This window comes from Oncorhynchus mykiss, chromosome 27, assembly GCF_013265735.2.
Source record: "Oncorhynchus mykiss isolate Arlee chromosome 27, USDA_OmykA_1.1, whole genome shotgun sequence".
Classification (NCBI taxonomy): domain Eukaryota; kingdom Metazoa; phylum Chordata; class Actinopteri; order Salmoniformes; family Salmonidae; genus Oncorhynchus; species Oncorhynchus mykiss.
The window spans coordinates 13,366,074-13,436,903 of NC_048591.1; the positions used below are offsets into that span (position 1 = coordinate 13,366,074).

General features: G+C 43.7%; 4 protein-coding genes across 6 annotated transcripts in view; 3 read left to right on the forward strand and 1 right to left on the reverse strand.

Annotated features, from left to right (window-relative positions):
• Positions 1–2,177: 2,177 nt before the first annotated feature.
• sae1 (SUMO1 activating enzyme subunit 1) lies at positions 2,178–13,652 on the reverse strand. 2 transcript variants are annotated; one of them, XM_021587692.2, is made up of 10 exons: positions 13,408–13,652; positions 12,850–12,961; positions 12,227–12,400; positions 7,838–7,983; positions 7,635–7,737; positions 7,406–7,511; positions 5,670–5,814; positions 5,248–5,317; positions 2,475–2,597; positions 2,178–2,310 (listed from the first exon to the last, which is right to left on the reverse strand). In XM_021587692.2, the coding sequence occupies exons 1-9, from the start codon at positions 13,506–13,508 to the stop codon at positions 2,505–2,507; spliced, it is 1,050 nt and encodes a 349-aa protein (XP_021443367.1). In that variant the 5' UTR covers positions 13,509–13,652; the 3' UTR covers positions 2,178–2,310; positions 2,475–2,504. The 2 variants fall into 2 exon arrangements, with proteins under 2 accessions (XP_021443367.1, XP_021443366.1); XM_021587691.2 differs by having other exon boundaries at positions 2,178–2,597.
• Positions 13,653–19,975: 6,323 nt separating this feature from the next.
• On the forward strand, positions 19,976–37,936 carry LOC110507076 (zinc finger CCCH domain-containing protein 4). Its single transcript, XM_036964895.1, has 14 exons — positions 19,976–20,608; positions 27,092–27,377; positions 27,547–27,654; positions 27,773–28,052; positions 28,152–28,333; positions 28,496–28,580; positions 28,766–28,911; positions 29,073–29,174; positions 29,317–29,428; positions 29,664–29,773; positions 29,927–30,357; positions 30,447–30,736; positions 30,921–31,169; positions 34,938–37,936. The coding sequence occupies exons 1-14, from the start codon at positions 20,529–20,531 to the stop codon at positions 36,611–36,613; spliced, it is 4,137 nt and encodes a 1,378-aa protein (XP_036820790.1). The 5' UTR covers positions 19,976–20,528; the 3' UTR covers positions 36,614–37,936.
• A 14,220-nt stretch (positions 37,937–52,156) lies between these two features.
• Positions 52,157–59,309, forward strand: LOC110507600 (cdc42 effector protein 3). Its single transcript, XM_021587693.2, has 2 exons — positions 52,157–52,317; positions 57,064–59,309. The coding sequence occupies exon 2, from the start codon at positions 57,398–57,400 to the stop codon at positions 58,283–58,285; it is 888 nt and encodes a 295-aa protein (XP_021443368.2). The 5' UTR covers positions 52,157–52,317; positions 57,064–57,397; the 3' UTR covers positions 58,286–59,309.
• A 6,090-nt stretch (positions 59,310–65,399) lies between these two features.
• The window catches only part of LOC110507601 (excision repair cross-complementation group 2), a 7,543-nt gene continuing 2,112 nt past the window's right edge, over positions 65,400–70,830 (forward strand). The window contains exons 1-16 of one of the 2 annotated variants that reach the window (XM_036965383.1): positions 65,400–65,418; positions 65,969–66,068; positions 66,160–66,237; positions 66,337–66,399; positions 66,514–66,627; positions 67,378–67,494; positions 67,586–67,702; positions 68,299–68,422; positions 68,500–68,596; positions 68,775–68,908; positions 69,057–69,225; positions 69,464–69,582; positions 69,688–69,757; positions 69,922–69,991; positions 70,481–70,582; positions 70,693–70,756. In XM_036965383.1, the coding sequence (XP_036821278.1) occupies positions 66,036–66,068; positions 66,160–66,237; positions 66,337–66,399; positions 66,514–66,627; positions 67,378–67,494; positions 67,586–67,702; positions 68,299–68,422; positions 68,500–68,596; positions 68,775–68,908; positions 69,057–69,225; positions 69,464–69,582; positions 69,688–69,757; positions 69,922–69,991; positions 70,481–70,582; positions 70,693–70,756 (1,471 nt within the window). In that variant the 5' untranslated portion in view covers positions 65,400–65,418; positions 65,969–66,035. Of the gene's footprint in view, positions 65,419–65,514; positions 65,693–65,968; positions 66,069–66,159; positions 66,238–66,336; positions 66,400–66,513; positions 66,628–67,377; positions 67,495–67,585; positions 67,703–68,298; positions 68,423–68,499; positions 68,597–68,774; positions 68,909–69,056; positions 69,226–69,463; positions 69,583–69,687; positions 69,758–69,921; positions 69,992–70,480; positions 70,583–70,692; positions 70,757–70,830 lie in introns of those variants that run through there. The other variant, XM_021587694.2, reaches the window with a different exon arrangement.

Consider the following 70,830-nt stretch of genomic DNA (forward strand, 5'->3'; position numbering starts at 1 on the left):
GAGATGCGTGACAAACAGTAACACCACATATTTGGAGAACATGTCAGGGATTCCCAGAAAACAGATCACACGAACACAGAGACATCTTGAGTAACTACACAGTAACGCAAGCTTAAAAACATGTACGTGTGTAATGCTCTGATGCTGGCTGCTAATGATATTACGTGGGAATGTTTCGAGATTGTTGAACTGTAGGCTATGTCCTCTATTCAGGAAGGCTTTGTTGTTTGTTGTTCTCGTGGTTCTAAACATGGCCTGGATTCCACATTGTCTCAAAAACAAGAACGACACCTACTTATAATGAATAAGATTCCGAGCCCCGTTGCAATGAGTCAACAGATAACACCTGGGCCAGAGGTCCTCACCTGCACTCTGTGCCATATTTGAACCAATTGAATCTCTCCGCGTCAGTGGCAGAATGAGGGCCCCATTGTGATTGGTGTCGGGAGCGACCGCTTGGATCTTTGCTGCTCAGTCTTTACAAAATGAATGACCAGTGCTGGAGGGGGTAGCTTTTTTTGGTGAGTGGGAGAGGGGGGGGGGATTAGTGGGTTGGTCAGCGTGAGGAGATAAGAGACGTGCTTTAATTAAAAGGATGGGCTTAAAGCCATATCCGTAATAAAACCTGCTTTTTCCTTAATCCCAGGAAAAGAGCAGTGACTCCTTATGGGGCTTAATCAGTCATGGGTTTCATTTCAAGGCTCTGGCTGTTTTCCTTTCCACAAATTCCCTCTGCAGTCGAAAAACAAGACATTTGGTGCCAAGGTGCTTTTTCTCCCTTCAATAAGTCACAAACAGATACACAAACAAACACAAACTATGTGGAATATCATGCTGCTTTGTCCCTCTAGGTTGAGAAGATACTTCTCTGCAGTTTCATGGTCAAGGACAAAAACATTGAAAAAAAACAAAAAAAAACATCCTTTACATTGACAGTTTCACCATACATGTGGTCATTTCTCGCAAGGGCATTAAATGCAGAAAATAGTAGTCTACACAGCCAAGTAAAATATACTTTCAAAATGCCTAGAGATTTCCTGTGTGTCTCATTTGGTAGAGCATGGTGCTTGAGGTTGTGGGTTCGATTCCCACGGTGGACCAGAATTTTAAAAACGAAATGTATGCACTCACTACTTACTGTATGTCGCTTTGGATAATAGCGTCTGCTAAATACCAAATGTAAATGAGAAGTCAGTCAAATGTCAATAGCTCAACACTTCTAATGTACATGGGGCCCTCTGTGTAGGGGGTTGCCACTCCCTCTATGTACCTACCTATAGTACCTGCTAGACCAGTTCTACCGGTCCATCCACCTGCCGATGATGGAGGGAGAGATCCCTTGTTTGGGTGACCGAAGAGGAAACTACCCTGCTCATTATTGGCCTGTTTGGCATTTCTTGGAAGCACCTGAAACAGTCCCTTTGTTTTGCTGCTGCAGGGCACTGATATCAGCGCTTTCACCCACGTGGCATGACATCATGCACTTAACACCAGGCCGTATATCCACTCATTTGAACCTATATGATCCACTGCGACAACCACTGAGTCATTCAATGTCACTACTCAGTGGTATAAACTACTTAAGTAAAAATACTTTAAAGAACTATTTAAGTCGTTTTTTGGGATACCTGTAGTTCACTTTTCTAGTTATATTTTTTACAAGTTTTACTTCACTACATTCCTAAAGAAAAATAATGCACTTTTTACTCCAAACATTTTCCCTGACACCCAAAAGTACTCATTACATTTTGAATGCTTAGTAGGTTAGAAACATTTTCCAATTTACACACTTATCAAGAGAACATCCTCGGTCATCTCCGTTTCCTCTGATCTGGTGGACTCACTAAACACATGCTTTGTTTGTCAATTATGTCTGAGTGTTGAAGTGTGCCTCTGGCTATCCGTAAATTGTAAAAAAAATATAACATTTTTTTTTTAAATAATAAAAAAAAAAAAAATGATTTATACGTTTCCTTCCACTTTTTTTTAGCAATTAAAATGACTTTTTATGCTTAAGTATATTTAAAACCAAATACTTTTACTCAATAAGTATTTTACTGGGTGATTTTCACTTGAATCATTTTCTATTAAGAAATCTTTACTTTTACTCAAGCATGACAATTGAGTACTTTTTCCAACACTGTCACTACTTATTTCCAAATAACCCCTCAGACTAATTTGGTTCACAATATTTTTATTACAAAATGTAAAAACTGTGTGCTTGAAACAAATGGATGGTTTAACAGCCCCCCAAAAAATGAAATTCCAAAACGTTGGCTGCAGAAACCGTCTAATAGGGGTGTTGTGTGCCTAGGTATGAAAAAGAGAATATGTACAATGACAAATTCTTTTCGCCTATTGAAACACTTGAACTTTCAGCTGAGGTGAATGGTTACACAATGATAAATAGTCTGACTGGAGAAAAAAAAGTAACTCAACTCAAAACTGTTACTGCATTTGTCCTATGCACACACCTCTCCCTCCTTTGGTGGGAGTATGGTCGATCACTTTGGGCCAAAGTAGTCCACTACCCCGCTGCCCTTCATACCGTCAAAGAAGAAGAAGTTCTTGTGTGGTGCGTCTCTCTGGGAAAGAGCCTGTAGAAACACACAGTGACGTTAATACCAACCACACACACACTACCTCACCATCTCTCAAACTAAACCCACAATAGCTTTGCTGTGGGAGCTTCAGCAGCTTTCCCTGCAAGGCATACATGGGGTGTACTCTAGTGTCCGCTCCACTGCGTGAGCATGGGGTCCGCTGTGTGATCGGTGATCACTTGACTTCACCCAGTGCGATGTCTGCCGGTTGCAGGCAGTTTCATCCGGTTTCATCATTACATCAGACAGCCTGGCGCAGTGCCATAATCCCGCTGAGTGGGTTGTCTGTGCTGACTGACGTTACCTGGCTTCCTCAACTCTCAAACACAGGTAGGACTGTGACACTTCCCTTATTTTCCAATACCCAGGTCATATCCAAAACAGCAACACCGAAGAGACACACTGGTCCCCTACATCTCCCCAAAAGCCCCACAGGACTGAAACATATCAGTGGGTATTTCTGGATTGAACCCAGAATCAAGTGGAGCGGCCTGCTGTCAAGTGGTTAGCTTTCTGCCTCCCCAAAATATAACATGCCATCTTTCTCCCCAGTGAAAGCTGCACAACAGTAAATGTGGTGCAGACAGTCTGGTGTGTGATTTTTCACACTAGTTCAGAGCCAGTATAGTCAGTAGAGTATAAATTAGACGCCGACTGATTAATCGGAATGGCCGATTAATTAGGACCGATTTCAAGTTTTCATAACAATCGGTATTTTTGGACACCGATTGTGGACGATTTTTTTTATACCTTTATTTATCTAGGCAAGTCAGTTAAGAACACATTCTTATTTTCAATGACGGCCTAGGAACGGTGGGTTACCTGCCTTGTTCAGGGGCAGAACGACAGATTTTTACCTTGTCAGCTGGGTGATTCTTTTTTGCAACCTTCCGGTTACTAGTCCAACACTAACCACCTGCCTTACATTGCACTCCACGAGGAGCCTGCGTTGCAGGCTGACTACCTGTTACGCGAGGGCAGCAAGAAGCCAAGGTAAGTTGCTAGCTAGCATTAAACTTATCTTATAAAAAACAATCAATCTTAACATAATCACTAGTTAACTACACATGGTTGATGATATTACTAGTTTATCTAGCGTGTCCTGCGTTGCATATAAATTGATGCGGTGCCTGTTAATTTCTCATCGAATCACAGCCTACTTCGCCAAATGGTGATGCGCATTCGCAAAAAAAGCACTGTCGTTGCACCAATGTGTACCTAATCATAAACATCACTGCCTTTCTTAAAATCAATACACAAGTATATATTTTTAAAACCTGCATATTTAGTTAATATTGCCTGCTAACATGAAATTGTGTCACTTCTCTTGCGTTCCGTGCAAGCAGTTAAGGTATATGCAGCAGTTTGGGCCGCCTGGCTCGTTGCGAACTGTTTATTCCTAACAAAGACCGTAATTAATTTGCCAGAATTGTACATAATTATGACATAACATTGAAGGTTGTGCAATGTAACAGCAATATTTAGACTTAGGGATGCCATCGGTTAGATAAAATACGGAACGGTTCCGTATTTCACTGAAAGTTTTGCGAAATGATAGTTTCCGGATTCAACCATATTAATGACCAAAGGCTCATATTTCTGTGTGTTATTATGTTATAATTAAGTCTATGATTTGATATTTCATAGAGCAGTCTGACTGAGCGATGGTAGGCAGCAGCAGGCTCGTAAGCATTCATTCAAACAGCACTTTTGTGCGTTTGCCAACACCTCCTCACTGTGCTTCAAGCATTGAGCTGTTTATGACTTCCAGCCTATCAACTCCCGAGATTAGGCTGGTGTAACCGATGTGAAATGGCTAGCTAGTTAGCGGGGTGCGCGCTAATAGCGTTTCAAACGTCACTCGCTCTGAGACTTGGAGTAGTTGATCCCCTTGCGCTGCAAGAGCCGCAGCTTTTGTGGAGCGATGGGTAACGATGCTTTGAGGGTGGCTGTTGTCGATGTGTTCCTGTTTCGAGCCCAGGTATGGGCGAGGAGAGGGACGGAAGCTATACTGTTACACTGGTAATACTAAAGTGTCTATAAGAACATCCAATAGTCAAAGGTATATGAAATACAAATGGTATAGAGAGAAATAGTCCTATAATTCCTATAATAACCTCAACCTAAAACTTCTTACCTGGGAATATTAAAGACTCATGTTAAAAGGAACAACCAGCTTTCATATGTTCTCATGTTCTGAGCAAGGAACTTAGCTTTTTTACATGGCACATATTGCACTTTTACTTTCTTCTCCAACACTTTGTTTTTTAATTATTTAAACCAAATTGAACATGTTTCATTATTTATTTGAGGCTAAATTGATTTGATTGATGTATTATATTAAGTTAAAATAAGTGTTCATTCAGTATTGTTGTAATTGTCATTATTACAAATAAATAAATAAATTTAAACATATTATTATTTTTTAAATTATTATTTTTTAAATTATATATATATATATATATATATATTTTTTTTTTTAAATCGGCTGATTAATCGGTATCTGCTTTTTATGGTCCTCCAATAATCGGTATCGGTGTTGAAAAATCATAATTGGTCACCCTCTAGTCGGAATGATTTAAAGTTACAGCAACTAATGGAAAGTCAATGTACAAAAAAAACCCCAAAAAACTTGACAACCAACCTTGACAACCTCCTGTCCCAGCACTCCTCCCACCACAGCACACACAGGGGCCATCTCAGAGAAGCAGTAGCTGATGACATCACAAAACAACATGACTGTCAAACAGAAATACATAAACTCTGGAGTTCATAAGGATGAATTAACAATTGTCTTAACTCTGAAAATCTGAAATAGCTCAGAATGGAGCAGTCAGTCACAGATTATCTTTGATATATCTAAGAACTACCTTCACTGGCATATACAACAGTCCCCTACAAACAACAGTCCCCTACAAACAGTCCCCTACAAACAGTCCCCTACAAACAACAGTCCCCTACAAACAACAGTCCCCTACAAACAACAGTCCCCTACAAACATATTACTAAGAGTCCAACTAAATATGTGAATGGCTGTCAAGTGATGCATTGAATTGAGCCAGTCACCTGACAAAGTCGTGAGGCAGCAGTTCGCTACTCAGCCCCATGGCCTCCAGGACATCATCCCGGATCTGTCTCAGGAGCGTGGCGTCTGCCTCAAAGCTTTCTGGGTGGGGGTCGCGACCTTTGTCTGTACGGAACTTCAGCAGTACTGTGGGAGAGAAGCGAGGAACGCAGAGAGAGTGTGAACCACAGGACGAGTGGTGGAGAAGTGCAGGAAACCATAGAAGAAGCTCTGATTGTATGGGTTAAGAAGTTGCTACATATACCGAGCTACGTTTTCCACCCAACACAGAATATGTTACTAAGGAAATGTCAGTGGGGTTGTCATTCTATCACTTGCTCGTATGACACTGGCTGGCTAGCTTCACTTCCACTCACAGAAAAAAAGTGCACACAAAGTTCCAATTAAATACTGATCATCCCGTGAAAAATTGCAGTTTTTGATCAGTTTGACAAGGCCATGATCAGACATCTATGACTCTTGTCCTTGTCCTGTCAGCACGCAACACTAGTACTACACCCATCCTGTGCGAGACCGTGGGCAGATGTGCCAAAATGAGGAGGATGTGGTTTGGAGTCTGAATATTACTAAAAGGCAAATAATAAACAAGAGATGGACGTACCATTGCCACTGAGACGTTTTAGGCTCTAAACCCCCCTTTAAGGCTGGCAGCTCTCCTCGCCCACTCAGTGTTAAAACAGGTGTCATAACATCCTCTTTTTAGCTGTCCATCAATCACATCATGGAGCCCAGTCCGCCCACGGCTATTTCCACCAGACTGACACCTCGCTAGTACACACGCACGTGAGCACACACATAAAACCCAACATCAATCACCATCATCACCTGAATCATCACCAACTAAACATCACAGAATTATCTCAAAACCTGGCACGGACTAACACAATATGTAAGCGTACAAAGACATCTGTGCAAAGTAGACCAGTAAACATTGTCTTAAATGAGTAGTCTGGAACATTCTTGACCAGATTCAAACAGGGATGAAGCAAAAACAACACATTCAAATGACATTAACTAAATCAAAGTTGAGGGAAAACCGTCATGTGCCCCCCACGCCTGCTCTGCCTTCCATTCCTCTGGAGATGTTATGGTTTCATACAGTAGGCTAACCCCCCCACCCCCCCACTCCTGGGACACAGTAACAGAGGAAGCTCCACTTCCTCAAGAACAGCTCAGTCGAGAGATACCACAACGTCTAGACCTAATTATAGAAACACAAATGCTGTAGAACTGCTCTGAAAACCCACAAAAACAAACAAAAGAACAGCTTCTTTCCTTTCCGGCTGTTATATTAATATTAGCCAAACAACAGGGGCAGGATAGAGTTGGCAGCCTTGCGGGGGTAGTGTGGTGTCGTGGGTGGTGCCTAGCGGTTTGTGTCTCTGTTCTAAAGTCACACAAGACTGGCCATGGAGAGCCTGTGATGGAAACAGAGCCATGTTAAGACGGTCTATGAAGCCAGGTGAAGGCTAATAAAGGGACCATATCAGACTAGGAACAGGAACAGGGTGCAATGCTACAACAACCAAAACAGGAAGGGGGGGCGATATCATTGGAGCTGCAGGCGCTCACGTGTAGAGGGCATCAATCTATAGCTCCACTGTTTCTTATGGCAAAAGAAAAAAGACGCGATGGCAGCCAGTTAGTGATCCAACTCTCTTTTATCAAATAGATATTTATATCCAATGGCTTTGTGGAATTATTGAGGCGCAGGTACCGTGTAGCAGGAAGTAGTCCACGGGGGTGCGCTTCAGGCTGCTCTTGGCCTTCTCATTGGTCCAATCCACTTCCAGAGCCACTTTCAAGGAGCAGAAGCTGGCAGTCTGTTCAGTTGGGATAGAGAGAGCGCCAAAGGGCAAGGAACATGCCGTCATTAGATCTGGAGGAGGATAACATTCATTACATTGATAAAACACTAATTGAGCTATTTTTTATACAACGCTCACCTTTTTGATCATGGTGGTCTCATTGGGGTCAACCTTTGGTTTCTTGGCCTCAGGTCCATCATTGGACTCGTCTGTTTTGGGCTTGACTACTTTGGGCTTCTCCCTGGACGGGGGCATCAAAACAAGGGACAGATGAGCATAACTGAGGATCAATCGGGACAAGTAAATTAAACAGACACTCGACAATCAAACACAACACTCACTCAACATAGTTGTGCTCCTGGCCAAGGTCGGAGAACATGTATCCGTGGTAACCAAAGACATCGCCACAGAAGACCTTGATGTTGTGCTGGGCACAGAGTTGGTCCACGCGCACCATCAGATCCCTCGAGCAGCCTGTCAGACACACCTGAGAGGAACAAGGGAGGGGAGGACAAAGTCAGAGAGAGCAGCTAAAACTACAAATCCCATGGTGCTCACTACATCACATGATCAAAAGTATGTGGACACCTGCTCAACATTGAACATCTCATTCCAAAATCATGGGCATTAATATGGAGTTTGTCCCCCCTTTGCTGCTAGAACAACCTCCACTCTCCTGTGAAGGTTTTCTACGAGATGTTGGAACATTGCTGAAGGGGGTCTTGCTTCCACGCAGCCACAAGAGCATTAGTGAGGTCAGACACTGATGTTGGGTGATTAGGCTTGGCTCGAAGTCTGCGTTTCAATTCATCCCAAAGCTGTTTGATGGGGTTGAGGTCAGGGCTATGTGCAGGCCAGTTCATTGACACCGATCTCGATAAACCATTTCTGAGTGGACCTTGCTTTGTGCATGCGGGCAATGTCATGCTGAAACAGGAAAGGGCCACAAAGTTAGAAGCACAGAAACATCTAGAATGTCATTGTATAGTGTAGCATTACGATTTCCCTTCACTGGAACTAAGGGGCCTAGCATGCATCATGAAAAACAGCCCCAGACACTTATTCCTCCTCCACCAAACTTTAGTAGGCACTATGCATTGGGGCAAGTAGAGTGTTCTCGGCATACGCCAAATCCAGATTCCTCCGCTGGACTGCCAGATGGTGAAGCGTGATTTATCACTCCAGAGAATGCGTTTCCACTGCTCCAGAGTTCAACGGTGGCGAGCTTTACGCCACTACAGCCGACACTTGGCATTGCGCATGGTGATCTTAGAATTGTGTGCGGCTGCTCGATCAAGGAAACCCATTTCATGAAGCTCCCGACGAACAGTTCTTGTGCGGAAGTTGCTTCCAGAGGGAGTTTGGAACTCAGAGCACTCGGCGGTCTCGTTCTGTGACCTTGTGTGGCCTACCACTTTGTGGCTGAGCCGTTGTTGCTCCTAGACGTTTCCACTTCACAATAACAGCACTTACAGTTAACCAGGCAACTTGAGAATGGCAGAACTTTGACGAACTGACTTGTTGGAAAGGTGGCATCCTATGACGGTGCCACGTTGAAAGTCACTGAGCTCTTCAGTAAGGCCAATCTACTGCCAATGTTTGTCTATGGAGATTGCATATCTGTGTGCTCGATTTTATACACCTGTCAGCAACGGGTCAACGAGTCCCAAAATTTGAAGGGGTGTCCACGCATTTTGTATATGTAGTGTTCATGTTCATTGAGAGACCTTGCAGGGAATGATGACAAAGTACTTGATCAACAAGTAGGCCTAACTCTGGATTTACACGCACACACACCTTTTAGATAGATTCAACCATAGCAATCCTTACTACTCCTTTAGTTACCCCCTTGATCATCACACATACCAGCTTCTACAATAGACACCCCGTCCTTTTGACACAAAACATGTTCAAGTAAACAAAATATGTTATTCTGTCGAAGAATCGACTAGTTTGTTTTGGCCAGTGTGTTCTATCTGAACAGGGTGGGGAACAGAAGATTGGCCTTATTAAAAAAACTGACCCGTGGGCTGGGTCCATCTTATCCTCCAGACCAAACCCAACACACTCCACACTTGGCTAGAGATAAGGGGCTGTCTGGCAGCTGACGGGCATCTGTCTGTGGCATCCCTGCAATGTACACGCTGGGCCCTCCCGGAACACAAAGTACCACAACGTTGGGAGGTGCCAGCATTGAGTTCACGACACGCGCCAGTGTTTTACCAAGGGCAGCTGATTGACATGTTACTGCATGGTTGAAGTTGTTTTTAATTGCTTTGCCCTTAGCTAATGAAGACTGATAGACTAATCATCAAAGCTGGGTGCTTGATGCCTGAAAAATGGACCGGAGATCTTCCTTGAACCACACACCTCAACTTCATATGAAGAAGGTCTTATGGGGGAAGGGAGAGCCTTGCAGACTATTATAGAAGTCCTATTGGCTTTAGTTGCCAGCTACAAAAAAGGCAAGCCCTCTGTTGTGGTGACAGACACCGAGGGAGACCCTGGCTGGACATGTTGGGCTACTGCTGCAGTTCATTAGACGGGATTGGCAGAGGGAACTGGGAGTGCTGGTACTGGCAGGGACAGGGATTTTTAACAGCCTGGACAGCCTGTCTGTCTGTCCACAGAGCCTCCCTCCTTTTGAAGGAGGCGTACAGCTTGGACACCTCCTCTCAATGGCCTCCGGCAAGGGCTTTGTGAAGAGGGACACTGAGCTGGATTGTTTGAGAGACGAGGGAGTGAAAAGGAAGCAAGGAAAGGGTGGGGGGGGGTATTTAGCTTATCTGTACAATGGAACCTAACGGAGAATGGGCCTAGTAGGAGGTGAAGGGAGAAGTGAAGTGAAAGACATGCAGAGAATGAGTGGTTATGAGAATAGGGTGAGTATACCAGTGTTCTGAGTGAAGTAAATGAGTAAGTTTGTTTGTTGTGGGTGTGAATTGTTGCCTCAAATGATCTCTAAAAAGACAAAAACACCTACAAACTCTCTCGGGATCAAAGCTATAATCCAGACATATTAATCCCAAAACACGCTGACTAAAAAGAGCAGCCCCTTATCATGCATTCTAGCAAATTTAAACCAGTTCCAGTTTCTCAGTGCTGAGCCACACAAACAAGACATATCCATAGCTAGCAGATAAAAAAAGCTAGCAGTCTACAGCACAGCCCATTTTGTCTCCCCCTCCTCCTGAACTTCCATTAGCACTCCCCCCGGGACGCGTCCGCCGTTTCTCCACCAGACAGACTGGGGAAGCGGCTTGTTTGCGCTTTGAAAATCCATGAGTATCTGATGAGGAGTCTCTTCAAAACCCCACCACTATATGTTTGAGAGCAGAGCACATCAGACAGCTTGCTTTTCAGTGTGTCTGGAACCAAACACCACAGAAAATCTATGTTTCTACTTGTTAGCGGTACAGACATAAGTTAGATAAACGTATTTATCTCCAAGCTCGAGTGTCTTTATTTTTTTCTTTTCACCCCCCCCTTACCGGCAACTGTCAATTCCCTTACTCCGTCAATTTATAAATAATATGTACATGCATCATAAATCCCTTTATCTACTTCCCCAGAGTCAGGTGAACTTGTGGATACTATTTGTATGTCTGAGTGCAGTTTGAAGGAAGTTGCTAACTAGAGTAAGAGCAATGACTAGAAGTCTATGGTAACTAATAGCATGCTAGTAGAGTAGATACCATAGACGTCCAGTCATTGCGCTAACGCTAGTTAGCATTGGCTCACAAAACTACCTAGAACTTCCTTCATATTGGATGAAATAAAAATGGTATCCATGAGTTCATCTGACTATGGGGAAGTAGGTGAAGGGCTTAATTGCCAAAATCGTGAACTTAACAGGGATAGCCAATGAAAAACACTTTTTTTATTTAACTAGTCAAATCACTTAAGAGCAAATTCTTATTTACAATGACGGCCTACCCCTGGGCAAACCCTAACCTGGACCAACGCTGGGACAATTGTGTGCCGCCCTATGGGACTCCCAATTCCAGCCTGTTGTCATACAGCCTGGAATCGAACAAAGGCACTAAGATGCAGTACCTTAGATCGCTGCGCCACTCGGGAGCACTTATCACTAAGTTCTACAAAGAAAGATTAATGTTGTGAACAAAGTGCAACTACATGCAATGGAACTCATCATCAGTCAAAAACAGCTTAAATCGACCTCCCGAGTGACGCAGTGGTCTAAGGCACTGCATCTGTGCCACTAGAGATTCTGGGTTGGAGTCCAGGCTCTGTCGCAGCCGGCCGCGACCGGGAGGCCCATGGGGCGGCACACAATTGGCCCAGCGTCGTCCGGGTTAGGGAGGGTTTGGCCAGCAGGGATATCCTTGTCTCATCGCGCACTAGCGATTCCTGTGGCGGGCACCATGCTGACACGGTCGCCAGGTGTACGGTGTTCCCTCCGACACATTGGTGTGGCTGGCTTCTGGGTTGGACGCATGGCTCTCGACCATCGCCTCTCCCGAGTCCGTACGGGAGTTGCAGCGATGAGACAAGACTGTAACTACTACCAATTGGATACCACGAAATTGGGGAGAAAAAAGGGGTGAAAAATTAACCACAAAAAAATTGCAGAAAAAAATCTGCTGCCCAGGTCAACATGTAGTAAGACGTATGGTGTAAAAGCACCATCTAGTGGCCATTTAGGGTAACAGAAAATAATTAACAAAAGTAATCTTGACAATAGGCCAGCCCTGCACTACTGTACTCACTGCCTCAAATTGAAGGAAGAATTTGTCTGGTTTGGTCTCCACCCTGTCTGTGTCTGCCTTCACCTCCACCATGGGGTTGAGGTACTGGGCCCGCTCCAGGGAGGCCTGGGCTCGGTTCTGGCCCTGAGCAGTCACTGGAATCAGAAACTGGGCTCGACATGACTCCTCTGTCACCTGAGAAGAAAGAGAGCAGAAATAGTTAGTGGTTTGTAAAATTAATTTATATTCTCCTGCAATTTTCTCAGTGTTTCATCCCACCATTAGCCTACTTCGGAAGGTTCCCTCTCACCTGGCCTCTGCAGAGTCCCCAACAACCAGATGTTCCGGTTTTCAGGGGGAATGGAAAGAGCCTTTCACCCGACTTCCACTTTTGGATGTTAACAAGGTGACACTCCATCTTAACTCCTCCTACACATTTACTGGATTGGTTGGACAGTGCAGAAGAGAACCTCCCCAAACAGTTTTTTTCCTTCTCGTCAAGACCAGTATGTATTGGATCTAATTTCAGATGTTTATTTACACCTGTTACTTTAGGTTACCTCTGACCTAACTCTGTTACACCCCCCCCCCCCCCCCCCCCCCCCCCCCACACACACACACACTTTGTGTATTGTGGTCTGTACCTGTTCGTGGTCCAGCAGGGTCAGCCCCTTCACTCCAGCCAGGATTAGATTTTTGGCCACTTCAGCCCCCAGGCCCCTGAGGCCCACCAGGAGCACACGAGACCCCCGTAGCCTGGAACAGAAGCAGATTACCAACCAACACCTTTATTAGCTATGTGGCTCCATCATACAATATAGGGTGGAAAGCCTTCAAGACAAAACATGCAAGCTTTGTGCAGATTAATAAATTATGTAAACATCAACATTTGCAGTGTTTTCCAATCAATTATTGCTGTGTGATCAAGGAGTGCATATTTGTTTTAGCCCAGTTCGAGCATATCTAATTCAAGGTCTTGGCTGGCTAACGTTAGTTGGAGAGTTGAACCAGCTGTGTTAGCGCTGGGCCAAAGCAAATTGTGCACCCCAGGAACGGATTGAGAAGCATTGTAAATACTGTATATCATGGCGAAGTGTGTGCAGAGTTCAAATTTAACATTTAATGCATTTGTATTTAGTACCGACAAATAATAGGTGATCTACCTACAGAGACAATGGACGCCAACGTTAGCTAATAGCTACCTCTTTTGTGCATCCAGACCCCATAATCGGATCTGCCGGTCATACTGAGCCGCTTCTTCCTCGCTAATGATAGATTCCTCCTTCTCAATCATGTCTATCATCTCAAACTGGTTTATTTGTCTAGTTTAATAGTAATGGGATTAATATTTCCCTTTTTAGATTCGGGGAGAGTACCGCTATCGCTGATTTGAACGGACGCTGGATGATGACGTTGTCTTCTTCTTTGGTACTATGGCGGTCCGCAAACAAATGTTAAAGGCGCATGCCACCACCTACTGTATTGGCTGTGTATCAGCCTACTATTCTGTAGTATGAATTCATTAAACTTTGTGAAAAAAAAATCCCCTACCAACTAACCGTACACCATTAAAACCAAATCACTATTCCATTACTTTGGTCCTATCTGATCCTACACCCTGTAACTCTTCTGCAGTAAAATATTGTACGCCCAAGTGCTTCTCTACAGCTGCCACCACAACATCTATCCTCTGTGATTTACATTCCATTCCTGCGGTACAGTTGACCACCATGGCTATGAACGGCAACAACAAAAAAACTTACTGGAGCACATGTTATTCCTATCACTCTCTATTGACCTCATCCTACTCACAGGGATCCTCTTAGGATTCCTCACCCTGCCCTTACCAAAAAAGATTGCAGTTTTGAAACTGCGGTATAAGTGCAGTAACTGCAGTCGACTGTGGTATTTTGGACAAAGTAATTGCAGAATAACTGCAGTGTACTGTTATAGTGCACTCTAACTGCAGTTACACTGCAAAATTACTGCAGTAAAAAAAACAGTGTTCTTTTGGACACAGTACTGGCAGCATACTGCAGTTATACTGCACTCTGACTGCAATCTTTTTCCTTAAGAGTGAACCCATCTTTCTCTACTACTCTCTTCAGTGCCTCAGCAAATGACACCTGCACTACTCTGATCCTGGCAACCTCAACTGCCTTTCTCTCAACAGACACCTCTGATCTCCAGCACCATGGGTACCCCTAAAAGTTGACACACACACACAACCTTTTCCACCGATACTACACATTCCTTTGTCTTATGTCCTCCTGCACACTTCTCATATCTAGGAATCTCTTCCTACACACTACTGCAAGATGACAATAAGCTTGGAACCTAAAACACCGTAATGGGTTCGGGACAAAAGCTCTCCCGGTAAAACTGACACATCCTAACTTGAATTTATCTGGTAAAAACTCTGCATCAAAACTCAGTAGTACAGACAGTGTCTACTCTGTTTCACTACGCTCTCCACCGGATCTGCGTCACACCAAACGGTGAGCATTACAGACACCAGGAATCTTCAACTTCAGTTGACCCTCCTCAACACTTAACGGCACCCCAGTTATCACTCCTTCAATGGCACCCTGTTTTCCGGAGAGGAACGCTAGTCACAGTTCTTCTCCCCAGTCACGTGGTGCGGAGCACACGTTCCCTCTGGACGGCAGAAATTAAAATGTTTTCATATTTTTTCCCTGCCCGTCTTCTTACCGACCTCAATGGGTTCCCCTGACTCCATCTCCAAGTCTGACAACCATTCGAGCATACCCGCCATCTTGCCTCCCCAACCAGTACACATTACTGGGGGATGAACAAATATATGACCCTGTGTCAGTTATTAGGGGCCTTAAGACATCTGTTGAGAAGTATATAATTTAGTTGCCTAATAGATCAGACTCTGATACCAGCTTTCTGCTTACCTGGATACCCAAACGCTACGCTACGCCCACAGACATGACTTATTCTGTAGCGAACATAGAGCAGCGTAAAAATGCAGTTTGAGTTGTCAGGCAAACTTTCTGCAAACACAGTCTGAATTAAAGCACTGCAAAAAACGTGGAAAGTTTCCTTACAAGCCAGAATGTTGAACGAAATTGCATTTGAACTTGTATGTGCGGTTGGTCCTTATTCGGGTAGAAATTTGAGAAAAAAAATATCCACAGGACAGTATTATTCACCCAACCTTTTAGAGTGATGGTACTGCCTTTGAGATTTCTATCACCTGGCACATGCACAAAACCATGTAAATACCTGCAAGACTTCGGTTAGTATGCATGCATCACATGGATGTACTTCCGTCTTGTGCACATCCCTTAGGTCACATATGTCAGAGTCAAGGCCCGCGGGCCACATCCGGCCCGCAAGAAGGTTTTTTACGGCCCCTGGGATGATCTTGATTTATTATTAGAACCGGCCCGCAGCAAGCCGGCAGCCCGCAGATCTTTTACACGCACCAATACTACATTTCCCACAATGCAAAGGTGACGCACCGAGCAGTAGGCTGCTTCATTTCAATATTTATTGGCACAGCAGTCGTCAGCATCACAGTAAAATTAACTTTCAGATACCCATCAAAAATGGCAAAACGGAAGGTGGATACTGAGAACCGGGGGTTTCAAACAAGGTGGGAGTCGGAGTATATGTTCACGAAGGTAGCTGGAAAACCTGTGTGTCTTCTGTGTGGAGAAAGTGTGGCGGTACTGAAAGAGTATAATCTGAGACGACATTATGAAACGAAACACGCGGACAAAAACAAGAATATGGACATGGAACAAAGGCTACAAAAGGCCAGTTTTATTTTGGCAGAAGAGATCGCTAAATCAGCCCGGCCATTTACGGAGGGGGATTTCATCAAAAACTGCATGATTAAAGTTTGTGACGAAGTTTGCCCAGAAAAAAGGCAACTCTTTTTAAATGTGAGTCTGAGCAGAAACACCATTGCCGAGAGAGTAGACCAGTTGTCCATCAATCTAAAAGAGCAGCTTGTGAAAAAGGGAAAAGATTTTATTGCATATTCCTTGGCTGTGGATGAGAGCACCGACATTTCTGACATTGCCCAGTTGTCAATTTTCATCCGCGGAGTGGACTCCAACCTAAGCGTGACAGAGGAGTTTTTGGCTTTACGTCCTATGCATGGCACAACTACGGGGCATGATTTGTATGAAGAGGTGTCAAGATGTGTAAATGAGATGGAGCTGCCTTGGGAAAAACTCGTGGGTTTGACAACCGACGGAGCACCTGCGATGTGTGGACACAGGAGCGGACTGGTGGCGAAGATACGGGAAAAGATGCAAGAGGAAAACGCGACAGGTGAGCTGACAGCTTATCATTGTATCATACACCAGGAAGCGTTGTGCGGTAAAGCCTTGAAAATGGAGCATGTAATGAGCATCATCACGCGCACAGTTAACTTTATCAGAGCCAAAGGTTTGAATCACCGCCAGTTCAAGGCATTTCTGACGGAGTTAGAAACGGAGCATGGTGATTTGCCTTATCACACAGAGGTGCGATGGCTAAGCCAGGGAAAGGTGCTTCAAAGATGTTTCGAGCTTCGTGAGGAGATTTGTCTGTTCTTGGACAGCAAAGGGAAAGACACAACACAACTCCGAGACGAAATGTTTCTGTGTGAAATGGCTTTTCTGTGTGACATTACGAGTCATCTGAATGCAATAAACTTGCAGCTGCAGGGTCGGGATCGTGTCATCTCTGATATGTACAGTACAGTGAAGGCATTTAAAACCAAACTGACTCTGTGGGAGACGCAGATGCGGAAAGAAAATTTGAGCCACTTTCCCAGCTGCCAGACCATGAAAGAGAAGCTCTCTACCAGTGCGTTCCCGAGCACACAGTTGGCTGATAAAATAGGTATGCTTGCCGCTGACTTTCGACGCCGATTTGCTGACTTTGAAGCACAAAAAAGCAGGTTGGAACTGCTCGGTAACCCATTTGCTGTTGACGTGGAAAGCTCACCACCAAACCTCCAAATGGAGTTGATTGACCTCCAATGCAATGATGCACTGAGGGCAAAATATGCGGCAGTGGGTGCTGCGGAGTTCGCCCGTTTCCTCCCCGGCACAATGCCCCAGCTGCGCATCCAGGCTGCTCAAACGTTGTCTATGTTTGGCAGCACATACCTGTGTGAACAACTGTTTTCTTTGATGAACCTGAACAAAACATCACACAGAAGTCGACTTACTGCTGAACACCTCCACTCAATTCTGAGGATTTCTTCAGCTCAGAGCCTTACCCCGAACATTGATGAACTTGTGGAAAAGATGGGACACCACCAAGTATCACCCTCAACCTCAAACAAGTGAACATTACTGTGCAATCACATATTTAGAGTTTTTACTCAGTTCAAGTTTAAAAGTTAAAATTTAATATTTGTTTTCACTGCATGTTACTTCTCCTTAAACAAAGTGTTGTTTTTGATTAATAGATTTTTGCACTTTATTTTTTTGTATTTCAATCCAATTATATTTTAAAAATATTTCAGTTGAGTGGATGATAGAAAATTGCTATTATTGTTTTTTCTTTGAAGTAAATTTAGCCCACTTTTGCTAAAATAGAAAATATAGTCTACTGATGGTGCCTTGAATACCGGTTTCTTTCATTTAATGTTCATGTTATGGGGATATTTATATAAAGGAAATTTGTCTTTTGTGTCTGTTGAAAATTAAAGATTACTGACAGAGCCATAAGAAAATATTGCTTTATTTATCTGATCATATTGTAATATATTTGTTAGGTTTTCAGTAGGTTCAATTAGGTTCACTAGACTATATGCGTCATTTAACAATTTTTCAATGAACATTCGAACAGTCCGGCCCTCGTCTTGTAGCTGATTTTTTTATTTGGCCCTCCGTCCATTTGACTTTGACACCCCTGCCTTAGGTGATGAGCAAACAAATCGTGATAGATACACAGAGACCCGTGTTTTGAGTCGGTTTAATAATACTTTGCTGTGGATATTTTGTCTCATATTTCCACCAGCAGAAAGACGAAATCAGCTGACAACGGGTAAAGTTAAAATTAAGTTCATTCAAGATTCTGATTTTTGTATCTAAAAATGTTAGAGAGGAGAGTAGACCAGTACACACTCAGATTCATTGAGGTTTAAACTTTAGTGACTTTATCAAAAGACTAGGACATCTCCTGGTTATGTTTTCCTCTCACTGTAAGACATATGCATACCAGCCAGTGTCGGTCAGTGCCATTTAAGATGTGGGAGGACAATTATTTTTTCATGAGCATGGCCTTGTTTCTATTAAAGCATATTGGATGACTGTCATTCATATTCCATTCCCCCAGTTCAATGTAACAGCGATAGATTTAGTCTAATACATGATTTTCCCTATACCCATCATGCGGTTGCTACAACCTAGCCTATGAATGACAGTTTACAACGTAGATGCACACAGGTCGAGAGACAAATTTGAGGTGAAAGACAGTGACAGACAATGACATTCAATACCGCCCTGCACACTCTTGCCTGCATATAGCTGATATAGGGTGTAATCATTAGTCTAACAGTTGCAAACAAGAGTTTCTATTAGACAAATTCAGGTATGCTTATACCCATTTTGTTCCATTTAAGAAAAGTTTCAGCAGAATCGGGGGAATGAATACACCGCTGAGCATGCGTAAACACAGTTCACTTTCATAGCAGCCACGTTGTATTCCTCCTCGCATCCATGCGCTCTCCTCCTCTCACCTCTTCCCTTCGCTTATGTACTTCAATGCACAACACACCTTTGACCAGGTGAAAAAGCCTTTCCAAGCCGAACCCTACATCGTTGCCACCATATTAGCTAAAGTAACGTCATAGTCAGCATAGCTAATAGAACTAATGCGTTAGTAAACCCGCTACACTCATGCAGTAACGCTACAGTGTAGTCAGCAAGTAGTTACACAGGCAGGCCCCGGTGGCAATACATTTGTAAAACCAAAAGCTTACCTTGACTTGGAAGAGTTCCAGTGTTGTGTTGGAAAGTCATAGCCAGCTAGCTAACATAGCATCCCTCTGTTTGAGCAGGGTGTTTCAGTAGGCTAAACTAACTTGCTGCATTTGCTAGCTAAGTAAGTGAAAAAAATGACTCTCTCTCGCTTCTCCTTCATTTTGGAAGAAATGTGTTCAACTACTGTCATTCTCTCTCATTGAGTCAACTACTCACCACATTTTATGCAGTGCATTGCTAGAACCATGAGCCTCCTAGGTTTTGAATGGAAGTCAATGTACCCAGAGGAGGACGGAAACTAGCTGTCCTCGGGCTACACCATGGCGCTACCCTACAGAGTGCTGTTGAGGTTACTGTAAACTTTCTTTGCAAAATAGTGTTGTTTTAATAAATTATTTGGTGACGTGATTATATTTAGTATAGTTTTATCTAAAAAGGATAACATTTTAAATGTTTAAAAATATATATTTTTATAAAATTCACTGAGGATGGTCCTCCCCTTCCTCCTCTGAGGAGCCTCCACTGATACCATCATAGCATGGGCATACCAACAAAAATGTATCAGTGGAAGAAATGTATTTATTACATTTTCACATGCAGTGCTCAGACATTCTGTGAAAGGAAATTACTATTAAAACATGAAGCTATTACATTTATTTACAAAGTTTCCCATGGCAACAAAAACATGAACAATGGAGCCTATACCTGGTCCTTGGTTTTTATTTTATTGTGATATGGCAAAACAGTTGAACCAATCAATGAATTAAAGGTTACTGATAAGTTGAAATTTGACTGTGGCTTTAATCGTGAATTATAATTAGTACAGGACATGCTCACAGACTAGGGGACACACGTTGCCGTCCACAGCTACCGCCAATAGTCATGTCATGGAGAGGGAACTGAGGGCCAACTATCTAAGAGAAAGGTGAACTTGTTCAAATTACTGGACAAGCAGAAGAATACCTCAATGTGCCCTAAAATCCAGACCCCTTGGCTGCAGATATGCATAGACCTATGCCAAAGAGTGCTCTTTGACAACCGCTGAACGAAGAACGTTCGGGTATTTCCGTGACAAACGTATGAGAACGTAAGGTTTATGTCGTCACGTTCGGAATATCCCGCCCCTTCTCTTTGGAGGAGACAGCCATTTTAAGTGGATGAGTTTCATTTTACAGCGCAACTGTAGGACGGAGAACCTCAGGACACAATTTCTACCTATTTCTCTAACAACTGTTAGTGGGGAATTGACTACTATGAACTGAAACTCTTCCTAAAACCATTAACAAGTACTGTAGATCCAAGTTAAGTGACGCATAAGCCAGTAGAGTTGTAATTTTTTTTGCACCTAAATGTAGCTAGAGGAAATGGCTGTGGAAAGCATGACTGTCCATCCAAACTCCCCAACAACAACCAACCACGAACACAGTCTTCTCACTGACGAAAGGTCGAGTAATTCTACAATCATATTTCTATCAAACTATTTATTTGTCCTGTGCTTTTTAGGCATAAAAAGCACGGGGTTCTTTTTCATTTTTTTCTTTCAAAGGGATTAAAGTCGCCTTTTTCTGGGGAACAAGTACAGAGGTAACGAACGCCATCTTGAAACGTTGCTCAGCGCAAACTGGAAGGTCAAAAATGATCATGGGATCTGTTCAGTTTGAATAAGTATTTCAAGAAGTTATTTTATGAAGAAATGACCATCAGTTCAAATAACTGATCCAGCAAAGTTGCATCCCCATCAAAGTAAAGACCGAATGAAGAAAAAAAGAGGATATTATTTTGCTTGCTAATTGTCCACCATTAACTAGCTAAAATTAATTAATTTCTGAATATATGTCCAATTATCTAGATGTCCAAACGTTTTTGAACACAAAAGCTTTGCAAAATTACATGGCAAAGAAAGGCCTAGCTAAGGTTCCAACTCGCTAGCTAGTTGGCTAGCTGGCTTCCCTTCGTGAAAGAAAAGGCAGTTTGCAAACTATCCACCAAGCCAATAGGGCGAATTAAATCCGTTTCCTAATTAATCATTCCATTCTAGGTATTTCAGGTCAGATGAACGACTTGATTGTAATTGATTTCATTAGACAGTCGTTGGAAATAGTATGCATTTCCTTTATTGGCACTCCAGCTAAGTAACGACGTGGCTAACGAGTTACGCTAGCTAACTACGCAGTTTCTTTTTTGATAGCTAGCTTGCCAGACTAGCTAGTAAAACCAAAGGCCGCCATTGTGCCTGCCTTTGTAGCAACTGGCTAGTTGTGTTGAAAACATTTGTCACCCAGTAGACCGAGCCCTCTTGAATCGGCGAATAAAATGAATTGCTTCTATTAGCTAACTATTGGTCCACAGGTTAACGTTAACTAAGCCAACTAGCTAGCTATTGATAGAACATTTAATCACTAACAATTAAGAAATTGATACAATTCCAAGGCGTGCAGTTGATCATACGAACTAGTCAGCAACAATGTAACCAAAGTGATCGCACAATTATTTTATCGTTCTAATCTCCACATGGAATGTGTTTGTGCCACCCATACAAAAAGTAATTACTAAATCTGTACATGAATGGATTTTCTTCCATGCACGTTCAGGAAAATCGCCTAATTTCGTGCCCCTATAAAGTTTCCCCCTTCTCTCTTCTCAGGACAGACTGCTATTTTACTTTAGATTGTTATTCCAAACACCCACCAAATCCCAGAACTGTGTTGAAAGTTTGCAAAGCATTTCAGATGTCTAAAAAGTGAAGTAAAACACAAATGTTCCCTATTTAGTTACCTGATTGCCCTGTCTGCAACATTCATTCCCCCCCAACAACCCAAGTTATAACATTCCACAAACCCTAATAATAAAGTGGGGAGACCACTATGCTTTTGAGTGCAGAATGTGAAGAAAACCTCTCACAGTAAGTACTTCCCATAATTTTGATAAAGGCCCATTGTTTGTAGTTTAATTGATAACTAGGGAATTTTTTTAATTAAGATGTAATCCTGTTGTGATGATGCATGAATAGTGTTGTAAAATGTATTTGTAAGTGAAAACGTGAGTATACATTAGTGATTGTACCTGGTACTTTCAGTATTAACTCAATTTATGCACTTGGAACCACATAGGGTGTGTCCAGTGCACGCACACAACTTTATAGCAACAGTAAAGGTTGCCTTGTTTGACGTGTGATTATCCAAGCCTATCCTTAGATTGTGGATTATTTATTTGTATTAGGCTATATATTTGGATCCAAGTGTAACTTTTCTTTTAATAGTTCCTTGGCATAGAGTAGACTAGATAGAGCCTTATCTAATTATCTAATTGGCAGTAGTGAGTGCTATCATTTCCTGACTCGTCTGTTTGCAAAATCGTTGTGATGTAGGCTATAAAACCCAGAGGAGGCTGTTGACAGGTGCTTTGCATTTGCTGTTCCACGCATTTGTCAGGAAATCGAACCAGCATGACTATCATTTTCATATACACCCTTTATTACTGTAATGTTAATAAACCAAAACTCTTGTAATCTCAGTTTGAAATAGGCTACTACATAATGTAGGCTACTACTATAATAGGCTACTACATAAGTAGAGGTCGACCGATTATGATTTTTCAACACCGATACCGGTTAAAAATATATATATATATTTTAAAAAGCCGATACCGATTAATCAGACTATTTAAAAAAAATAAATATTTGTAATAATGATAATTACAACAATACTGAATGAACACTTATTTTAACTTAATATAATACATCAATAAAATCAATTTAGCCTCAAATAAATAATGAAACATGTTCAATTTGGTTTAAATAATGCAAAAACAAAGTGTTGGAGAAGAAAGTAAAAGTGCAATATGCGCCATGTAAGAAAGCTAACGTTTCAGTTCCTTGCTCAGAACATGAGGACATCTGAAAGCTTGTGGTTCTTTTTAACAGGAGTCTTCAATATTCCCAGGTAACAAGTTTTAGGTTGTTGTTATTATAGGAATTATAGGACTATTTCTCTCTATACCATTTGTATTTCATATACCTTTTGACTATTGGATGTTCTTATTGGCACTTTAGTATTGCCAGTGTAACAGTATAGCTTCCGTACCTCTCCTCGCCCCTACCTGGGCTCGAACCAGGAACACAACGACAACAGCCACCCTCGAAGCAGCGTTACCCATGCAGAGCAAGGGGAACAACTACTCCAAGTCTCAGAGCGAGTGACGTTTGAAATGCTATTAGCGCGCACACTGCTAACTAGCTAGCCATTTCACATCACATCGTTACACCAGCCTAATCTCGGGAGTTGATTGGCTTGAAGTCATAAACAGCAGAACTGCTGTTAAAACGCACAAAAATGCTGTTTGAATGAATGCTTATGAGCCTGCTGGTGCCTACCATCGCTCAGTCAGACTGCTCTATCAAATCATAAACTTAATTATAACATAATAACACACAGAAATGCGAGCCGTAGGTCATTAATATGGTTAAATCCGGAAACTATCATCTCGAAAACAGACGTTTATTCTTTCAGTGAAATACGGAACCGTTCCGTATTTTATCTAACGGGTGGCATCCATCAGTCTAAATATTCCTGTTACATTACACAACCTTCAATGTTATGTCATAATTACATACAATTCTGGCAAATTAGTTCACAATGAGCCAGGCGGTCCAAACTGTTGCATATACACTGACTCTGCGTGCAATGAATGCAAGAGGAGTGACACAATTTCACTTGGTTAATATTGCCTGCTAACCTGGAATTCTTTTAGCTAAATATGCAGGTTTAAAAATATATACTTCTGTGTATTGATTTTAAGAAAGGCATTGGTGTTTATGGTTAGGTACACGTTGGAGCAATGACAGTCCTTTTTCGCGAATGCGTACTGCATCGATTATATGCAACGCAGGACACGCTAGATAAACTAGTAATATCATCAACCATGTGTAGTTATTACTAGTGATTATGATTGATTAAGTTTAATGCTAGCTAGCAACTTACCTTGGCTTCTTACTGCATTCGTGTAACAGGCGGGCTCCTCGTGAGGCAGGTGGTTAGAGCGTTGGACTAGTTAACCGTAAGGTTGCAAGATTGAATCCCTGAGCTGACAAGGTAAAAATCTGTCGTTCTGCCCCTGAATAAGGCAGTTAACCCACCGTTCCTAGGCCGTCATTGAAAATAAGAATGTGTTCTTAACTGACTTGCCTAGTTAAATAAAGATTAAATTAAGGTGGGGAAAATAATTGGCGTCCAAAATGACCGATTTCCGATTGTTATGAAAACTTGAAATCGGCCCTAATTAATCGTCCATTCCGATTAATTGGTCGACCTCTAGTTGTAAGAGTAAGTTTTAATTTAGTACAAGACAAGATCGGGTTTGGCCAGACCCTAACATCTCTTTGCACAGGCAAATGGTTAGGCATTCTCCCAGCCAATGGGAGTGGCACACCTCTGCAGAAGTATACGTTGGCTTGGCTGGCATCTGAACTGAGCAAAATCATGATAAAGTGTTTTCATGATAAACCTTTTTCCACAGAATCCTCAATACTTGTACCTGGCACCCCACTAGGGAAAGGGGCCAAGAGTCAGAGCTGTGTCAGTAGAGCCTTTGTTATGTGTGTGCCCATGTCAGTCTATAGAACCCCCAGCAATGCAAAGCTCTGCGCTCATCAAGAATGGCCTCCCTGCGCCTCTTGAGGGACGTGAGTGTTTGTGTGACTGCCATGGCAGATCTTGATTTAAGGGTAGGCTGTGCTGAGTTAAATTATGTGGACTCCATTGTTTTAGGCCAGGTTGTAAAACCATGCCATTGACAATGAAGGAGAAAAAAAATGTTTAGATTAATTTGGTTTATTTAAGAGTGACTAGGTCTATATGTGGTCCCTCTCTGGCTGAGAGTAAACTTAGGATAACTAAACGTAAGGAGGAGCGGGAGACTAGTAAGACCCAGCAACCCTCTGGCCCAGGAGGAAAGTCATGTCCTAGATAGGAAGTTAGTACGTTGATGATTTGGTGTGGACCGTGTGGTGTGAGTATAAAGAGAGATCAGTTTACATTTTATTTGTTTCAATTGGACTATAGGCCTATGTGCACAGATTGGGTCTGTATGATCACGAGTATAGTCTATTCTATAGCCTACATCTAACTCATTGTTTTACTACCCAAACCATTTCTGTGTACTTTGGCCAAAAGTCAATTCTATTCCAGTCTGTATTTGAATAATAAAATAAAGGCCTAACCTGGACCATTTTGAAATTAGGCTATACCAGACACTGAAAGCAAGGCTGTTACTCAAGCCTGCTCTGATCAGTGTCAGCAAATATCTGTTAACTCTGTAGGCTGGACTTGATGGCTAAAGTGAGGCTTCAAATGGACATGGTGGTCATATCCTACTTATCACCGCCACGCCTGCCTTATTGTCACGGCAGTGTATTTCAGTAAATCATGCAATGGTGTCTCTGTGAAACTACACCTTGAAAGCTGGCAAGGGGGAAAAGTATCTGTTTCTTGTTGTCTGTGTTCTCTAGTTACATTTAGGCCTAGCTATTCCGTTGTAATATAGTTTTGACTGTTGTGGTTTTCTGTGTAACGTTTGAGATTTGTATTGGTTGTTGGTTAAATATTTGTAATCTCCTATGCAAGCATATTGCATGCTGTTGAGGACTGTTGAGAGATGAAATTGACTCTGTCTTCACTGATAAATAGCAGACTGTTTAAGATTATTTCGATGTAAACACTTCTGTCTCCCTGCACAGGAATGACTAACTCGATTTCGAAATGTCCTTGACATAGTGTTGTATGTTGATGTTGAATCCACCCTGCGTAATGAAAGCCAACGGATTGCCCATGTCCAGTCCAGCAAGTTGGGACCTACTAAATCGCCCTCCCCCAACCTGTTACATCACAATAGTTGCATCACTCTCAACTTTTCCCAGACCATAGAGACAAAACAGTGAAGCTCAGTGTACACACTACACTCACATGGAAATGTCATACCTATATTGAAATGCTGTTCACAGAGAAACTTGCTGTTATTGATTGCTGTCCCATATATTAACTGCCATATAATTTGTTTACCACAGAGCACACCCACCTTATCCCTGACACGCCTCACAATAACTCAGCCTGTTTTGACACAGAAATAACACAAACTTTACACCCTAGCAGTCCTATCTCCAGCATACAGTCAGTAGGCCTATGCCGATGTGGTCAATCTAATAAAAACATGATCTGGCCCTCTTGACTCTCAGCAGACACTAGGTCCTTCATGATCTGGCCCTCTTGACTCTCAGCAGACACTAGGTCCTTCATGTCACCCGCAATAACAGCCAACCCAGTCACCCAACCACAACGCTCTTAACTCATCAGAGTGTTACAGCAGAGCAGCCTACGGTGTGTCATGGTTTGTGGGTGAACGGTGGTGTGACTGTTTGACGAGTTCAGACAAACGCAGCTCTCAGACATTGTCATAGGATAACAACAGCTGATTGGCCCTGCGGATAACCGTGTTATCTCCACTGTCAAGACAAACGTACAGAAACACACAAGGAAACGCAATAATTAGCGTCTGAAACCTACAAATTGAGTTACTCGAGTTAGAACATGAGGGAAGTGACTCGCTCGGGCTATACAAGTTATAAATATAAAATGTGTAAAACAGGTTCCTGAGGCTCGCAATGTTACCTCTATCATGAAAAATGAATTATCCAAATTCCCAAACTAGCAGTCACGGTTGTTAATGCCATTTTATTCCACTGTACTTTTCCCCCAGACAAAAAGCTTTGATCCCTTATTGCTATAGTCTTGTGCGGGTGTCTAGGAATGGAATGCTCACCACCCAGGAACCCTCTACCTGTCACATACTGGGAGTCCAAACATGAACTACACGGATGAGACCTGGCTTGAACAGCATTTTGATGTCCTATCTATCTGTCCTCTGTTTGTCACAGTCGTGAGGATGGTGAGTTGGAAGAGGGGGAGCTGGAGGATGATGGTGGAGAGGTGGAGGTGGCAGAGGAGCCCAGTGCCGGAGGAGGAGGAGAAGATGAAGGTGAAGGAACAGCAGCAGCAGAGGCGGCCCCCCCAGAGAAAACTCACCGCAGCAAAGAGCGCCACGCCAGCGGCGATGAGAAGGACGACGAGAAGGCCCGCCGCCACAAGAGGAAGAGGAGAAAAGAGAGGGAGCGGGAGAAGGAGAAGAGGAGAGCCAAGAAGAGACGCAAATCCAAGCACAAAGTAAGAGTGTGTGTGTGGCTCACATCCAGCTCTGTTCTGGCTGTCATCGTCCGATACAGACCCTTCAGATCAGGGAGGTTATTGCTTTCTTACTGTAGTCTAAAGATGTTTCTAAGTACTTTTTCACTCAACCTATCTCTCCTTCCTTGTTGTGTGTGTGGTGTTACAGCGCCATGCCTCCTCCAGTGATGACCACTCAGACTTTAGCGATGACTCTGACTACAGCCCAGGTGAGAAGAGGAAGTATCGGGACTATAGCCCTACGTACACCCCTTCTGTAAGTTACCCCATGGCGGCGCTCTAAATCACACGATTGAAGACACTTGCTGTGGAGTTGCTAATCTGTTTACTACCATGTAATCACAGTGGTCTAACAATGATTGATTGATTCCCAGTCCCTTGGAGGTTACCCACCAGCCCCGTCCGCCGGCCACGGTGGACCCATGCCTAAGAAGGGCAGCTACGTAAAGATGGACAAGCAAGGCTATGGGGGCTACGGTGATTATGAAGAGGAGAACTACGAGGGAGAGGAGGACGAGGAGATGGGCGATGAAGACTACGATGACTTCACCAAGGAGCTCAACCAGTACCGCAAGGCCAAAGAGGGAGGCAGTGGCGATGGAGGTGGAAGGGGCAACAGTCGCGGGGGCAGAGGTAGCAAAAATGGGGTCAGAGGTGAATTGAACAACCGTTACTAGTTTGCTTGCAGGTCCTCGCGTGCCTTTCATATGCTGACACAAGGTGCTGACAGTGTTTCGTTTTCTTTCTCCACAGGAGGTAAAGGTCGTATGAAGAACCAGCGAGGTCGAGGAGGCATGAGAGGAGGAGGGCGTGGAGGTAGAGGAAGAGGAGGGAGCAGGGGTCGGGGGCGAGGGGGCAAGATGGGTGGAGACAACGAGGACGGAGAAGGGATGATGTACGGAGGAGGAGGGGGAGGAGGAGGAGATGAGATGGAGGTGAGTCAAAGACAGTCATCCTCTGGCCCCAGATGCACAGACAATGTGAAATGATCTATCAAACATACTGGTGTGCTGCTAAAGCAGCAAAGTGCTGAAAATCTCAGGAAAGTATATTCTTGTTTCTGAATTGTTCCTCATCCAATTGATGTTGTGTTCTAGTATGGAGATGATGACTATGACCACATGGGTGAGGATGACTATGATGAATACTCTCAGTACAGGAAGTCCAAAGACCGTGGAAGGGGTGAGTTGGCTGTCAGAATTATTCATACTAAACAATACTTAGTCATGCTACTGTAATATACATACTAGGTTAGCTGTTCTGATGTCCTTCCTAAGTAAACGTGCTTTGCACCCGATCCAAAATGGTTGCCTGTCTTGTTCCATTGTAGCCCACTGATGAAGTGTCTCTCTCCCTGCTCCTACCAGGTGGCAAAGGTGGGCGGGGAAGGGGCCGTGGGAAACAAGGGCGTGGTATGAACCGTGGAGGCCGAGGGCGGAACCGAGGGAGGGGCCGAGGGGGTGGAGACCAGGGTCACGAAGAGGACAACAATGGAGACATGGGGGACATGGGGGTGAGAATAAAACCAACACCTTACAGACCTGCTCGCTCCTCTGAATGAATACTCAACCTGTACAAGTTGGATTTCTGATAACACTTTAAAACTTGTAATCGTTGGAAGACCTCACCGCAAGGCCAAATAGAACCTGTTTGTTTGTTTGTGTTGTGGTGCAGGATGGAGGAGGAGGCCAGCACAACAAGCACCAGGGGGACAAGCACCAAGACAAGAAAGGGAAAGCTATCTGCAAGTACTACATGGAGGGCCGCTGTACTTGGGTAAGAAGGAAATCATGGAATTTGAGCGGAGATCATGTTCTTGCCAGGCATTCTCAATAGAATGTCAAATCATTCTTCTAAAATGTTACCGTCAACTGCTTTTTAAGATTTTGATCGTTTTATCTCTTTGCCAACTTTCTAGGGGGAACACTGCAACTTCAGCCACGATATTGAGCTGCCCAAGAAGAAAGAACTCTGCAAGTTCTACATCACCGGCTTCTGCGCGCGGGCTGAAAACTGCCCCTACATGCATGATATCCTTTACCTGCAGTCCACTTTGTATCAGATAGGACATTTCATATATTCCCTTCAGTATGTGTTTACAGCTAGCATAACTAGAACGGCCATACTAGTTATCATGTTTAATATAGCCTATACAAGTGCTAGCCCTGAGACGCATTTTGAATATCGGGCCTATATGGCCATGAAACAGTCTTTGAGTGAGTTCAGTCCATCCAGGCGATCCATAGTTCTTTAACTCGCCGGCACGTGATTTCCCCTGCAAGCTGTTTCACACCACCGGGAGCTGTGTGAATGGAGACGAATGCATGTTCTCCCACGAGCCTCTTACCGACGACACCCAAGACCTGCTAAACAAGGTGAGCCTTCCTCAAGTGGATTTAGACACCACCTCTGTTTCTTTAACGCTCTCACACTTTCACTCACTCTCTTCTCATTTCTGGAGTTTCTTGCTCTGTCTGTGTTAGTCTGTTAACCCCTTTTGACCACCTTCTCATCTCTTGTGTTCCTAGATGCTTGCGGAGGATGCCGAGGCTGGAGCTGAGGATGAGAAGGAGGTGGAGGAGCTAAAGAAGCAGGGGATCAACCCCCTTCCCAAGCCTCCTCCAGGGGTGGGCCTGCTCCCGACACCGCCCAGACAAGGGCCGCCTGACAACTCTGGCTCTGGGGACTTTGGACCTCCTGGACCACCACAGGGCCCCATGTCCCCCAACGGCCTCCCCGGCCCAGGGCCTACCCAAGGGCCCGGTCCCTGTCCTGGCCCCCCTCCCCCCTACCCAGAAAGTGGCCCCTACCAAGGCCCTCCCAACCCCAATGGTCCCCCACCACCATCCATGGGCCCCCCACCCCCCTGTTCCGGCAATGGTGGGAAGAAGATCCCCTCACTGTTTGAGATCAAGGTGCAGCCCACGGGACAGCTAGCTCAGAAACTAGCTAATCACAGGTGAGCTTTTCACATCCATCCAAACCTATTTATGTGGGTTTTATAGTTTGAGTATGTACTGGGAACATCAATAATTCTTCTCTCTACAGAGGTCAGACCCCAGGAACTGCCACAGGCCAAGCTGGCGCAACTGGCTCCCAAGGGCTCCCCAGTGGGCCTGGTGGGCCTCCGCCTCGGTTTCCTCCACCTGGCATGATGCCCCCAGACATGTCAATGGGTCCTCCCCCGCCCATGGGCCCCGGAGGACCCCCCATGATGCCAGGCTTTGGCTCAGAAGGGGGGCCCATGATGCCACCCGGACCTCCTCCAGGGAGTAACTTCTTTGACAGCTTCTTCAACCAGCAGCAAGACATGAATATGGACGGGGTGGAGGAGGAAGGTAAACTGAGCTGACAGCGTACCACATAATGAACGAAGCATACAGTCACTGTTCGCATCAGACTAATGTTGGCCCATCCAATATACTAATGTTGGCCCATCCAATATAATTTCAGATGGAATCTAAACCTGTGCTGTAATGTGTCTGAGTGTTGTAGTTTTCAACCTCCTCCTGTACCTTCCAGGTGATGACTTCCAGGGCTTTGGAGGGATGGACGAGAAAGAAGGAAGAGGATCGGGAGGAAACCAGAGCTCCATGGGAGGCCCGGACGTCCCTGCTAACGGAGGCTCAGCCAGTCAGCAGGCGGGGATGGGCATGCCCGACTTCCTGCCGCCGGCCCAGCGCATGCTGTTCCTGAGAATCCAGCAGAAACAGCAGGAGGACGAGGAGAGGGCCAGACTAGCCAAGGGGGGAGGAGAGAGGGATGTGGACGGTACGCTCTTCACACACACTGTAGACCAGGGGCAACATACGTTCAATGTTTCATTAAAACATTTTTTAATATATTTTTTTTATACCTAAAGGGGTCCTAAAATTCTAAATCAAATATCTAAATGATCCTTGGTATGATCATCTTAAAACAATTCCATACGTTAGCTTAGTAGAACCCCCCCAGGCTTTGACTCTAGGGGGTTGAAAAACACTCCAGGCCACTCAAAAAAAGAAAGAAAAAGGGTTATTGGATAGGATATAGAGATAGGAAAGATGGAGGAGAGTTGCTGAAGTGCTCCACCAGTCTAAGCCACCCAGGCCACTCTTGAATGTCTAAAACTAGATAGAATGTACAGTCTGTTGAAATTATAATGGACCTATACGTTTTCAAATAACTGCCCTTCCCCTCGATAAATGTTGAAATTCCGATGTGGCCCTCGAGCCGTCGACACGGTATTGATGTCTATTTTGCTTAGACACTAATATAACGGCAAGCCAGCACAGGCAATAACATAAGCACTTCTCCTGGGCCTGGTAAACCTGGCATGCACCACCATGGGAAATTACTGCAGGCACCATCTCAATTCTCCATAGACAAAACAAACAATTCCCACTGACACAGTATAAACAGTGTATTGGCAGTGCAAACACTGCAGAACTATGCAATATTGATACAGACACAATATAAATACTGACTAGAGGTCGCACTCACCCGTATAGGCTACATAGAGCGCATAAAAAAGTTTGAGTCGAGTGCATATGCTGTGTAAACCCTGGCTTGGGCCCTGGTCAAAAGTAGTTCACTATAAAGGGAATAGGGTGCCATTTAGGACACAACTAAAGCTAATCGTATGATTCATAAGTTGTACGGTTTTAGCCCCGAAAAGTGCTTGCGTAAGTCAGTGGAAAGTTTACAGTGTTCCTGTCTCCTTTTGTTTGGTCACAAATGTACACTACCGTTCAAATGTTTTGGGTCACGTAAAAATGTCCTTGTTTTTGAAAGAAAAGCACATTTCTTGTTGATTTAAAATAACATCAAATTGATCAGAAATACAGTGTAGACGTTGTTAATGTTGTAAATGACTATTGTAGCTGGAAACGGCTGATTTTTTTAATGGAATATCTACATAGGCGTACAGAGGCCCATTATCAGCAAACATCACTCCTGTGTTCCAATGGCACATTGTGTTAGCTAATCCAAGTTTATCATTTTAAAAGGCTAATTGATAATTAGAAAACCCTTTTGCAATTATGTTAGCATAGCTGAAAACTGTCATTCTGATTTAAAGAAGCAATAAAACTGGCCTTCTTTGGACTAGTTGAGTATCTGGAGCATCAGCATTTGTGGGTTCGATTACAGGCAAAACACCAGTCTCAATGTCAACAGTGAAGAGGCGACTCCGGGATGCTGGCCTTCTAGACAGAGTTGCAAAGAAAAAGCTATATCTCAGACTGGCCAATAAAAATAAATTATTAAGATGGGCAAAAGAACACAGACACTGGACAGAGGAACTCTGCCTAGAAGGCCAGCAACCGGAGTTGCCTCTTCACTGTTGACGTTGAGATTGGTGTATTGCAGTTAATATTTAATAAAGCTGACAGTTGAGGACTTGTGAGGCGTCTGTTTCTCAAACTAGACATTAATGTACTTGTCCTTTTGCTCAGTTGTGCACCGGGGCCTCCCACTCGTCTTTCTATTCTGTTTAGAGCCAGTTTGTGCTGTTCTGTGAAGGGAGTAGTACACAGCGTTGTACGAGATCTTCAGTTTCTTGGTTATTTCTCGCATGAAATAGCCTTCATTTCTCAGAACAAGAATAGACTGACGAGTTTCAGAAGAAAGTTATTGTTTTTGAGACATTTTGAGCCTGTAATTGAACCCACAAATGCTGTTATTCCAGATACTCAACTAGTCTAAAGAAGACCAGTTTTATTGCTTCTTTTATTAGAACAACAGTTTTCAGCTGTGCTAACATAATTGCAAAAGGGTTTTCTAATGATCAATTAGCCTTTTAAAATTATAAACATGGATTAGCTAACACAACTTGCCATTGGAACACAGGAGTGATGGTTGTTGATAATGGGCCTCTGTACGCCTATGAAGATAATCCATTAAAAATCAGCCGTTTCCAGCTACAATATTCATTTACAACATTAACAATGTCTACACTGTATTTCTGATAAATTTTAAGTTAATGGGCAAAAAAAATATGCTTTTCTTAAAAAAAACAAAACAAGGAAATGTCTAAGTGACCCAAAAATTTTGACTGGTAGTGTATATGTATCACGGGGAGGCAGAAAATGTCTGTATAACACCGTTGACCCTCACTGGAAGCCCTCAGCAGAGTCAACATCCTCTGGGCTGTGGTTGTAATATACTCCCATCGATCAGATTAGGGACTCCAATTGGCCTCTACACCCTCGCTAGGTGGAGCTGTTGTTGTGTGAGATACTTTACTAATTATCTTGGGCACTGACATTGATTTAAGTCAGGGTTCTCCAACTGACGACCCGCGGGCTGATTTTGGCCCACGTTTGTTTTTATTTGGCCAAGTTTTCTGTTTTTTAAAATATTTTTTTTTATTGTTGGACTTAAAAGACTGTTTTTAAAAAATGTAATTTTGGAAATTTGTTCCCAAGTATTCCCACGCGTAATAGAGCGATACTGTACACATGATTGTATACAAATGTAAGTAAGGTCTGAAATGATGATGCTTTATTCAAATATTATATCTGTTTGTGCTTCTTGCGGTCAAATTGCAGTCTACAAATTATTTGTAATTATGTTCCGGCCCCCGACCATCCACTCCAGAAAAAATTGGCCCCGCGGCCCTGATTGTAGGTGGTTTTCAGTAGGGATGTGACAAATGGACAATTTTGCTTTAATGTTTAAAACAGCAATTTTTTCAGATTTCCATTAAAACTATAAGAAAAATATAATAAAATTCCATGTCAATGCAGAATAATGGTCCTATGACCACTTGGGAAGGGCAATGAAGTCATATCTACCGCAGTCATATACCCTTATAAGGCTGTAAGGGTACGTTACGGCTTTTTAAATGCCAACACGAAACCTTCTCTGGAGATAGTTTTGAAGCACCAGTGAACAGGCATTATACTTCTCTGTAAAGGAACTGTCAATCAAATTATCTTGAGCTGCCTGCCTGCGCGCAAGACCACTCTCCTACAAATGTACTTTAAAGTTGAAATACCGTGACTTAACAAGACATTTAGTAGAAAGAAAACATTTTCCACTAGGAATTGACTCCTAAGATTCAGTATATTTTGGAAAGGACGAGACTGATTAGTTGCCGTACTGCCGAGAACACACAAACTCACATCTTTCATAGCGAGCTAGCCAGGGACGGAAAGAGAGAGGAGGGGCACGGTATAGGCAGGTCAGCCAACAGGCAGACAGAGTCAGAGCTGTACACTAGGCCTATCTACCGGCAATCAAAAGCTGTATCTCCCAATGGAATGTTGTCTCGAAATTTCTTGGCTTGCAATGTCTCGTAACCTCAGTAAAGCAGGGCCTGTCAACAATGAATAGGCTAGGATATTCTACACGCTACAGACCGAAGACATTAGCAAAAAGAAAGAGCAGGCGAGCCAGCTGCATGCACTGTGATCAAAATTGTGGGGGGAAAAACATTCTTAATTTTAAGGGTCCCAAATTCGTTCACACCCCTAGTTTTCGGTGGATGTGGTTTCTGATCTGATTGTGGTTTCTAAACTGGGTGTCATCACTGATTCCTGTTGCTTTATCTCCTAGGTGACTCAGCTAACTGGTACTCCAGTGAGGATGAGGATGGAGGCGGCAGTGTCACGTCCATTTTGAAGACGCTCCGCCAGCAGAGCCAGGGGCCCCCCAAACCTGAGGGCCCCCCCAGCGACCCCCGCCTCCAGAAAGGCTCCCCAGCGCACCCCCCCATCCGACCGGTGGACCCCCGCCAGGGGGACCCCCGGCTGGCTCGTGATCCCCGCCTCTCCCGGGCCACAGACTCTGCCCAGGCCTTGGACTCTCCCAACCCCTCCTCGGCATCCACCGTCACCCCTGCAGACCCCCGCCTGGCCCGGCTTGCTACCGCCACCCTCACCCCTAAACCAGACGCCCCCCTGGTGTACAAGCCCCCGCCCCTCACGGCTCCCCCTGCAGAAGAGGAGGAGACGGAGAGGGTTTTGAGGGACAAGCCTGTGCCCATCCCCCTGGACCCCCTGATGGGCATGGCCCTGAGGGACCCGCGCTCCCAGCTGAAGCAGTTCAGCCACATCAAGAAGGACATTCTCCTGCACATGCCCCCGTACGCTAAGACAGTGACATGGAACCCTGAGGACCTCATCCCCATCCCAATCCCTAAACAGGACCTCCTCCCCCTCCCCCCAGGCATCCCCCCTGTCTCAGCCATGGACCCCCGCCTCTCACGCAGCCAGCAGCGGATCCACACGGCAGCCCTTCCCCCTACCCCACCCATTGCCCCTCCCTCCTTAGAACCCCCCGCCCCAGCCTCCTCCTCCCTCCCAGACTTTGAGCTGCTCTCTCGCATCCTCAAGACTGTTAACGCCTCATCCGGCCCCTCGCAGTCATCCCCTCCTCTCCCCCTCGTCCCTCCAACAACCCTCTTGCCGGCGCCTCCTGCTTTGTTGCCCACCCCTGTCGACAAGCCTGTCGATCCTCGAATGGCCCGCAAAGCCCCCGCTGACCCACGGCTCCAGCCGCAGAAATCTGCCCTGAAGCAGCCTTCAGAGTCCCCTGTCCCCCCTCTGACGGTCTCCCCGGTAGCCCCTCCACCCACCTCCGGTTCCTCCTCCCCCACCATCGCCCCCTACGACCCTCGGCTACTGTCTGCAGGTGGGGTGGGCCGTGGAGGGGGAGCGGGTGCAGTTGGTGGCAGCAGTGTGCTGAGTGGGATCAGTCTATATGACCCCCGGACTCCTAGTGCAGGTAAACTTGAGGGCCCTGGTGCCACCACAAACACAACCCCCAGCAGCGGCCCCACAGAGCCCAAACCCATTGAGGCAGCACCAGCCAAGCCCAAGGCCAAGGAGCCCCTGTTTGTCCGTAAGTCTGCCCTGGACCAGCCGGAGCCAGAGAAGAGTAGCGAGCAGTCCACTGACCGCTACAACAGCTATAACCGGCCCAGGCCCAAGCCTGCACCCTCGCCGTCCACCGGGCCCCCCGGAGGTCCTGCTGCCTCTGGCTCCTCCACGGCCGGACAGGGTCCCCCTGGTGCTGCTGAGCAGGCCCCGGCGGGTGTCCACAACCTGCCTGTGTCCTCGCTCTTCACCATGGTGAAACAGGCCAGCAAGCCCAGCGGCTCCGGCAGCCCCTTTGGTGGGAACAGCCCTGCCCAGCCTGGCGACACCACCACCACCACGGAGCAGGACAATGCTTCTCTGAAGGAGGTTTTCAAAGGCTTTGACCCCACGGCATCACCCTTTTGCCAGTGATATCTGCACCTATCCACCTGGCTGGTCAAATATTGTTTTAGACACGAACACTGAGCGCATCAGCAAGGAGCGCACTGAGGCGGGAGCCAGACTGGCCACAGACGGTGAACGTTTGAACGTGTTGGCCAGGCGTCACACCTGCAGTGTTTGCTAATGAGATTCTATAACAGACTTTGGGGCCGGGGAGGGAGGGGGTGTGGGAGGGAGGGATATGTTGGAGTCTGGGAAAGAGAGACCTCTATTTTAAAACAAACAGATGTATAAATAAATGTATTCCCTTTATGAGAGTTCCTCCCTGCTTTAAGAGAAAACAATTGTTGGACAACAGTAACATAAGCGTCCACAGATTTAAATGGGCTGTACTTCCTCATTTATGCTCCTCCTAGTCCTGTTAATTTCCCTTTGTATTTGTTTGTAACTCCAGTCTCCAAACACTCCCTTTATCAACCGTTCTGTCCCATCCCACCAACCCTTTCAGGTCACTGACTTCCACTGTCGCCGTGGGAAGAATTCTTGTCAATCATTGTATCTTTTCTAGTTCAATCGCAGGCTAAGATAACACATAGAGAATATTTACTGCCAATCCCTCTGCCTGTAGCGTTATAACAGTACAGTATATTATATATGAATACAACTCTTTTGTTTGCTTGATTTGAAGTAATTTCTTTGTGCTTGTCTGTCTGTTATCTGTCAGTCTTTCTCCTCTGTCGGCTGTTGAGCCCTCTGTTCTTTCAGCACTGTGTTCTCTCTAGCCTCTTCTGTCTGTTTGTTTGTTGTGTGTCGGGGTGATGCCTATGACTATGTTGGCCATGTTGGTCCCACCACCCCACACACCCCTGCTTGAGGTTCCACTCACACCTCTCTGCCACTGAGTCAGAACTGTATCATTGAAAACCACAACGGTCATGAGTGTCCGTCTGTCATTTGTGAGTTATGATCATTTTAATTTATTTTTTTTATACTTATATCTGCCTGTCTCCTCCCTATGTCACATGACAGTTAAATCAAATCATTTGGTGAGAGAGACTTCCCGCCTGCATTTAAGTGCGATGCAGCCTGTAACCGTGAGAGGAGAAACAGACACTGACATTCTTGTTTTGTTGAAGTTTCAAACAAATAAAATAAACTCACAAATCTGTAGGGGTATGAAAAGTCTGGGGTGACCTTGCTACAAAAGTGTCTTTTTTTGTTTTCCCTTTGCAAAAAGTGACTGCTTTGTAAATTGAACAGTGTCCTGTTTGATGAGAGGTACCATTTTGTAACCAGTCACTGTAGGGGAGGTTGTTAAGTATTTAATAAAGGTGAAATGTGATCAACCAGTAACTGACCAGTGTTTCTCGTAGTTTGATGGGCAGCCTAGACGTTAGGGCGGGCAGGCGTCTCTGTAGTAGTATGTCATCACAGTGTCATCCTAGTGTTTCCTGCTTAACCATGATCCTTGTGATTAATTTCCTTCCATCCTGATGTCTCTTGGCTCCAGGAAGTCACATCATCATCCATCACAGATCTCTTTTACTAATGGTGCATTTCTACTAAGGATTTATCCTAGTGTTTTACCCAGAAGGCTCACACTATTCCACTATTCTATTTCCATCTATGCGGGTCAGCACCTGTGACTCACTGGGCCGTAGTTCCGGTGGACCTGCTCTGACTTGGAGCCAAGGCAAGGCCCTGGGTACTTTTTAAGATGATATTTACTTACACAGTAATAATGGCTAACTGAATTTCCAACACCTTCTCACAAAGCAACAGTCTTGAATGATGCAGAGGTTGTTGATTATGCTCGCCACAAGTCTTTCATGTCGAACTGCTGATGGGAGCACATTGGGTTAGTTCGACGTTGCTGCCGACTGTGCAGGCGACTGCCAACTGATCGACAAAGAACCTTGCATCATAAATAACTACTCATTATTTGTAGATCAGTCAGTCATAATTTACCTATGATACATTACAGTTTTGATCCTCTCGAACACGGCCAATAACACTGGAGCTTACATTAACATAAACCTCTGATGACACCTTGCTTGGCTACCCAGACTCCTTGCTCTTGCCAAACGCTAGGCCACGCCCAGGGACGTGAGCTTCTTCTCTGCAATGAGTCTGGATCCGAGAACCTGCCCGACGCTTCACCGAATGTGAGCACATTTGTGGCCATCTGATTTGTCCAGATACCGATGGGTTGATACACTGATTGGTTAGAGACGATCCAATTGCTGATGACTTTATTTTGTACAAAGACCCTCCTTTCCCCTCGTCAATACAAACAACTTCAATGATTGCAGTCAGACTTAATTATGACATAACCTATTGTTGGCTTAATATGGTTTAGTGTCACTGAGTTTCAGGCATGGTTGGTTGGTTGTTGAAGAACTAAGAGTGACTTATTCTTAAAACATGTACAGTACCAGTCAAAAGTTTGGACACTTTCTCAGAGTTTTTCTTTATTTTTACTAAATGATAGTCCCACTATGCGCAAACCAGATGTGATGGCTTATCGCTGCAGAATACTGTGGTAGCCATGCTGTTTAAGTGTGCCTTGAATTCAGCAAAGAACTCCCACATCATCACATTCCTCCTCCGTGCTTCATGGTGGGAACCACACAAACCGAGATCATTCGTTCACCTACTCTGCGTCTTACAAAGACACGGTGGCTGGAACCAAAAATCTCTAATTTGGACTCTCTAATCTCTAATCAGAACAAAGGACAGATTTACACCTATCTAATGTCCATTGCTGGTGTTTCTTGGCCCAAGCAAGTCTCTTCTTATTATTGGTGTCCTTTAGTAGTGGTTTCTTTGCAGCAATTTGACCATGAAGGCCTGATTCACACAGTCTACTCTGAACAGTTGATGTTGAGATGGGTCTGTTACTTGAACTCTGTAAAGCATTTATTTGGGCTGTAATCTGAGGTGCAATTAACTTATCCTCTGCACCAGAGCTATCACTGGGTCTTCCATTCTTGTGTCGGTCCTCATGAGAGCCAGTTTCATCATAGAGTTTTGAACTTTCAAAGTTCTTGAAATGTACCGCATTGATTGACCTTCATGTCTTAAAGTAATGATGGACTGTCTTTTCTCTTTGTTTGTTTTAGCTGTTCTTTCTATAATATGGACTTTGTCTTTTACCAAATAGGGCTATCTTCTGTATACCACCCCTACCTTGTCACAACACAACTGATTGGCTCAAACGCATTAAGAAAGAAAGAAATCCCACAAATTAACTTTTAACAAGGCACACCTGTTAATTGAAATGCATTCCAGGTGACTTCCTCATGAAGCTGGTTGAGAGAGTGCCAAGCGTGTGCAAAGCTGTCATCAAGGCAAAGGGTGGCTACTTAAAAAATCTCAAATATATTTTTATTTGTTTAACACTTTTTTGGTTACTACATGATTCCATGTGTTATTTCATAGTTTTAAATGTCTTCACTGTTATTCTACAATGCAGAAACTAGTCAAAATAAAGAAAAACCCTTGATGAGTAGGTGTGTCTAAACTTTTGACTGGTACTGTATGTGAATGCTGAGGTAGTGAGTATTCAGGCAACTGATTCCATACCATATTGGGAAATTCTTGGCCTGTACCCAGCTATTTTTTTGACAGGAATGCCTTTCGTTTTTGGCATTCAGGATAGAGGGAGTGTTACTTAGGCCTAATTCCAGAACTGCTCATGAACTTCCTCACGATCCCCCTGGCAACGAACAAATCAGCAACAGTAGCCTAGGAATGAACACACCAAAAAAATAATACGAAATCCTACTACAGTAGTGTTTGTTTTTGGTTTTATATTTAGTCCTCAGCTAAAGACAAGCCTACTTTGAGTGTTGCCCCTCCCAAATCGTCATAAATTGTTGCTGTTGGCTTTTGGAACCTTGAAAATGTCTTTATTTTCTTTGGGTGGAATCTGAAAAGTAGCAAATAGGCCTACCTCTTATAGGCCACAAAGGAAAATAAAGAACACTTTAACTAACAGACTACTGACTACTAATCCTCTTAAATCTAAACTCAGCGAAAAAAAAGAAACGTCCTCTCACTGTCAACTGCGTTTATTTTCAGCAAACTTAACGTGTAAGTATTTGTATGAATATAACAAGATTCAACAACAGACATAAACTGAACAAGTTCCACAGACATGTGACCAACCTAAATGGAATAATGTGTCCCTGAACAAAGGGGGGGGGGGGGGTCAAAATCAAAAGTAACAGTCAGTATCTGGTGTGTCCACCAGCTGCATTAAGTACTGTAGTGCATCTCCTCCTCATGGACTGCACCAGATTTGCCAGTTCTTGCTGTGAGATGTTACCCCACTCTTCCACCAAGGCACCTAGCCCTCATCCTCCGATCCAACAGGTCCGAGACGTGCTCAATGGTATTGAGATTGGGCTCGTCGCTGGCCATGGCAGAACACTGACATTCCTGTATTGCAGGAAATCACTCACAGAACGAGCAGTATGGCTGGTGGCATTGTCATGCTGGAGGGTCATGTCAGGATGAGCCTGCAGGAAGGGTACCACATGAGGGAGGAGGATGTGCTCCCTGTAATGCACAGCGTTGAGATTGTCTGCAATGACAACAAGCTCAGTCCGATGATGCTGTGACACACTGCCCCAGACCATGACGGACCCTCCACCTCCAAATCGATCCCGCTCCAGAGTACAGGCCTCGGTGTAACGCTCATTCCTTCGACGATAAGCGCGAATCCCACCATTACCCCTGGCAGGACAAAACCGCAACTCGTCGGTGAAGAGCACTTTTTGCCAGTCCTGTCTGGGCCAACGACGACGGTGTGTTTGTGCCCATGGGCGACGTTGTTGCCGGTGATGTCTGGTGAGGACCTGCCTTACAATAGGCCTACAAGCCCTCAGTCCAGCCTCTCTCAGCCTATTGCGGACAGTCTGAGCACGGATGGATGGATTGTGTGTTCCTGGTGTAACTCGGGTGGTTGTTGTTGCCATCCTGTACCTGTCCCGCAGGTGTGATGTTCGGATGTACCGATCCTGTACAGGTGTTGTTACACATGGTCTGCCACTGCTAGGATGATCAGCTGTTTGTCCTGTCTCCCAGGGACCCTGGGCATCTTTCTTTTGGTGTTTTTCAGAGTTAGTAGAAAGGCCTCTTTAGTGTCCTAAGTTTTCCAAGCATGGGAAACCATGTTTAAACCCTTTACAATGAAGATCTGTGAAGTTATTTTGATTTTTATGAATTGTCTTTGAAAGACATGGTCCTAAAAAAGGGACTTTTTTTTGTTTTGCTGAGTTTATATGAAGTGAAGGTACTTACCTGTTCCTTGTGTGTATATATAGCATCCCTGATCAGTCAAAAATGTGAATTTTCTGGGGGTTTTATATATATACAGTGCCTTGCGAAAGTATTCGGCCCCCTTGAACTTTGCGACCTTTTGCCACATTTCAGGCTTCAAACATAAAGATATAAAACTGTATTTTTTTTTGAAGAATCAACAACAAGTGGTACACAATCATGAAGTGGAACGACATTTATTGGATATTTCAAACGTTTTTAACAAATCAAAAACTCAAAAATTCGGCGTGCAAAATTATTCAGCCCCCTTAAGTTAATACTTTGTAGCGCCACCTTTTTCTGCGATTACAGCTGTAAGTCGCTTGGGGTATGTCTATCAGTTTTGCACATCGAGAGACTGAATTTTTTTCCCATTCCTCCTTGCAAAACAGCTCGAGCTCAGTGAGGTTGGATGGAGAGCATTTGTGAACAGCAGTTTTCAGTTCTTTCCACAGATTCTCGATTGGATTCATGTCTGGACTTTGACTTGGCCATTCTAACACCTGGATATGTTTATTTTTGAACCATTCCATTGTAGATTTTGCTTTATGTTTTGGATCATTGTCTTGTTGGAAGACAAATCTCCGTCCCAGTCTCAGGTCTTTTGCAGACTCCATCAGGTTTTCTTCCAGAATGGTCCTGTATTTGGCTCCATCCATCTTCCCATCAATTTTAACCATCTTCCCTGTCCCTGCTGATGAAAAGCAGGCCCAAACCATGATGCTGCCACCACCATGTTTGACAGTGGGGATGGTGTGTTCAGCTGTGTTGCTTTTACGCCAAACATAACGTTTTGCATTGTTGCCAAAAAGTTCAATTTTGGTTTCATCTGACCAGAGCACCTTCTTCCACATGTTTGGTGTGTCTCCCAGGTGGCTTGTGGCAAACTTTAAACGACACTTTTTATGGATATCTTTAAGAAATGGCTTTCTTCTTGCCACTCTTCCATAAAGGCCAGATTTGTGCAATATACGACTGATTGTTGTCCTATGGACAGAGTCTCCCACCTCAGCTGTAGATCTCTGCAGTTCATCCAGAGTGATCATGGGCCTCTTGGCTGCATCTCTGATCAGTCTTCTCCTTGTATGAGCTGAAAGTTTAGAGGGACGGCCAGGTCTTGGTAGATTTGCAGTGGTCTGATACTCCTTCCATTTCAATATTATCGCTTGCACAGTGCTCCTTGGGATGTTAAAGCTTGGGAAATCTTTTTGTATCCAAATCCGGCTTTAAACTTCTTCACAACAGTATCTCGGACCTGCCTGGTGTGTTCCTTGTTCTTCATGATGCTCTCTGCGCTTTTAACGGACCTCTGAGACTATCACAGTGCAGGTGCATTTATACGGAGACTTGATTACACACAGGTGGATTGTATTTATCATCATTAGTCATTTAGGTCAACATTGGATCATTCAGAGATCCTCACTGAACTTCTGGAGAGAGTTTGCTGCACTGAAAGTAAAGGGGCTGAATAATTTTGCACGCCCAATTTTTCAGTTTTTGATTTGTTAAAAAAGTTTGAAATATCCAATAAATCTCGTTCCACTTCATGATTGTGTCCCACTTGTTGTTGATTCTTCACAAAAAAATACAGTTTTATATCTTTATGTTTGAAGCCTGAAATGTGGCAAAAGGTCGCAAAGTTCAAGGGGGCCGAATACTTTCGCAAGGCACTGTATTTCCACACCATGAGGTTGGAATAATACTGTGAAATTGTGAAAATGATAATGCCCTTTTAGCGTAAGAGCTGTTTAAAAAGACAGCCTGAAATGTCAACCTGTTTTAGTGTGGAGTTTTGGCCTGCCTGGTGACATCACCGCTGTAAATTAAATCCAAACCTCTCTGTCAACAACAGCTACTTTTCAGTTTTCCCCTCGCCACTCAGATCACTCCCAGACAGTCCTAGCAAAATTCTTGCTTGAGAAATTGTTCTTTGCTAAGAAGCTATTTTTGTTTGGCCACATTGGACCTTTAAGGCCACATTGGACTTTTAAGGCTGCATTGGACCTTTAAGGCTGCATTGGACCTTTAAGGCTGCATTGGACCTTTAAGGCTGCATTGGACCTTTAAGGCCACATTGGACTTTTAAGGCCGCATTGGACCTTTAAGGCTGCATTGGACCTTTAAGGCTGCATTGGACCTTTAAGGCCGCATTGGACCTTTAAGGCTGCATTGGACCTTTAAGGCTGCATTGGACCTTTAAGGCTGCATTGGACCTTTTTGAGGGGTTAAAATTAGGTCAGGATTTGAGGCACCTAGGACTTGTAGTACTGCCATCAGCTGGGGGCTCCTCTGAGTATTCAGTATTCCTGCTTGATCACGCTGTCTCAACGTCAGCTGAATCCTTCTAAACTCCTGTCTGAGCTGCTATTCTGGAGGAGTCGGACGCAGAAAACATTAACCATCATTTTATTTTAACGTTTTTTTTCCCCAGACACATTAAGCCTAGTCTGGCACTAAAAAGCATTCTCAATTGAGAATCCTAATTTAAAGCGCTCATAAATCCAGGACTAGGCTAAATCTGTGTCTGGGAAATCGGCCTTTAAATTTGCACAACATTGTCATGCCATCTTCTTTTCCCTTTGAAAGTATATATGCATCAGATAGGCAAACATTTTCAGGGACAATCATGGGGGAAAATATGATTTTTTTTAAAATCTACTCCCATGAACAATGAAACCTTAGCGTTTTCTCTGCATCAGTGACATTATTGTATATTTGTATGAGCACACTGACATCAACCTCTTGGTATGTGTCTGGTGGAGATATGACACAGAGAGCTTTCTGGTGTACACGTTGTTGTGTTTGGTGGCGTAGGCCCATGTTGCATGCCAGTGACTGTCTCTCTGTGGACAATGAATGCACACATCTCAAAATGGTCATAATATCCATAACAATAAAACACCCTCAGTCTGGAGTGAGTCTAACTATGGAAAAATGTACTGCTCTTGACGTATACATGGGAAGCTTACGCACATGGGGTCAATTGTGTTCTTTTGGGGTCGGGTGGGGGTTGAGGGTTTTTCTATTCCTCCTCTGTGTGAACAGCATGGACCCCTCCAAAGTGTTGTGCAAAATGTCTGGAACTGTCAAGTTTGCGATTCCCATGGGACTTCAATCCCAGTTTGTACGCCTCCCCCCGTTTCCTGTCCCCTTTGGAAGAATTCCACGCAATGCTTGCTTTTCATGAGAATACTCTGGTCTGCATACGGTAGAGACAGCTTTGCTCCTCCACGCCAAAGTGACCGTTTAAGAAACTTCAAAATAAAGCTCTGGCTTCATTTGGAAATAACACAGTGAAAAGTCCACAGTACTCTCCAGCAGGCCCCCTCCCCTTGATTCAGTACTTTATATGTTGATACTTTGAAGTACTAATGATATTATATATTATGAGTGTTCAGGAACTAATTGGTCTCAACTTGTTGAATATTTAAGTTTGACTAAAATAAAAAAATATTTTTACTGCCGTGAAGCATGTTTACAGATATGCTTTTTTTTAGCTTCTACATTTCTTTTTAGGCGCTTATGAACTGATAGTCTGAGAAAGTAATATCTCCACATGACTTTGTAATAGCAGTTATATCACAGGGAATTAGGATTTAGTTGTCTCTCTACTCTGACTCAACTGGCATTGCAGTGCTTTCGGAAAGTTTTCAGACCCCTTGACTTTTACCACATTTTGTTACATTACAGCCTTATTCTAAAATGAATTACATGTTTTCCCCATTCATCAATCTACACAACATACCCCATAATGACAAAGCAAAAGCTGTTTATTTAAATGTTTTGCAAATGTATATAAAAAATAAATAATGGCAATATAACATTTACATAAATATTCAGACCCTTTACTCAGTGCTTTGTTGAATAACCTTTGGCAGCGATTCCAGCCTCGAGTCATCTTGGGTGTGACGCTACAAGCTTGGCACACCTATATTTGGGGAGTTTCTCCTATTCTTTTTGCGGATCCTCTCAAGCTCTGTCAGGTTGGATGGGGAGCATCGCCGCACAACTATTTTCAGGTATCTCGGGTTCAAGTCCGGGCTCTGGCTGGGCCGCTCAAGGACATTCAGAAACATGTCCCAAAGCCACTCCTGCATTGTCTTGGCTGTGTGCTTGGAGTCGTTCTCCTGTTGGAAGGTGAACCTTCGCCACAGTCTGATGTCCTGAGCACTCTTGAGCAGCTTTTCATCAAGGATCTCTGCTGAAAAACATCCCCACAGCATGATGCTGCTACCACAATGCTTCACCGCAGGGAAGGTGCTAGCTTTCCTCCAGACGTGACACTTGGCATTCAGGCCAATCTTGGTTTCATAAGACCAGAGAATCTTGTTTCTCATGGTCTGAGAGGCGTTAGGTGCCTTTTGACAATCTCCAAGCTGGCTGTCATGTGCCTTTTACTGAGGAGTGGCTTCCGTCTGGCCACTCTACCATAAAGGCCTGCTTGGTGAAGTGCTGCAGAGATGGTTGTTCTCCCATCTCCACACAGGAACTCTGGAGCCCTGTCAGAGTGACCATCGGATTTTTGGTCACCTCCCTGACCAAGGCCCTTCTCCTCTGATTGCTCAGTTTGGCTGGGCGGACAGCTCTTGGAAGAGTTAGTGGTTGCAAACTTCTTCCATTTAAGGAGGCTACTGTGTTCTTGGGGACCTTCAATGCTGCAGAAATGTTTTGGTATGCTTCCCCAGATCTGTGCCTCAGCACAATCCTGTCTTGGAGTTCTATGGACAATTCCTTTGACCCGATGACTTGTTTTTTACTGTGACATGCACTGTTAACTGTGGGACCTTATATAGACAGGTGTGTGCCTTTCCAAATCATGTCCAATCAATTGAATTTACCACAGGTCAACTCCAATCAAGTTGTAGAAACATCTCAAAGATGATCAATAGAAACAGGATGCACCTGAACTCAATTTCCAATCTCATAGAAAAGTGTCTGAATACTATTTTGTTTTTAAATATATATAAATTAGCAAAAATAAATAAAAACCTGTTTTCACTTTGTCATTATGGGACATTGTGTGTAAATTGATAAGTATTTTTATTTATTTGATCAATTTTAGAATAAGGCTGTAACGTAACAAAATGTGGAAAAGGGGAAGAGGTTTGAATACTTTCTGAATGCACTGTATGATCTACAACACAACCAAGACAAGCAGCACTGATTTATGGTGATTAAGAAAACAAGTGTTGTCAATTTCGCCCTCCACACGCCGCCAGCATTCAACATGGATATCTCTCCATCCTGTTGTGGTCAAAAGCACACAAACCCAGAATCCATATGTGGAAGTGGAGAAAGATATACTCTAACTAGAGTTGGCACCCAAACTCCAACACGCCCCTCTGCTCCAAAAACACGTTTTTCAGGGTACACGTTGGCATGAGAAATTGTGAAAAGGCCTTCTGGGTTCTCACTGTGTGAACTTGCCACCCCACTCACTGGAGTATTGTGCCCTCCCTCCCCTTGAGACTTGGTCACATTCAATGAGCCGTGAGCTCTGTTTATTCATCTTACTGCTCAGCTGTAGTATTTCCCAGGTTCACTCTTAGTAGTGTGTGTGTGTGTGTGTGTGTGTGTGTGTGTGTGTGTGTGTGTGTGTGTGTGTGTGTGTGTGTGTGTGTGTGTGTGTGTGTGTGTGTGTGTGTGTGTGTGTGTGTGTGTGTGTGTGTGTGTGTGTGTGTGTGTGTGTGTGTGTGTGTGTGTGTGTGTGCACGCATGCGACTTCTATCAAATCAGGTTTAGTAAATCATCTTTCCTCCATAAAAATGTTCCAGCCCAATGTACCATCTACCAATCAAGTAACCCTCCGCCCAGGTTTGGCCATGTAGAGTTTATTCTCTTCCTCTTTTCTTTGTTTTTGTCTATTTTGGTTTGTTTGTTCTAGCGTGCCCTTATCCATGACCCACGAATCCACCCTGGCCCTGTCGTGGGGGAACAGAGGGAATGATGGGAAAGGGAGGAGACAGGAATGGCTGGCCTTCCTTAAAGGGAAGTGTGTGTGTGAGTGCGGCATGGTGCTAGCAACGCCAGGATTGTGGGTTCGATTCCCATGGGGGACCAGTACAAAAAAAATATGTATGCGCTCTACTGTAAGTTGCTCTGGATAAGAGCATCTGGTAAATGACTAAAATATCAAATGTGTGTCTGAGTGAGAAACAAAAGAGGGAGAGAGAAGAGACAGAGAGACTGACTTTCCATATTGTCTACCTGCTTGTGTGTACAGTGGTGTGGAGGATGGCTACTTTTTCAGCATCCTTCCTTCACCCTCTGCTATTTTAGTCTGCCTCGCACCCTCCTGTTTCATCATTCATTGTTATGTGTTTCACAGGCTTGGCCTATACACCCAATGAAAAAAGTGTGTGGAAAAAGTGACCAAGAATGAATTTTCAAAGTTAATTCAATAAGGCATTCTATAATCAATGTTAATTGTCTCCTTGTTAAATTTCACAGAAATTTTCTGGTTGTCTGTCAACAAGACTGACTGTCTTTTTACGACACGTTTTAAATTAGACTGGAAAGAACTGAAATACACCAATACCAACACATAAGCATTGATGGCCATTCTCCTTCCTTACCGATTTCTATTGATGCAAAAGTGTCCAGTAGTTTTTCACTGTGAGTTTATAACCATAACTGACTTGCACATCCTACTCTAAACTGGGTAGACAGTTGCAGTTAATTTGTGAGTGAGTCAATGCTACTGCTGCCTCAGACTCTGACACTTAGTACAACTTTACGGCCTGATTATTTCGTCACCTTCCCGGTTTGAGTCATCCTTTCCAAATGGAGCTTTGCAGCCCAATTTCCCTCGAGTTTAGCTGAAGAACTCAGAATTGTCTATAATGGAAACCACATGACATGAACACTTCCCAGGATTCCTGCTTGTGAGGTCACTCTGTTGCTCATCTGTTCATTGTCCGTGACTTTCACTGCCCAAATCCTGCTCAATCGAATACTGTATGATTGTCAGTGTTCTCTTATCAACAATGGAGCCCTTGATGGATTTAGGTAGCCATCTGAGACTTTCTAATGAATTGTGGGAAGAACCCAGACTGGGAGGGGCCACCTGTTGAACCCACAGAGCAAGGAAGAACTGCGGCATATGACCCCCTGATAAACCCAGCACCACAGGCATGGAAGATCCACAGCAGAACAGACAGATTAGAGGCATGGGTGGGGGTGGAGGAATAGGGCACCCACAATCTTTGAGGGGGTCCTCTTGACACTGTCTGTGTCCCCAATTACTCAACCGTTTTCATACATCTCTCCCATTTTGTAGTGTGCTTGTACTGTCTTTGATCTATCCACATTTACTATCAGTCTACTGCTCTGGCCTGTGTAATTTCTTATCTTGTGTACTGATTCTCCCAACATTTCAAAGGCTGGAAGTGTGTGTGTGTGTGTGTGTGTGTGTGTGTGTGTGTGTGTGTGTGTGTGTGTGTGTGTGTGTGTGTGTGTGTGTGTGTGTGTGTGTGTGTGTGTGTGTGTGTGTGTGTGTGTGTGTGTGTGTGTGCGTGTGTGTGTGTGTGTGTGTGTTTGTGTGTGTGTGTGTTCTGAAACCTGTCAACAATTCCACTGGCAAGTTCTTGGGTTGAACTTTAATGAGCATTTAAACCACAAGACCATAAAAGTTAAATTAAGATGTTTTTTTTGTAGATTGTTTTGGGGTTGTTCTGCCTGCATGCAATTTTACAGTGTTAAGTCAATTCAGCGGAATAAAATGTTTGTCTTGCAGACCCGCCCGAAGAGTAACACCGACTGTGAAACAGCTGTTTCTAATCCACGCTGCAAGCATAACGCATGGACCCCAAATCAGTTAATGCTCTGTTGTCAGTATGAGTCTTGAAGACCTAACGTATCAGACTAGCCTCAGAGCAAAACATATCATATTTTATAAAAATTACGGGAGGGAAGTTGGTCGTGGTCAATGGGCGTATAATGCGAACTGACAACTTCAGCATTTTAGCTAATTAACAACTTTGCAACTACCTACTACTTTTTTGAGCTTCTTTGCAACTACTTAGTACGTTGGCTAACCCTTCCCTTACCCTTAACCCTTTAACCTAAATCCTAACCCTAACTTTAACCCCTAACTTAATGTAGCATATCACGCTAAAGCAGTCAAAGGTAGCATATCATACAGTAGAACTTAATATATCATACTACACTGAACAAAATTATAAACACAACATGTAAAGTGTTGGTCCCATGTTTCATGAGCTGAAATAATAGATCCCATAAATGTTCCATACGAACAAAAAGCTTATTTCTCTCAAATGTTGGGCACAAATTAGTGAGTATTTTGGGCGGCAGGTAGCCTAGTGGTTAGAGTGTTGGGCCAGTAACCGAAAGGTTGCTGGTTTGAATCCCAGAGCTGACAAGGTAAAAATCTGTCATTTTGCCCCTGAACAAGGCAGTTAACCCACTGTTTCCTGGTAGGCCGTCATTGTAAATAAGAATTTGTTCTTAACTGACTTGCCTAGTTAAATAAGGGTTACGTTTAATTTTTAAAAAAATCCTTTGCCTAGATAATTCATCCACCTGAAACCTGTGCATATCAAGAAGCATGATCATTACACAGGTGCCCCTTGTGCTGGGGACAATAAAAGGCCACTCTAAAATGTTCCGTTTTGTCACACAGCACAATGCCACAGATGTCTCAAGTTTTGAGGGAGCAAGCAATTGGCATGCTGAATGCAGGAATGTCCACCAGAGATGTTGCCAGAGAATGTAATGTTCATATCTCTACCAAAAGCTGCCTCCAACATTTTAGAGAATTTGGCCATACTTCCAACTGTCCTCACAACCCCAGACCACTTGTATGGTATGGTGTGGGCAAGCGATTTGCTTACTTCAACATCATAAACTACTGACAACAAACACAATTGCATTTGATGATGGCAATTTGAATGCATAGAGATACCTTGACGAGATCCTGAAGCCCATTGTCGTGCCATTCATCCCGCCATGACCTCATGCTTCAGCATGATAATGCACAGACAGACCCATGTTGCAAGGATTTGTACACACTTTCTGGAAGCTGAAAATGTCCCAGTTCTTCCATGGCCTGCATACTCATCAGACATGGCACCCATTGATAACGTTTGGGGTGCTCTGGATCGACGTGTACAACAGTTTCAGTCCCCGCCATTATCCAGCAACTTCGCACAACCATTGAAGAGTAGTGGGGCAATATTCCACAGGCCACAATCAACAGCCTGATCAACTCTATGAGAAGGAAATCGTTTATATTTTTGTTCAGTATAAAAGGGTCAAAGCAAATTGGTGCGATCGAGATGTAGGATACTATATGTCCTACAATTCGCGTTGACCCAATGTAAAGTATCATTATACTAAATGGAGTGGCACGGATTGTAATGCTCTGAGACCAGCAGACGACGGTATTTCTGACTTTAACAGGGTAGATTTACGGTGCCAACATTTGGGCTACCTAAATAGCGCACTGTCTTTAATTACCTTCATAATGGCCTACCTGTAAACTTTTCAAAGTGCTGAATTGAGACATAAAAGTTGTTGTGCATGGTGAAAGTTCTTATGGAGTAAATATAGCCTAAACTTATTCTTGCAACAGTAGACCAGGTGTGTATGAGATGTTGCCTAGATGGCATGTACTAAACCTTAAACACATAGGCAGAGTAGGCGTAGGTCGAAACATAGGTTAGTCTACGTGAACAAGGCAACAACGCAGGTCTTTGGGTTGTGTCCCAAAAAAATGCGCATGCAGGGCATCAGGTAAAGTCTACAAATGAAATTGGCGAACAGTGCTGTCACTTCACTTTCAGAGAGAAGCACCTGCTCGGATGAACTCCAATCAGATTCATTATCTGGCGGGACAGAACGCCTGCCTAGGTAGTTATTGGCCATCAAGACAGTTCCCCAGAGACGGGAAAAGCAATGACGGTTCCATTTTAAAGGCTGACTTTCACAATATCACATACTCAGAATGATTAGGCCTATGCTTAATTGGTTGGCCCATATGCAGAATGCGCGCATCAAATGTATGTGCTGTAAATGTATGTTCATTGAACTTTAAAAACTGATGTGTTATGCTTAGCCAAATATTTAATAGATTGTGTGATGAATTTACTATCACAATGTTTTTGAATAATTTGTTGCTGCATGCTATTTAGCCTACTATACTTTACCAATCGTTAATTGCACACAAGAGCGCGCATCACAGGATCGCCTTTCACTTTCTTCATTCACAACCATCACGCCCCCTCGCTTCTCCACTCAAACTGTTTGTGAGGCTCCTCGACTACAGAAACAGTTCGCAGTAAGAGGTTTACCTGTTCTTAAACTAACCAGAGAAGCTGCCGCCTTAATGGTGGACTATAGACACATCTCCGTGATTATTCATTGTGGAAATATAGCTATTCCTTTACAAGGTAGGCAAGTATTCACTCAATAATCTATTATTTACTTCTGTTTAGGCTATTATTATGACATTAAAACTGTTGTTTCACAAGTAATTATGGCTGCAAGCTATTGTCACTTGTCCGTTCTGTCTGAATATCTCTTACCTAAAGTATACAAAATAATATATAGGTTATATTTCGCTAGCCTGCATGTCTGCAAATTAGAAAATAATTTATACCCCTGTTTGATTACCAACAATGAAATCAAAATGTGTTGAAATGACAGTCTTCACATGAGATGAGCAGTTTAAATGTGCGTAATTTGGTAGCCGATGCAATTCGATGTGTCGGAACCACTGTCTGCATCTGATTATGATGGATCTAATAGGTTAAGAAGATTACAAGTGTAATAAATAGTGCTTATGATATAACAGGGTGTTCCACTACCAGAGATGTCAACCAGTGTGAGCCACGCGACCCTCACGACGCTCTATCAAATAGATATAAAATACATCAGTGAGAAGAAGCCACTTTAAATTCAGTTGTTTGCTATACACATGTTCGTACTTTTGTTTGGGTATATTCCTTATAACCATATAATACTGTAGCCATCGTTCCATTATTTACAGCCTTATATAGTAGTCCTCTGCTATACCCTAATCAATGGCCTCTTCAATAAACGTGAACGACTACTCCTTCAAGCGTGTGTCCTATAGACCTACAAACGTAAACCTATGTATTGCTCTCTTAGAAAATAATCGCGTTTAAAATAGCCGAGCTGTGTGTGTGGATTAGCAGGTATACAGCGGTAGCCTACCAAATAGTTAACTGGGGGATGTCCGGGAATTGGATGATCTCAGAGCCTAACTATTACATAAGGTTTGTGTTGGTACAACCCACCCACTGGGCACAGACGCCAATTCAACGTCTATTCCACGTTGGTTCAACCAGTTTGGGTCTGAGTGAGACTGTTACACAAGGGCACAATAACCTGGGACCTTAATCACGAAAATAAATCAGAGCCTTTCTCTCTACAATCTCATTTCAAACCCAGAAATGTGTTTTCCACAAGCCATATGACAAATGAATTACATTGGCCATACATATCGGTGCTTACGTATTACCTCTTCAACATTGAACTGATTTAATTCACTGCTGGTTTGATTCAATTATACCGTCTAGGTAGGCTATATAATATGCACAACAATGCACAACATACATTAATGACGTTAAAGTTGACAGGCAATACGTTTGCGCAATAGCCTGAGTATTCCCTCCAAAAACGTCTGGATAATGTATTGCACCTAATGAAAAATAAACTAGTAGAATAATTAATAGATTGGGCGTTGGGTTATTTTGTTGGCCTGGTTTTGTTCATCAGAAGAGAGAAAAACGAAGCAAAATGTCAACCACATTACGCAAGACGCATTCTGATTAGGGGACTGCGTGCCATTGGGATGGCCGAATTAAGAGTTTCAGGACAAGGAATGAAGCACAACTTCTTAATAGCCACTTTGCTTGGTCGGGTAGAGAAGTAACAAGGAGTGCGGAACTGGTGGTATAATGGTATAACCTTTTGATACACAACGCAAATGGAAACCATATGTGGCAGAAATAAACTACAAACAGGTGTTGAATAGAATAATTATGTTACATATGTGTTCAAGAAAATAATAACAAAATATAACATAATGCAGTCAGAATCGTGATTTTCCTGTGTTTTGTATATATTTCCACACTATGAGTTCGGAAATATACTGTGATGTTCTGAAGAGGATGATAATGCCATTTTAGTGTAATAGCTATTTGAAAAGTACACTTGAAATTTCAGCCTGTTTTGGTGGGATGGAGTTGGTGACATCATCAGGCAGTAAATTAGTTAATAGACCAATAAGAAAGAGAGTTCCAAACCACTCTGCCAATAACAGCTAGTTTACAGTTTCCCCCTCCCCACTCAGACCACTCCCAGAATTCTTGCTTGAGAAATTGCTCTTTGCTTCTTTTTGAAGGTGGCTGCATTGGACCTTTAAATATCCCCATTAATATTTTAATTAACAAGAAATATCTAGGCATATTTTTTTTAGTTTAACCTTTATTTAACTTGGCAAGTTAAGAGTAAATTCTTATTTACAATGATGGCCAAACCCAAACAGTCCCTATGGGACTCCCAATCACGGCCGGATGTGATGCAGCCTGGATTCAAACCAGGGACTGATGCCTTTTGCACAGAGATACAGTGCCTTAGACTGCTGCGCCACTCGGGAGCCCAATAGAACTGTCACTTTTGTGATGAGTAATTCAACATTTTTGTCAGTTTTCATCCAGCTGTCTCATCAGTAGTCTGTGTGTGTGTGTGTGTGTGTGTGTGTGTGTGTGTGTGTGTGTGTGCGTGTGTGTGTGTGTGTGTGTGTGTGTGTGTGCGTGTGTGTGTGTGTGTGTGCGTGCGTGCGTGTGTGTGTGCTTGTGTTTGATAAAACTTCCTCTGTGATGGAATTAGGGTAAATCCCTCACCATAAATAGGTGAGGAGCAGGGCCCAGGACCTTCTGAATGAAGAGTGGAGCAGAACAGGATTACAGCATTGTCATGCAGTAGCAGGACTGTCAGCATACATGGGCAAGCACTTTATCCCTGTTGTGTTGTGTTTGTCAACCAGCATGTTTATAGATTCACTTCCCTACATACAATCTGCCAGACACATAATATAAAGATAGAAGGGTGAAATATTGTTTACTTCCTACTCAAGAAAGATGATTTAATCTCTCTGTCTATCTCAGAGAATAGTAGGCTGTTTGTATCATGTCTGTTGGCGTGTCACAGAAATGGTATAGTCCAATTGCCAGGGCAATCTTTCACTATCAGCCCGCATCTGCTGTCACTACTCAGTGACACAATGCCTTGTCACAATGTGGCTAACGACTCTGCGGTCAATTAACACTGCAAATCATCACCGACAAGTCTCAACACCTCTCTTATAAAGACCTCAAGCAGCTTCATATGTGAAGCTTGTGTTAAAATTCACATAACGGTTAGAGATGCCAGGAGTCGACTGGCTGTGGTAGAAAATGTGTAGCATCTCAACACATATCAAGTGTGACAACAGTACTATAACTCCTAAAGGATATGATTCATACACAAATCACCTCAAACCTAATGAGACATTGAAATTGTTTTAACTTTTAAATACAGGATTCATGGTTAAGAAAGTTTTCATAACAGAACAGTTTACTGGAATATAAGATGATGGCTAAATAGGAGTAAAGTCCTCGGGTTGGTGGGGATTCCATTAACTGAGATGATTAACGATAATGTCGTCAGCTGAATGCAGTCAGCAGTATCATCAGTGAGTCAGCTTAGAGCACAGCCACGAACTACACTACATGACCAAAAGTATGTGGAGACCAGCCCGTTGAACATCTCATTCTAAAATCATGGCCATTAATATGGAGTTGGTCCCCCTTTTACTGCTATAAGAGCCTCCACTCTTCTAGGAAGGCTCTCCACTAGATGTTGGAACATTGCTGCGGGAACTTGCTTCCATTCAGCCATAAGAGCATTAGTGAGGTCGGGCACTGATGTTGGGCGATTGGGCCTGGCTCACAGTGGGAGTTCCAAAAGGTGTTTGTTGGGGTTGAGGTCAGGGCTCTGTGCAGGCCTGTCAAGTTCTTCCACACTGATCTGGACAAACCATTTCTGTATGGACCTCACTTTGTGCAAGGGGGCATTGTCATGCTGAAACAGGAAAGGCCCTTCCCCAATCTGTTGCCACAAAGTTGAAAGCACAGAATCATCTAGAATGTCATTGTATACTGTAGTGTTAAGATTTCTATTCACTGGAATTAAGGGGCCTAGCCCGATCCATGAAAAACAGCCGCTTTGAAAGTTACTGAGCTCTTCAGTAAGGCCATTCTACTGCCAATGGTTGTCTATGGAAATTGCATGGCAGTGTGCTCAATTTTATACACCTGTAAGCAAATGGGTGTAGCTGACATTTTGGGGCTCCCGAGTGGCGCAGCAGTCCAAGGCACTGCATTTCAGTGCTATAGGCGTCACTACAGACACCCTGGTTCGTATCCAGGCTGTATCACAACCGTCCGGGATTGCGAGTCCCATAGGGCGGCGCACAATTGGCACAGGTTTGGCCGGTGTAGGCCGTCATTGTAAATAAGAATTTGTACTTAACTGACTTGCCTAGTTACATTTTTTAATTTTTTTTTAAATATAGCCGAATCCACTAATTTGAAGGGGTGTCCACATACTTTTGTGTATGATCAGCAGGAATAAAGATGCTATGCAAAAGACCACAGATCATGATGAGCAACTTTTGATTTTTGTAATGTCTGTCATCCAAATGGGCTTTGAAGAAAAAGGCTACAGTTAACATGCATTTAAATGCTTGTTAGTGTAATGTGCACACAGCTCTGGAGGAAACACAAAGAGGTCCTGATAACAGGTTACCACACAGGGAGACGCACACAAAATGCTTTTGAACAAATAACTTCCTTGGAAAATTGTGTATCCACAAAAGTCTAGCAAGTCTTTGGAATGCACAACAAATTCCCGAGGATGTATGATTTACTGTGTGATTCACTGCAACACCCCACACAAACCTCAAATCAGCACACACCATCTGCCATGTAAAACCATAGGCATTTTTGGGTGGTTTCAGCCAGTCCCTCTCAGCAAACACACAGATTCTTGAAGTGTTTCCCCTTGTATTTCTGTCCTCTGGCTCCAAGGATGTAAATCTCTCTGTCTTTCTCTCTGTGTCTCCACAGACCTCCAAGACTAGCGTTTTGATGTCACATTCCCAAAGCAACTGAACCCCGTCAGAGAAACAGCAGACATAAAGATAGCCAAAGGATTCTTCATCTTCAGAGAGGACAAAGAATAAGGAAGAAGGGAGGTTTTGAAGCTGGAACACCCACCACCCTTATTGAATAATGGTGACTTTTTGAGAGTGCGTTGATCTCAGCTCAAGGCCTACATGCCACTGTGATCACTAAGAAGCGGACAAAGGAAAAAAATCATTTACAAAAATCATTTTAAAAGGAGGTGCAAATCTCATCACTGAGAGACGATCCCCTCACAAACTGAATTCTGGGAAACAGAATGCCAGCGAAGACGCCCATGTACTTAAAGACTACCACACCCAAACGAGGGAAGAAGCTCAAGCTGCGAGACGTCCTGTCCAGTGACATGATTAGCCCCCCGCTAGGGGACATGCGCCACAGTGCCCATGTCGGGCTGGAGGGAGAGGGCGACATGTTCGGAGACGTAGGCTTTTTACAGGGCAAGATGGACATGTTGCCCGCCCTGAACGGCTTACCACGGTCCCACAGTATGGAGAGGCAGCTGGATGAAGTCTATCCCATGAACGACAAAGGACTCAACCACTCTTGTAACAACCACCGCAATCCCTACCACCATTCCACCAGCCTGCTGAAGAGCACCATCTCCATGCCTGTGTTCATCGCCCCCGAACAGGCCCCTCCCAAGCCACCTCGGCTCCACCTGGAGGACTTGACCCCCCCGTCCCAGCAGCAACAGCAACAGCAGCAGCAGCACCAACCTCAGCCGAACAACCATAACCACAACGACCACAACCAGCAGCGGCATCAATCGTTGTCTGTGTGTGACCAGGGTGTCGGCTGCTACATGGACCCCTGCCACGACCTTAATTACTCTGCCTCCTTCAGGCACCTGGTGCCCTCCTCCGGCTCCTTCTCAGAGGTCTCCTCAGAGGACTCCATGTCAGAGAGCTGTGGCCCCCTGGAACCTCAGAGGGGGCTGAGCCTGGATTCAGACGCTGGCCTGAGCAATGAGGACCTGAGGAGCGAGCGGAGTGAGTCGCCCACTGTGTGCCCTAGATTCTCTCCCTGTGTCTCCCGCTCAGAGTCCCTGATGGGCTTGGATCTGGACCTGGGGCCATCCATCCTGGAGGATGTGCTGAGGATCATGGACCGCTACAAGAGTGTTGATGACCACTGTGATTTGTGAGCAGATGGGGGGAAAGGGGTTTAGACACTGCTGTGCAGAGAGGTGTCTGGTACACTTTTTTTTTACCATCCTCCATATAGCCTAATGATGATTGGGCTGGTCCAGCAGACAGGCAGACAGGCAGACAGGCAGACAGGCAGACAGACAGACAGACAGACAGACAGACAGACAGACAGACAGACAGACAGACAGACAGACAGACAGACAGACAGACAGACAGACAGACAGACAGACAGACAGACAGACAGACAGACAGAGGATAGTGCCAGGACTGACAGGCTAAAAAGCCTGGGACTTAAGACGGCTGTAAATGTGGGACTATATAATATCCAGACTGAATACACAGCAGCTTCAGAACCAACCATTTGTCTTTTGATATTCAGAATCACAATGGGGGAGAGACAATCATTTCTCCCACCCAAATTTTTCGCAGACTATCATTTTACATGTTTTTCAGCATAATTTATACTTCACTAACTCTCTAAGTAAGCTCTGTAGTTTTGTGATAGGATAAAACGTAGTTGTCTGAAAATACAATTAATGTACTTAAAAAGACTTCAAGGTTTGTGTTTTTTTCCCCTGAAATATCATATTGCTGATATTCTTCCAGGAACACATTTTTTAAAATTCTGTATGTACATCTGATTGAATTTTACTGTTCTATGTCAGAACAATACGATCAAGACTGGAGTATGCTATGTATTAGTTTGCCATCTAGTGGCATATGTAAGAATGACACCCAACATGCAGCAGTTCGAGCAGGGCAAAAAGTGAGGTCAAAATGTTGTTTTCTGGGGGCTAAAGTGCATTAGAATCAAAGTATCAGAAATGTGCAGCTTCTTCAAAATCCTTTAAATAGAGTGGGATGACCAGAGAAGGTTTCTCTTTTGTAACAGCTGTGCAATTTGTGGACTTGAATCGAATCCTTCAGCATGTTCTTCTATTGCGTTGTTAAATTACAGTGTATCTCCAATTGTTATGTATATAACTGTAATGTATGAAATAAATATGGGAATTAGATGCTGTACCATTGTATCATTCCTTTCTTTTATACACACTACCGTTCAAAAGTTTGGGGTCACTTAGAAATGTCCTTGTTTTTGAAAGAAAAGCACATTTTTTGTCCATTAAAATAACATCAAATTGATCAGAAATACATTGTAGACATTGTTAATGTTGTAAATGACTATTGTAGCAGGAAATGGCTGATTTTTAATGTCTCACATGGAATAGCCTTCATTTCTCAGAACAAGAATAGACTGACGAGTTTCAGAAGAAAGTTATTTGTTTCTGGCCATTTTGAGCCTTTAGTCGAACCCACAAATGCTGTTATTCCAGATACTCAACTAGTCTAAAGAAGGCCAGTTTTATTGCTTCTTTGATTAGAACAAAAGTTTTCAGCTGTGCTAACATAATTGCAAAAGGGTTTTCTAATGATCAATTAGCCTTTTAAAATGATAAACTTGGATTAGCTAACACAAAGTGCCATTGGCACACAGGAGTGATGGTTGCTGACAATGGGCCTCTGTACGCCTATGTAGATATTCCATTACAAATCAGCAGTTTCCAGCTACATTAGTAATTTACAACATTAACAATGTCTACACTGTACATTTTAAGTTAATGGGAAAAAAAGTGCTTTTCTTTCAAGAACAAGGACATTTTTCTAAGTGACCCAAACTTTGGAACGATAGTGTATATACAGTACCAGTCAAAAGTTTGGACACACCTACTCATTCAAGGGTTTTTCTTTATTTTTACTATTTTCCACATTGTAGAATAATAGTGAAGACATCAATACTACGAAATAACACATATGGAATCAAGTTCTCACCAAAGAAGTGTGAAACAAATCAAAATATATTTGAGATTTGGGCCTCCCGCAGTGGTTAAGGGCGCTGTACTGCTGCGCCAGCTGTGCCATCAGAGTCCCTGGGTTCGCGCCCAGGCTCTGTCGTAACCTGCCGCGACCGGGAGGTCCGTGGGGCGACGCACGTCGTCCGGGTTAGGGAGGGATTGGTCGGTAGGGATCTCCTTGTCTCATCGCGCACCAGCGACTCCTGTGGCGGGCCGGGTGCTAGCCAAGGTTGCCAGGTGCACGGTGTAGCCTCCGACACATTGGTGCGGCTGGCTTCCGGGTTGGAGGCGCGCTGTGTTAAGAAGCAGTACGGCTGGTTGGGTTGTGTATCGGAGGACGCATGACATACAGCCTTCGTCTCTCCCGAGCCCGTACGGGAGTTGTAGCAATGAGACAAGATAGTAGCTACTACAACAATTGGATACCACGAAAAAGGGGTAAAAAAAAATTTAAATGTAAAAAATATATATATATATATATATATTTGAGATTTGAGATTCTTCAAAGTAGCCACCCTTTGCCTTGATGAAAGCTTTGCACACTCTTGGCATTCTCTTAACCTGGAATGCGTTTCCAACAGTCTTGAAGGAGTTCCCACATATGCTGAGCACTTGTTGGTTGCTTTCCCTTTACTCTGCGGTCCAACTCATCCCCAACCATCTCAATTGGGTTGAGGTTGGGTGATCGTGGAGGCCAGGTCTTCTGATGCAGCACTCCATCACTCTCCTTGGTCAAATAGCCCTTACACAGCCTGGAGGTGTGTTGGGTCATTGTCCTGTGGAAAAACAAATGATAGTCTCACTAAGTGCAAACCAGATGGGATGGCGTATCGCTGCAGAATGCTGTGGTAGTCATGCTGGTTAAGTGTGCCTTGAATTCTAAATAAATCACTGACAGTGTCACCAGCAAAGCACCGCCACACCATCACACCTCCTCCTCCATGCTTCACAGTGGGAACAACACATGTGAAGACCATCTGTTCACCTACTCTGCGTCTTACAAAGACACGGCGGTTGGAACCAAAAATCTCAAATTTGGGCTCATCAGACCAAAGGACAGATTTCCACTTTTCTAACGTCCATTGCTCGTGTTTCTTGGCCCAAGCAAGTCTCTTCTTCTTATTGGTGTCCTTTAATAGTGGTTTCTTTGCAGCAATTTGACCATGAAGGTCTGATTCATGCAGTCTTCTCTGAACAGCTGATGTTGAGATGTGTCTGTTACTTGAACTCTGTGAATTTGGGCTGCAATTTCTGAGGATGGTAGTAACTCTAATGAACTTATCCTCTGCAGCAGAGGTAACTCTGGGTCTTCCTTTCCAGTGGCGGTCCTCATAAGAGCCAGTTTCATCATATCGCTTGATGGTTTTTGTGACGGCATTTAAAGAAACTTTCAAAGTTCTAGAAATGTTCTTTATTGACTGACCTTCATGTCTTAAAGTAATAATGGACTGTCGTTTCTCTTTCTCTTATTTGAGCTGTTCTTTACATAATATGGACTTGCTCTTGTACCAAATAGGGCTATCTTCTGTATACCACCCCTACCTTGTCACAACACAACTGATTGGCTCAATGCATTAAGAAGGAAATAAATTCCACAAATGAACTTTTAACAAGGCACACCTGTTAATTTAAATGCATTCCAAGTGATTACCTCATGAAGCTGGTTGAGAGAATGTCAAGAGCATGCAAAGCTGTCATCTAGGCAAAGGGTGGCTACTTTGAAGAATCTCAAATATAAAACATTTTTATCTGGGGCTCCCGAGTGGCGCAGCGGTCTAGCAGTCCCTGAATCCAGGCTGCATCACATGATTGGGAGTCCCATAGGGCGGTGCACAATTGGCCCAGTGTCATCCGGGTATGGCTGGGATAGGCTGCCATTGTAAATAATAATTTGTTCTTAACTGACTTGTCTGGTTAAATAAATAAAAATGTGCTTAACAATTTTTGGGTTACTACATGATTCCATATGTGTTATTTCATAGTTTTGATGTCTTCACTATTATTCTACAACGTAGAAAATAGTAAAAATAAAGAAAACCCTGGAATGAGTAGCCGTGTCCAAACTTTTACCTGGTACTGTGTATATATACTCATATACACAGTACATATTAGATATACAAAGTACCAGGTAAAAGTTTGGACAGCCTACTCATTATTTACTCTCTCTCTCTCTCTCTCTCTCTCTCTCTCTCTCTCTCTCTCTCTCTCTCTCTCTCTCTCTCTCTCTCTCTCTCTCTCTCTCTCTCTCTCTCTCTCTCTCTCTCTCTCTCTCTCTCTCTCTCTCTCTCTCTCTCTCTCTCTCTCTCTCTCTCTCTCTCTCTCTCTCTCTCTCTCTCTCTCTCTCTCTCTCTCTCTCTCTCTCTCTCTCTCTCTCTCTCTCTCTCTCTCTCTCTCTCTCTCTCTCTCTCTCTCTCTCTCTCTCTCTCTCTCTCTCTCTCTCTCTCTCTCTCTCTCTCTCTCTCTCTCTCTCTCTCTCTATATATATATATGTGTGTGTGTGTCCATCTCAGTGAACTAATACATTGCGGAGGCCTGGACTAAAAGCCAATTCATGCTTGATTCGCAAATGTGGTTGGAGGCTCCATATGGAGAGTGTGACGCATATGCAGAGCCTCCAGAGTCATGCAGATGCCAAATCGAGGTCTGTGCTGCATCGCCATGTGCCTGCCAAATATTTTATCAATGCGGAGGGCTCTGTATAGCTCCGCATTGACATGATTGGTTGACAGTAGGTGGGGGCGGTACATCCTGTATAAACACAAACTCACTTCCTTGACAACAGCTTCGCATTTCTCGGTGAAGTACGATAATTATGAATGCCCTGAATTCTGCTGTGGTCATATCGCCGTAAATGCTTAATGGCCAATGCAGAAGTCGTATTGACATTAGCCCAGATGCACAATGCACTTCTCTCTCCAGAATGCACTCTCTCCTGCCAATTTGTGGACATTTATTGTTTCATAACTTCATTGTGTGAATTGTTTGCGTTTGACCGTTAGTATATATTAATTCCCCATTACATATATAACCAGTAGTACATGTACCGTTAATTCCTGTAATTTCTGATCTACAATTTTTGTCATTTCTTTAATTTTGTCATTTCTTTAATTGCATCCAATATTATTATTCCAGTCTTCCTGTTCGCATTGTCGGAGTGGGCACATTGTTTGCAGAGTGCACAATATATGCTGCACTTGTGAGAAACAAGTTTTGGTTTATTTCATTACATTTAAGAGTTCTGTCAATTTAGTCTGTGTCTTTTGTTTTGAGCGCTCGTGTCAATGTTGAGTAAGGACGTGAAAATAGAAGTAGGCCTATAGGCTACCTGGCCTGCATGCAAATGTAGGCATAAATGTGTCGATTTGGGGCTCTGATAGTATTTCTGATTGGCTTAATGCACCACCACTAATGAATGACCTGTGGATATTCTCAAGTATTGTTTTCTTCACCTCAAACAGCAAGCAAACAAAGTCTGTTTTTACATTCATTGCAAATTACAAAAGTTCCTCAATGTATTAGAAAAATCTTTCCAGTTCTTTCCCTTTCAATAACCACTCAGTGTGAAAGGGAAAATTGTCATGCTCTGATCCAGTGGAAACGTCATAAAATAGGTTTCTTATCAGTGCTTGGCTTGGACTGAAACATGTTCTGGTACTCATTTTGGGTGCTGGTTTTGTTTATATTTAGGTGCAAGAGCTCCACAATACTTTTGAGCTAATATTCTAAGAGGAACAGGAGCTCAAGCAGTAGAACATTTGAGATGCCGGTACTTAGCTCTGGTGAGCTCCTGCCCTGCTGGCTTTTGCAGATTCTGCCACTACTCTCCTGAAGTTGCTGGTGATAGGCTACACGAGGAATAGCAAACCTTTCTCACATGGAATGCCAATTTAACTTACAATGTCTAACGATCTATGTGCCAATTATGGTTTTCATATCCACATTTTCATGAAACAGTTCCATCTAATTTATAATAACATCTTCATATCTCAAAATCATTGTCATGTGATTAATCAAAATTCTATCCAAATCTAAATGAAAATGATATAAACCTACAAAGTAACTTCTATTGTCAACTATGTAAATATAGCCAACAATTCAGTCTGCAGGGAGAAAATATCCCAAGAGCAGGAGGAGACTAGTTGGGCCAGGTTAAGTTTTTTTTCTTCTGGTTATCTAGATCTCTGGCGCCCTCTGGAGGCATCAAACCATAAGCTTAAAGCATCAGACAAGCTCAAAAGATATTGTTGATTTTATTAAAACACATAGGGTGGGTCTATATAAGGAAAAATACACGAGCAATCGATTGGTCAAAAGAACAGATGAATTTCGGTCTACCAAGATTTTATTTAGTCGGGACAGCCCTAAATCTGAGGAAACTGCAACTTCTGGCTTATCTTTTCTAATATTGAGGTAATCCCACCACACAACCTATTAGGGGAGAGTGGGATAAGTTGAGCCACCCTTGTTTCTAGGAAACCATACACAAAATATTTAAGAAAAGTAGTTAAGCCCTGTGCTTCAATGCTCTTAGTTGTTACTGAAATTGACTCATTATGCTGTTTCTTTTCTGCATCTATGTTATATCGCTGAATCTACCTTTAACTTACCCTGTCCAGAGGCTAAACTTACCCCATTCCCGGGGTAAGTTGTGCCAAGAGACCAATCTTTTTGGACAAGCTACAGTATGTTTTCAAACTGTAATGTTTACATATCTTTGTTAGAAAGAATACCATATTTCCCTTGATGGAGTAATGCTGAATGTAAAAATGGCTCAACTTACCCCACTCTCCCCTACCATACATCTTGTCAAATGAACAATATAGGCAGTACCTTTACTACTCTTATGACAATACCTTCTGCTCATGTTGAATATAAATAGAATGTTATTTTCGGGTAAATCTTTATTCTTCCTTTAGTCTGCAGTATTTCAGTTCTTTCATTTTATGAAGTTGAATAAAAGACTGCACAATAGTTCTCTGAACCTCCCTGGCTGGCTGTATCGCTTTAGTGGATACTCAAACTGCTCTCAGACAAGTCTGCAGGTTTTGACAAGCAGAAGTGTCGTAGAGAATTTACGCAACAGTTTAGGAGAATTAACTTGGACATTTAGGACAATTTAAGTTAAGGTTAGGAAAAGGGTTAACTTTTCCCCGACGCGACTCAGAAATACCTAGCTACAACCAGGTCTGCTCTGAGAACAGTCTTGGTTTCCACAAATGCGATTCAGCTCAACATTTAACTCGATATTTGACGAGTTAGTTCTGATTACAGGAATGGTACGTACTTCCATTGAGGGACGCATACAAAACCCAATCAGAGAAGACCATAGGATTAGCTCACAATTCTGCAGCCAATCAGAGAAGCAAAAGGTAGGGCTTTGTGTAGACTGAGGATGTCTGAAGAAATCTAGTGTGGAACACAGCTAGCTAGCTGGTTGAAGGGGTTTGTTTTGCCAATAAATTAGCTAGGCATCTATTTATTGTACAAAAAAAAAAAGTGACTGACACATAAGCAGCTAGCTCGCTGCTGCAATAAATCCACTGAAATGAAGTAAGTGCTCGTGGCAGAGAGATTCTTAGACAGGGCAAAGTTAGCACTGTGGCTAGTAAACTCTTTGCTAACATAGCTAGCAGTTGGCTATCGTAAGCTAGCTAGCTGGTTATACTATAAACATTACACCGTGCGATGTCTGTTGGAACGACCTTGGCCACAGATGAATAGGGGAGTTAGCTAGCCAGCTAGTTATGTTTTTTATATAGCTAATGCTATATGCTGAATGTTACCTGTCGAAATGCCCTTACTATGACTACTACCTTTTTATTCTAGGCTCAACATCGAAGGGTTGCTAGTCTATTTCCCATATGACTACATTTACCCAGAGCAATATTCCTACATGCTGGAACTCAAGAGGACCCTGGATGCCAAGGTAAATAGAGACCCAGCAACATGCCACTTGTTGTAGATCAATCCTAATGCTATGGCCCTATGCATGATGGTAACACATTGTTTATCAAAAGGGACATGGAGTTCTGGAGATGCCATCGGGAACAGGGAAAACGATCTCTCTTCTGTCATTGATTGTTGCATATCAGCGGGTGAGTCAAGATATCTCCGTTCCTCCATCAGGACTCTATTGGAAGAACCTTTGTCACCATTTGGTCCTCTTATACAGTGATCTCTCCTCTCTTTGACAGGAGTATCCCCTTGAAGTCACAAAGCTGATCTACTGTTCCCGAACTGTTCCTGAGATAGAGAAGGTGATCTCTCTCCCTCTCTTTCTCTCTCACACCTTTCTTTGTGCTCCCCTGGCCTTGAAGAACATATGTTTATCATCCCCTTCTCTGATGCCATGTTGCTTCCTTGTCTGTCAGGTGGTGGAGGAGTTGAGGAAGTTAATGGAGTTCTATTCTAAGGAGACGGGTGAGAAGAACAACATCCTGGCTCTGGCGCTCTCCTCTCGGAAAAACCTGTGTGTTCACCCCGAGGTAAGTAGCCTCATATTACAAAATTACAGTAGGCTGCTTGTATCGATTACCCTTTTCAGATATAATGGTATGTGTCCCCTTGAAAGCACTACAGCATGATTGTTTGTCTGTTAGGGTAGGCTACACAGACTTTTTTAAATGCCAACCCTTCTCTGGAGACATGAACAGCATTTTACTTGTCTGTAAAGTAATGTTGCTTCTGAAGCGAGACTAAAGTCCATCAGTGGGTGAGCAGAACAGTCAATTCTAGCCTGCCTGCGCGCAGACCACTCTTTCCTTAAAAAAAAGGTACTTTAAAGTTTGTTAAATATCACAACTTACCAAGACATTCAGTAGAAAGAAAGCACATCTAGCTACCCTACCATAAAAAAACAGCGTACGCAACACATCAATCAGCAATGTTTATTGTTGTCATGGAAATAATAAAACATGATATACAGGCAGAATTCTACTGCCTGAAAAGGTACCGACGCTTCTAATGTGACACCTTTTCAATTGTCTGAAAAGTTATCAATTATCGACATGTTACTACTGTACTGCGTTCTATGTCTGTAAAGGGTCGCGATAGACAACTTCATTGCCCGGCCCTAGCGGTCAGTGCACATATCTTCACGATGATACCCACTAACAGTGGTTCTATAACGCTCTTCAAACACATTTGTGTGTGTTCAATATAGAGCATTTCTTTGCATGTAGTTAAATTGTGTGTGTCCATGTCATGGTCCAAATTGCATGATTCTTTGTGTTCAGGTGAGCTCCTTACGCTTTGGGAAGGAGGTGGATGGGAAATGTCACAGCCTGACGGCGTCATACATCCGTGCCCAACGGCACAGCAACCCAAGCCTGCCTTCCTGCCGTTTCTATGAGGTGAGGGGCTTGGGATTGTGACAAAGAGAGTGATCTGGAGAGTTCCACGCCTCTGTCTGTCTGCCTGACTGACTCTGTCTCTCTGCTCCAGGAGTTTGATGCTATGGGAAAGCAGGTGCCTCTCCCCGCTGGAGTCTACAATCTGGACGATCTGAAGGAGTTTGGGCGGAGGAAAGGCTGGTGCCCCTACTACCTAGCACGCTATTCGGTAAGAATAGCCCATTGTCATAGCATCTGATGTTTTTCTTTTACCAGTGTTTTTGGAGCATGTTATATTTGACAGCATTACTAAAGACGGTACAGTATGAAGATGGGCAGAAACTACTTCTCCAATCGAAATTGCCGATCACACTTGTAGGCGATGTCAAGTTGACGTTGGCTAGCTAAGCTCAAGCATAGAAACACGTAATCAGGTCTAACGATCGTCTCACGCCGAACTGAGCATGTGCAGGCAGTCAAATCATAGGCCCTTTCGGCGATAAAGTTGTTTTTTTACAAATGAAAACGTGTCTGTTTGTCACTTTCACAAGGTTGCAGTATTAACATGTTCAACTACTTAAGACATTGGCTCGAATCTAGGTTGTGCCTTTAGATTTTGAGAAAATTAACAGCCAAGGATGTTTCACTTCTTCTCGCAATGTCTTCTCAAACCCTGGCCTGCTCTGCTTGGTCTGTTTCACAAGCGTTCCCGGACGTCTCGTGACGTTGCACCTCTGGGTTTAGAAACTCTGTGGCATTACTTTATGAAGGAGATGGATTAGTGGCGGTGTTTTTCCTTTTTGCTTCTTTCCTTAACACATACAGATCCTCCATGCCAACATCATAGTTTACAGTTACCACTACCTCCTGGACCCAAAGATTGCAGACCTTGTCTCAAAGGAGCTCTCCAAGAAATCAGTGGTTGTTTTTGACGAAGCACATAACATCGGTAAGGACATTCAGCTGTTTAAGCAACCCACTGTTTCAAGCCTCCGCAAGCTGACGTTCCATCCTCCTCTTCCTCAGACAATGTGTGCATCGACTCAATGAGCGTCAACATCACCAGGAGGACTCTGGACCGCAGTCAGGCCAACGTGGAGACCCTACAGAACACCATTCTCAAGTAAGGTCATACACTAGTGGATCTAGTGGAGAGCAGCACTAGAACCACTGTCATGTTCTGTGTACAAAGGAGAATGTACATGGTGTCTATAATGAGACCGACTGAACCAGTTTGTTGTTCTTGCCCCAAAAGTATAGAGGGTTTTGATGTCATCTCAACCGCTTGTCCTCTGCTGTAGGATAAAGGAGACAGATGCAGCCAAACTGAAAGAGGAGTACAGACGATTGGTGGAGGGCCTGAAAGAGGCCAACGTTGCTAGGGAGACCGACATCTACATGTCCAATCCCGTGTTGCCAGATGAGATCCTCCAAGGTTAGCCCCCTGGAGTCCAGTCGAAAACAACCAGTTATTGAATATTTAAATCGATTTATGCTCAAACAGGTTTTCATGTATCGATCTTTCCGTTTCTATACTCTGTCCTCCCTCCCCCGCACTGTCTGTCTTTCTTTCCCCCCTCCAGAGGCCGTGCCTGGCAGCATCCGCACGGCAGAGCACTTTGTGGGCTTCATGAAGCGTTTCCTGGAGTACCTGAAGGCCAGGCTGAGGATTCACCATGTGGTGCAGGAGAGCGCTCCACAGTTCCTCAAAGACATCTTTGAGAAGGTCTGCATTGACCGCAAGCCCCTCAGGTAACTTCTACAGTCCTTTTGTGTTAGTTTTGTATAGCCTGGTGCCCTCGGTTGGTGGAGTTTTCCACTTTAGGTCCTAACATGTGCAAACTCTGTCCAACAGGGCACCGGGCAATGTCAACCAAATGCTCCTACACCTAACTGACTCCATCGTGGATTATGTCTCTTTGGTACATTGAAAGAAGTTTCTAGTAACTCCTACTCACTCCTTATATTACATATCTATTTGTTTCTCTAGATTCTGTGCCGAGAGGTTGCGTTCGTTGCTGAGGACTTTAGAGATTGCGGACATCGCAGACTTCTCAGCCATCACCCTCATCTCCAACTTTGCCACTCTGGTCAGCACTTACAGCAAAGGTACTGAACCTCCCTAGGCTGACTGTGTCTATGTTACCTCTACATGGCTACAGCTCTGTGGTTATTTATTTTCTTTGTTTTTCCCTTGCTATCTTCCACAATCAGGCTTCACCATCATCATTGAACCCTTTGAAGACAGAACCCCCACCATTGCTAACCCCGTGCTGCACTTCAGGTGGGGTTCATTTGTGTTGAGTATGTTCTGTTTTGCCAGCAGAACGGTGTGATGTTGATGGATGAGATGTTGTGCCACTGCAAGAGCCAAGGGTGAAATAATCCATCAGGATGCAAGTGGATGGGATCTACTTTTAACCCTGCTCTTCTCTCCTCTCCCTTCAGCTGTATGGACCCTTCCATTGCCATCAAGCCTGTGTTCGAGCGCTTCCAGTCTGTCATCATTACGTCAGGGGTAATCTCTCTCTCTCCCCTTCCTCTGTTCCTAGATTAACTGTGACCTAGCCACTAATCTGTGATTATAAGACACCTGTTGATGGTATCATCTCTCCAAGATGGGGCCACTCACATTCCAAGGCAGTTGGGCTAGAGTGCCATTTGTAAACTTAGTACATGTGTTAATGAGGGACAAATGGCTTTTCTTTGTGTTTCTCAGTACCAAATCAACAATAAATCTGCGGCTTTAAATAAAAAAATGTTTACCACCATTCAGAATTTAGTTTATCAATGAATTTGCATGCGACGCAAACAGAAATGTAAAGTTTGACAGTTTATATTATTTTCAGTATATTATTTAGCCTTTTATTATTTAGCCTCAGCAGTCAGTTCAGTCGTATGATCATCACTTCTCTCCATTGATCCTCTCACTAGATCCCTTGGCTGTGTGTTGGCTCGGCTGTCCTACCCTGTGGTTGTCTACTTCTGATCATGTTTCTACCCACAGACCCTTTCACCGTTGGACATTTACCCCCGAATCCTGGACTTCCGGCCTGTTACCGTGGCATCCTTCACCATGACGCTGGCACGTACCTGCCTCTGCCCTCTTGTGAGTAACCTCAGAAACAGTCTACATGATATGACCTGAGTGGTTAATTCAAGCTATGCTGCGCTTCAGAAAGGATGGAAGGGGGTGACACTGAGCTCTTCCTCTTTCAGGTGGTGGGGAGGGGGAACGACCAGGTGGCCATGACCTCCAAGTTTGAGACGCGTGAAGATTTTGGTTAGTGATTGTTACATTGTATCTATATATTGTAAGCTTGCTGTGCTTTATTGTAAGTTTAGACTCTCCTTTCC

What these genes read in the sequence shown, in the direction of transcription:
- LOC110507600 (XM_021587693.2), top strand. Translation starts at nt 57,398, where the DNA reads ATGCCAGCGAAGACGCCCATGTACTTAAAGACTACCACACCCAAACGA.
- LOC110507076 (XM_036964895.1), top strand. Translation starts at nt 20,529, where the DNA reads ATGGCTGTGGAAAGCATGACTGTCCATCCAAACTCCCCAACAACAACC. An exon ending in GTCCAAAGACCGTGGAAGGG is followed by an intron (nt 28,581 to 28,765) that starts GTGAGTTGGCTG and finishes TGCTCCTACCAG; the next exon opens with GTGGCAAAGGTGGGCGGGGA. An exon ending in GAGACATGGGGGACATGGGG is followed by an intron (nt 28,912 to 29,072) that starts GTGAGAATAAAA and finishes GTTGTGGTGCAG; the next exon opens with GATGGAGGAGGAGGCCAGCA.
- sae1 (XM_021587692.2), bottom strand. Translation starts at nt 13,508, where the DNA reads ATGATAGACATGATTGAGAAGGAGGAATCTATCATTAGCGAGGAAGAA. An exon ending in GGACTACTTCCTGCTACACG is followed by an intron (nt 5,815 to 7,405) that starts GTACCTGCGCCT and finishes TCTCTCCCACAG; the next exon opens with TACTGCTGAAGTTCCGTACA. An exon ending in CTGCCTCACGACTTTGTCAG is followed by an intron (nt 5,318 to 5,669) that starts GTGACTGGCTCA and finishes TGATGTCATCAG; the next exon opens with CTACTGCTTCTCTGAGATGG.